Source organism: Aythya fuligula, chromosome 14 (genome assembly GCF_009819795.1).
Source record: "Aythya fuligula isolate bAytFul2 chromosome 14, bAytFul2.pri, whole genome shotgun sequence".
Taxonomy (NCBI): Eukaryota; Metazoa; Chordata; class Aves; order Anseriformes; family Anatidae; genus Aythya; species Aythya fuligula.
In genome coordinates this window covers 540,146-611,700 of record NC_045572.1, presented here as the reverse complement: position 1 = coordinate 611,700, position 71,555 = coordinate 540,146, and the positions used below count along the sequence as shown (strand labels likewise).

General features: G+C 38.1%; 3 protein-coding genes across 9 annotated transcripts; all 3 read left to right on the top strand.

Moving 5' to 3' along the window:
• Positions 1-14,142: 14,142 nt before the first annotated feature.
• Positions 14,143-21,744, top strand: IL12B (interleukin 12B). Its single transcript, XM_032197094.1, has 6 exons — positions 14,143-14,224; positions 16,207-16,488; positions 17,997-18,114; positions 19,153-19,346; positions 20,178-20,323; positions 21,619-21,744. Exons 1-6 carry the CDS (start codon positions 14,143-14,145, stop codon positions 21,742-21,744), a joined length of 948 nt encoding a protein of 315 aa, XP_032052985.1.
• Positions 21,745-31,352: 9,608 nt separating this feature from the next.
• Positions 31,353-36,489, top strand: LOC116494670 (ovomucoid-like). 2 transcript variants are annotated; one of them, XM_032196644.1, is made up of 4 exons: positions 31,353-31,416; positions 33,592-33,611; positions 35,741-35,868; positions 36,432-36,489. In XM_032196644.1, the coding sequence occupies exons 1-4, from the start codon at positions 31,353-31,355 to the stop codon at positions 36,475-36,477; spliced, it is 258 nt and encodes an 85-aa protein (XP_032052535.1). In that variant the 3' UTR covers positions 36,478-36,489. The 2 variants fall into 2 exon arrangements, 1 of the variants encoding a protein (XP_032052535.1); XR_004253895.1 differs by lacking the exons at positions 31,353-31,416; positions 36,432-36,489 and adding an exon at positions 33,430-33,475 and having other exon boundaries at positions 35,741-35,776.
• Positions 36,490-48,265: 11,776 nt separating this feature from the next.
• FBXO38 (F-box protein 38) lies at positions 48,266-71,323 on the top strand. 6 transcript variants are annotated; one of them, XM_032196754.1, is made up of 22 exons: positions 48,266-48,334; positions 50,968-51,109; positions 51,969-52,102; positions 53,193-53,356; positions 53,784-53,949; positions 54,328-54,465; positions 54,759-54,896; positions 55,336-55,429; positions 55,848-55,978; positions 56,316-56,486; positions 57,443-57,585; positions 58,420-58,642; positions 59,358-59,477; positions 60,591-60,770; positions 62,552-63,265; positions 65,955-66,055; positions 66,773-66,875; positions 67,949-68,115; positions 68,748-68,893; positions 69,633-69,736; positions 69,965-70,078; positions 70,676-71,323. In XM_032196754.1, exons 2-22 carry the CDS (start codon positions 50,982-50,984, stop codon positions 70,852-70,854), a joined length of 3,558 nt encoding a protein of 1,185 aa, XP_032052645.1. In that variant the 5' UTR covers positions 48,266-48,334; positions 50,968-50,981; the 3' UTR covers positions 70,855-71,323. The 6 variants fall into 6 exon arrangements, with proteins under 6 accessions (XP_032052645.1, XP_032052651.1, XP_032052646.1 ...); XM_032196755.1 differs by lacking the exon at positions 48,266-48,334 and adding an exon at positions 48,647-48,763; XM_032196758.1 differs by lacking the exon at positions 48,266-48,334 and having other exon boundaries at positions 51,015-51,109; positions 51,985-52,102; positions 53,269-53,356.
• The last annotated feature ends 232 nt before the right edge of the window (positions 71,324-71,555 follow it).

Genomic DNA, 71,555 nt, shown 5'->3' with positions numbered 1-71,555 from the left:
GAACGGACTAGCAGATAGATCACCTTTTTCTGCCTGCTCTATTAGCAGTTTCTCAGCAGCTACTAATTACAGCCGTTCAGGCTGTGATTGCTGTTTCATTAATTAGATACCACATGTTGTTTGCTTCACTTTGCTGCCCATCTTGACTAGCCTTTGACTGTGAGTACAATCAAGCATTTCCAAGGTAAATGGTACATGATCAGTGGCCATGCGACAAAGATAAAAATTGTCCTAGGGATTGTGCCTGTAGTATCAAACAAACAAAACTTGATTCAGCAGTGTAAAGATCCCATGTTCAAGTTTTTTACTTGGATCAAAACTCGCTGCAAATATATAAAGTGTATTAGAAAAAAAAAAAAAAAAAAAAAAAAAAAAAAAATTTAAACACAGGAATATATGTTGTACTGTGCTTTTGTATTTCGGGGTTTGTTCATCTGGCAAGTTAAACGGTACCATTGAAATCAACATATGCTTTTCTTCTCATTGTGTTTTACTGCCGTAGAGGTGGTGGTATCAGTGAAAACGATGAGTTAGTTATAGAAATGTTGCATGATACAACACAATCTATAGGCAGGTTACCAGAGTAACTTCCACAGGATCTGAAACTGAGACAGAGACCAAGACTGCAGTTGTGTCCATATGGGCTCAAAAAGCCTGTCATTGCTGCATTCCCCAATCACAAAAACTGTTCTTGAGGGTTTTCTCAGTTTTGAAAAATAAGAAAACTGTCTTTCTTCCTTCTTGGATATGGCTTTCTTTTCCCCTAAAGAAGCTGGTCATAATCAGCTGCAAACTGTTTCTGTCAGGGCCTGGTACTATAAATCTGTAAGTTAGCTTTCCTGTAGCATAATTATTCATTGTGATGCTTATAACGGCAGTTTTACGTGCTTGCCTTCATGCCAAAGTAGCTGAGACTTTAAAATACAAAGGAAGCTGAAGATTGTATAAGCTATGTGCAGATGAGGTAATGAATGTTTGGGCAGAATCTGAACTGAAAGCAGCAGGTCCTTCAGCGTGCAACAGGGAAAAAGCCCAGAGCAGCTGACTGGAACCAGCAGCTGAATCACTTGCACCCAGTACAAAATTGCCATTCATTTGGCATGAACAGAAACATTTTCCCGGTCAGGAATGGAGATGGCAAATACTCAGGGACCACACAGAAACACAACTCAAATCATCGATCTTAAACCATTCTTCTTACAGCTGGCATATAGGTGCTCACACCTCCCCTTGTTTCTTGAACAAGAATCCTTCTGCAAAGATCTCAGTCAGAAATGTTTCATGGCAAGAAATTGAGTTGCTGTGGTCAAGTATGAAACAATCTAAATCCTATTACGCTTGGACAGTTGATATGTCAGCACAGCTGGGAATGGCAGAGACAAAATAGATTTTAAAAAGAAAAGATCCCTTCTTACGTTTCTTTGCCTCTGTGTTTAATTACTTTGGCTGCAGACACCATTGCTGGAAGCAAAGGCAACTTTTAAAAGATTTCTCCCCCCTTTCAAATAAAAACAAGATTAATGTGTTAGCTGATTCATATCATAAACATTCAGACAATGACTGTTCAGTTTCAAAATTAACAAAGAAAGCTGATACTGTTGAGAACAGAAAAAATAAATACAGATTTCCTGGTTTATGGTTACAAATAATAGCACTGTAATAAAGGACAAATTTTCATGGATAATTAAAAAGGAGAAAAAATATTACAAAATTACAGTACAGAACAGCACTACAGAAAGTGTGTTTCTGTACTGAAAGAAATGGCACTGACAAAATTATTTTTTGAGGTTCTGTATTTTTTATTTACAAAGAAATACATTGACAATTGTTGAAATATTCGTAGTCTCCCTGTTAGAGTTCAGATCTACTCTAAACACCTTTTTAATGGACAAAGATGAACAGGAATTCTGTTGTGTACTTCCATATTGAATTCATGCATTGCTGGACTCCCTACTGGTTTGCTGCATGACTAATTACATAATACTAATTATGCAAAGAAAAGAGAATAGATTAGCTTTCTGTCCTTGAAATTCCATGATGTATGACTCAAGAGGGTATTGAAAACCTGGGTTTCATATTTCTTCAAATTTTCCAGTGGAATTTCAAATCTCTGTTGAGAATTTTAGATTACTGCGGTGGACTTACTCTTTTAAGAGATCATTTAAAAGCATCTTAGACTGTGGGCCAGTTTGAAGAACCTCCATTCCATAGGATATATTAAAAAGGTCTAACGTACATCCATTCCCTAAATGAGCCAAAGCATAGCTATAGGTCTCCTGATCCACTCTTTGAGAAGCAAGGCAGCACACTTGGGTCTGATTGAGAACTATTTTAAAACAGTGGATTTTTTTTTCCTGTCCTCAAGTCCAGTGGTTCCTTCATCTTCCAGCCAAAGCCTGCACACATGCAGGAACCTTGGTCAGATTCAGAAATGTCTGAAGTAAATTTCTCTGTCTAAACATTGTAGATTTAGTATCCAAGAGGCTTTTTTTGTGAACAATGGACCAAAAGCTGTTTTCACTAAAGTCTAAGCTGAAGCACACGTTGTATTAGAGGGAGAAGGATTAAACCTGTTCTATTTTTCTCTTTAAACCTGGAACATTCATTTTTCCACTGTACAAACTGTGTAAGTTTGCATTAATTTAAATTTGTCTTCTATCTGGAAGGGAACATAAATTCAAAACATAAGGGCTTTTCTTCCAGCTTTCCTTTAAAAGTGTGCTGTGAAGGTCCAGGAACTACTCACAGATTGCCTTATCTTTTGCTGTTTATTAGCATAAAACTCTGTAACATAGTTTTAATTGCTCTTAGACTAGTACAAAACAACCTTATTATTTCTGTAATTATAGTATTAATACCTCTCACACTTCTACAGAAACATTTCTTAACATGACTAATCTTAATCTTAAAGCTAATCTTAAAGTTTAGATTTATATGATAACACATGAGACTGAATTCTGAGCTTTCTGAATTCTGCATTTTTTACTAAAATCACAGCTTCTGGCTGTTGTGGTTCCAAAGAATATCTGAAGAGCATAACCTGGCTCCACCCTGAACACTAAAAACAATACCAGAAGAAGACAAAAAACCTTGTTTAAAAAATAACTTCTTGGAGTAGTTACATCTGGGAACTGAGGAAGGCCAGTGGGGTGATATCCCCTCCTAGCACCTTTTTTCCATTATCTGGTACGTAACAGAAGGGAGGATTTGCCAGTCCAGCAGTCCCACTCTTTTCTCTATTCTACTGTAATTGCGAGAAACCATCACATGTCAAGGCTCCTGAATTTTTAGCACTTTGGGTTGGTAATACTGTAGTCCCATTTATTGCAACATGACTTCAGTAAAACTAACATTCACAGAAGTTATGGGAGCTAATGTCATATCACAAAACAACTCCTGAAGTCATTTCAGAAATTTCCTTTGACTTTCAGAATTTGAGGGATGCTTTAGTGGTTCATTTGTGAAACATCTTTGCTTTCCAAATATTGTATGACCTCATTTGTTAACAGTCATAGGTGGTGTTGAAGCTCTTATTACATAATTTGAAATATATTTTCACAACCTTCAGGAACCTGGAATTTTCTGACAGATTATTAATGATGCAACAGGATGCCTATTTCATAACAGGGCACTGAATCTTACTATGAACTCCTGGAATCCCTTAAAAGATAGGGCCATGTTCTCAGTTTGAGTATCTAGGCCTTAGCACAAAATAAATATATACATAATAATTACTAAGCAAAATAGCCACTTGTCATGACTTCACTTTTCTTCAAGGTATATGCCTGACTACCTTAACCCATGTCCACCTTCCTCTCCAAAATAGCACTAAATGCTGATGAGAGAAGTATATTTCATAATGATTGTACTTTGTACTGACTTACATCCACTAAGAGTGCAACTGAAATACTGTCGGTACAGTATTTCATACATAGAGGTCTGTATGCTCTGCTTATCAGAAGTCATAGGGCAGAAGTTAGCACAGTGTCAAGTCTGAGCTATATGCCCTCTTAAGAGGGGTTCAAGCCAGTTTGTGAAATCCCAAGTAAACATAGACATAGTCAATGCAGCTAGGCACAAGAATAACTCCTCTGCTCTACTTTACTGTCCTCTCATTAGTGCAATGATAACAGCATGGTATCTGAGCAATGTGCTTGTATATAGCACACATTGTGTTCCCCAGAGAAGGGAGTGTGTGCATATTAGCAGGGAAAGAAGGAGGGGTTTGTTTGCTCTTTATAGACAAGTGCATTTGGAGCAGAAGGCAATGATGTTTTCTGACTTCCTGGAATGTTTCATTCAAGTCTTGGGCCGTCTCTGTAGAAAGACCTGTTTTCTTCTTTTCTTCTGCCAAAAAGAAGCATCACCTTTATGTCCAGGTTTCTTACTATTAGGAAGGGCAAAGAATTTTTATCTGCTATCATCCTCCTGACACTTCAGGCATTGTTTGAGATGTTCTAGTGCCAGTCCCACATAATGCTGACAACTTCCTCAAGGTTTTGCAATATACTGCCAAAAGGATGGAGAGGTTCAAAGTGCCTTTCAATTACCTTCGGCAATTTTCCCTTTCCTCGAAAAATAGGAGGAAACAAACAGCACTGTTTTTTGTTTTTTGTTTTTTTTTTTTTTTTTTTTCCCCAGCTCTTCCCCTTACCACGGCTGCAGATCACTTAGCTTGGCCTACACTAGCCAGTGCGAAAGGAGCAGTCCTTCCTCTTGTGCTTCATGTGCAGCCTATAAGGCCTTTTGATATCACAAGGGCCATAAGGACATAACAAGCTTATACTGAATTAAAGGAGAACATCACTTGCTGCTTACAGCTTATTTGTTTCATATTGTTACCTCTAAGACGTCAAAGGCTGCTTTGCAAATCTCTGTGCGAAAATGAATTCTTAGGGCTGCTCAAATATAATAAAAAATAGTAAGCTGTACTTCAAATACTGTGCTATTAAACAGGTTAGTAGTTAAGAATAGAATATTCCCTGTAATTCCACAAAAATTAAAGCATAATGAACCCTGAAATATAAAATACCTGCAAGGTGTTGTTATAACCAATTTCTTTCTCTTTCAGCAGCATGCTTACCCTTGCATTTTTTTTCTACTGTGTTTCCATTTTGTTTAAAGTCAGTCACTGAACACTTTGTCTTAAGTATGTGTTAAAAGCATGACATCACTTGCTGTACAGGTGTTCCTATCTATTAATAAATACCTATTGTAATGATGTATAATTAAATAGATGTACTTCATTTGAGAAAAACAATTAATGTCTAAGAAAAGTAGTTGAATTTTAAATGATTAATACAATTCCAAAACTGAGTGTAATTTCTCAGTAGATTCTTTGCTGACTGCATGTTAGTGTAGATGGTTTTTCATCTGTTTCAGCTATATTCTCCACTTTATTTTTCTCCTGCATTGATCTTTCTTCAACTGTGGCAAAGGAATAACTGAAGAGCAGTATGCAAGCATCCAAGTATTTTACAGAGCACACAATAGATGCTGTCTAGTTATTGTCCGTGCTGACATGATTTTCCTGCATTACCAGATCCTAACACCAACAGAGAAGTCTTATGTATTGACTGCCTTTTGGTAAGGGAAATGCAGACTTTTCCAGGGATATTCTTATGGCTTAAAATAGTGTAATGAACTGCACTGGATGTTGCCTCCTTTTTCACCTTCAAGCAGATGTAGAAAGGCTGTGATTGTTTCCTGGAGACTTGTTGATCCCAGTCCAGTAATGCAGTTCTGGGTTTTAAAACACTATCTGATCCCATCACATACCCATTGCTGACAATCACTGGCTCTAAAAAATGAGACTGATTGATCAATCAATTGATCTAATTCTCTATTCATTTACTCACCTTTCCCTGTCTCTGTCATTTCTTAATTGAAGTGAAATTCCTATTAGTGTAATAAAAAAGATAAATATGTCATCAGGTTATCTGGGCTTGTACTCAGCTAATAAGTTTGTTGCCCAAGGATTTTATCCTTGCCTATTACTAACTTGCTATGAATGCCTGAAGAAAAAATGCTATATGCAATTTTAGAATGGCAAAAAAATAAAATAAAATAAAATAAATAAAATAAAATAAAACAAAACAAAACAAAACAAAGCAAAGCAAAACAAAACAAACAAACAAAACCCACAAGTGTCCTGCTTCCTTTGCACAGAAGTTGCCTGACAAACAAAAAATGCTGTTTGAATTTAAGTCAATTAGTTACTACTGGGTTTTTCCCCTTACTTTCTGTTTGATATGTTATTTCCCCCACCTCCACCACTATATCCTGGCCAAAGGAATGGTGACAGTGGATTTCAAACAGTTACAACATCACACAAGAAAGGAGTGAACCTCACTTACAGTGACCAACTTGCATCTAAATTCTAGTGTTAGTACAGATTGTAGCATATCAGATTTATCAAATGTAAACAACAGATTTATGATATAAACAGCATACTGGTGTAATAGGAAGCATTGTATTACTCCACTGAAAAGCAGTGAACTGTTTTTATATGCATGCTCTGAGGGAGGAATTTTTGTGCTTTCCCGTATTAAAGAGGACTGGTATCTATAGTTCTGCAGCAAATCTTACAGAGATGAGATTCTTTTTTATTTCTGCCCCATATTGTATGAGTGACTATAAAGATTTGCAAAAGCATATCATGGACATAGGTACCAAAATCCCACTGACTCCATGCAATCATTTACTGTAGTAAATGGGATTCATTCTTAAATCACGTCTGAAATGTCAAAATGTCATAAATGTCATATCTCTTCTTGCTTTTTTTTTTTTTTTTTTTTTTAATCCTTACTCATGGTAGTTCTATCTCCTTCCCCCCATTCTTTTTTACTTTTAATATATTTCATTTGAGGAGAGAATTGTCTCTAAGTACAGGTTGTATGTATAAACAGAGTCTACTTAGAGACACATGGCACATTGTGAGCTGTGTGTTGACTGGACAGGTGTGAATTTAGTGGGGGAGAAGGGAATAGCACTAAGAGGTGAAAACCGCTCTTTTACACTTCCCTTCTTTAGCACCAGCTAGTGCTGTTTATGCACTTGTATTTTATATCTAAATCCAGCACTATATTAAACAAGAATTAGCTCTAATTGGAAACTTTAGTAGCTACATTAGCGTGATGGTGGCCAATTAATTAGATGAGGCCACAGTAACACTATTGTGCAATTTCTACTTTGAAGGTAGTGGATTGCCTACCAGCTTGAGCACAAATGAGGTAAACACCTTATTAACCTCTCCATCTATGGAGAGATACCTGGCACATGGATTAACTTTAAGGTAGTCCTGTGTGGAGTCATGAGTTGGACTCAATGATCCTTATGCCTCCTAACCCATCTAACCTTGTCCCTTCTAACCCAGAATATTCTGTGATTCTATGCTCTTGGATGGTTTTTCTAGATGCAACATAATGCAAATGAACCACTGTTGTATAAAGCTGAGATTTTATTATTATTATTATTATTTTTAATAGAAGTGGAATGTATTGTTTCCTTCTATTATTTTCCATTTCTGTGAAAGCTTGATCTTGGTCCAGTGATTACATGTAGTAGCTTGGTACTGGAGGCTTTTTAAGGGAAGGTCATTGATAATATGCAGTTAATAATATGCAGTTAATAATATGCAGTTTTTCCTGATGAAGTCACAGAAACCACTGTTTAATGAATTATGTAAAAAGAACAGAGTTCCCTTCTCACAGCTACTATATTAATAATTACTGTAATAAAACAAATTTGAGCTGATAAAACAAATCGACCTCCATGCAAAACTAGCCAGGTGCTGAAGGAGATTCCATAAAGAGGAATCATATTGATTATACAGTTTATACAAATCTTCCTTTTACTAATACTACACTTTTTTTTTTTTTCTGGATTGCAATGAAATAAGTGTGCCATTTGACAAAGCAAAAATAATTTGTCCTTCAAAGAAAGGAAAATCATTTTCAGAAAGGCCATTTCTGCCAAAAGGGAGTATTTCCATTGCAGTAGAGGAAATCAAAACATGGACATAGGGTTTCCACCATTCTCTCGTTCAGTGTCATAGGGGAAGTAGGATAAAATGATGGGAGAGAAACTGCTGTCCTCCAAATTTCCCCATAAGAATGTATGAGCTCATAATGGAAAACCAGACTGTCATCAAAAGATATTTTCACAATCTCTGTGTTTTAATATTTAAAAATTCCATTCTGATGGATCATAGCAAACTATCTTATCATGGAAGTTCCACACAGATGTGTCTGTACTCCGTAATCAGCATCTAGGATTCTTAACATAAAGCTTGGGTACTGCATTATTCCGTTTGTCCCGTAACAGTAGCTAAGCAAAGGCAGTCATGTGGGCTGAAGGTGTACTTGTTTATGTGTACTTGTTTATGATTGATCATTAACTATTCATGCTTCAGTACTGAGCAGACATTTAAAGACTGCCACCAGATTGGGCAGAGGTTCAAGCTAAGCAGTAGTGACATTTCAGTCAAAGAAGAAAAGACATAATACATGGCTGATATAACCAAACAGGCAAGTTAATAATGGGTTGAGAAGGAACTAGGCAACAGGTATGTAAAGTTATTTGTGCACATATTTATCTGCTCGGTGACTGAACCCCGCTCTCCCATATTCCTGATCATTGCTGGCCTACTGTTGTGTGTTACCTCAAGTGAGTTTTGGAAATGGTCTTAAATAGGAACAGCATTGCCTAACCTTGATTGAGCTTGGGGTCGTTCTCATTTGTGGAAGGAAAGCTGCCTGAAGCGCTTCATGGAGGCTGCAAGTAGGCTGAGTCTATCAGGGGAAATGGGCATCACTGTTCACCCCTCAGTCCTGATTCCTGGATGCTGATGCACAAAGTATGCTCTGTGGGGCATCCTGTAGTCTTGGTCTGCTGAATGTCCACACTGGAGGTGTAAAAGCACGCTGTGGCTTCCTCCCTGCCCTTGTAACAGGTTTTCCTCTGGAAGGAGAAGCAGATGAATGGGAATATGGTGCATAGCCCAGTCTCCTTCTGACAAGTATTTCAAGGGTAGTCAGGAGACAATTTTGTTACCTGGAACAGTTTAAATGCCCTTCATTTGCCTGTGCCACAGCTGTTTCTGCCACATCTTTGTCAACTTGCTTTCTCAGACTTCCATTTTGTCTTTCTGAACAGTTGAACCAACAACAGCAGAAGTGGTGGTGTCTGTATGGCTCACCTTTGGCTGTTAAGATAGGAGCAGGAAGATAAACAGTATATGGGAATGGAGGGCCCAAAACTGGCTGAGAAGACATTTGTCACCAATGCTCATTTAAGAAGGAAGACAAGGATCAGACAGATTAATAACCTGGGAATTACAAAGAGATGAAGTATAAAAGGATTGAAAATCTGAGACACTGGCAACAGAGATCATGGGGTAGAAGCAGACCATCAGCCTATACCTGGTTCAGCATTGCCCTAAGTAAGTCCACTGGGATCATGATCTCTGCCTAGGCCTGACTGAGCATCCTCCCCTTCAGGCACTGTGAGCAGCCAGCATGCCAGCTACTGGAGTGATGGTATAAGGTTTAACACATAGGGACAAACATTTTGAATAAGCTTGTGTGAAATTATGAGGTGCTTTCTCACCAGCATGTGCCTTAGCAGACTGTAGGAAGCAGCACAGAGCTGGAGCACCCAGGAGGTAAGGAGGTGGACTCCCAAAGATGGTATGTGTTTGTAACCCACACTTCCTTCCAATGTGTGTGTGTGTGACCTTGTGTATGTGTGTGTGGGGGGGAATTAGAGCTTTTTGAGATAAGTTACAGAAGGGTGGAGATGTATAGGTATTAATTAACATTTTGGAAACGTCTAGTACTATGACTTACCTGTTGTATTATTGATATGATCTTGAATGCATAGTTCATTGGTTGCTGGTCAATTCTGTGCCATGCATAAACCAATAAACTACTTTGATCCACATTCAGCATAACTTATGGGAATGGAACAGTTTTTCTCCATGACAGAGCCATCATTTCAGGCCTGACTGAGAAAGCGGTAGTCGCAGCCTGCAGCCTTCTCACTCTGCTCTTTGCTCTGGCTGTGATCTCTAGCAAAGGAGAGTGTGGGGCTGACTTGAGTAACAGGTTAGATACACTGTGCTCAGCAGGGAAGTTGTTAGGCCCTTCTGAGTGCCATTGCAAGGCTTTTGTTACATGCTTTGTCAGATGGGAGGGAGTTAAAGCTCAGCTGCCAAGGGTGTATGTGATCTCTCTCAAGCAGGGCTTCTTTGAAGAGGATGGCTAAAGAGAGGAAGGGGTTCCACCTGCAATACTGCACATTTGTGTAAGGCCTTCAGCACAGGTAAAGAGTCCTGAAAGTACCCTCCTCCAAATAAGAGCCTGCCACCCCCTCTGCTATTGTGCTTCCCAAATGCATGACAATGAATAGGAACTTCATGCCCTGGGAACTGCTGGGTTTGTAAATTTGTCTCACTGCTAATTTGCGTTGGGCTGTGGGAATGCTGCTGTCCCTAGAAAGTACACAGGCTAGAGCTCTGTCTCCTTATGAATTCTTAAAGTATGTCAAGTTGAATTTGAAAGCATTTTTGTGCTTTCATAAGGAATGTATTTCTTCTTACTTATAACTTGTTAGTCTTATTATTCAGGTTTGGAATAGGGCTAGAAGAACAAGTCAGTTTTGTTCTGCCTGACAAAGAAAGTGAATCATTTTCTATAAAAACAAAACAAAACAAAACAAAACAAAACAAAAAAAAAAAAACACCTTTTTTCCTCATTTTCAAAGCATATGCTATGTATGGGGCTTTTCTTATGGTTTAGTACAGGTCAAAAAAGAACATCAATTTGTAAACCAAAAAAATAGGTTTTAGTTAAAAGCTGCCAACATAAAATAATGTGGCAATTTCAGGTTTTTATCTCCCAGACAGAACTATTTGTTTATATTTTGGTTGACCTAAGTCTCAATTTTTAGAATAAATGCAATTCTAAAACAGCAATTAAAAAAGCTTTTTTCCTTAGCTCTACTTCTGACTGACGTGGTAGTTGGGATTTTAATTCAAGCAATTATCTCTTTAGTGCTTACCAGGTAGAAATGGATTTAGTTTATTTAACTTTCTCTTTCTGTCTTCATAATATATTTCCCATCAGATAGTTTTGGAAGTTTACTTAGTCTGTATTTACTCTTCCCCAGATGATGAGATGAGAGAGACAGAAAATCGAACAGGAAAGGAAATGCCTGTGGCATCCCATAAAGGTCACTGTAACAATCTCATAATCTCATTTCCTCTTTAAAGTTTACCTGGGAGTCCCATTTTTTTTTTTTTTTTTTTTTTTTTGCCTTAGCTCTGCCACTATGTAAAAAAGGAACTCAAGTCCCGTGTTGCAATTCTGTGGTATTGCGGTGAAATGGAGCATCCCTTTCCTTTCAGAGTTTACAAGTATTTATAAGGGAGCCAGCACTTTGCTTCCTTCAGATCACAAAACCAACCTGCCTGACAACTTCAACTAACAGGCGCGGGAAAAGGTAAGAATTCCTTTCTTCTCTAACACTGGGGCAGCACAAGCCTGGCTCCAACAGACTTCAGATGAAACTAAAGAAAACTTAAAAAACAAAATTGTAAGTGTATTTAAATACTTGTCACGATGTTTTTCTCAGAACAGTACTTAAATGTGCCTGAAGTTAAATGCATATTGTATATATGTACACAGCTAATAGAATTATTATCTAAGAGAATAGCTAATGTTATAAATTAATGATCGTTTCTATGTTACCAATATTCATTAATGGAGTGTGTTTATAGATAGATATATACTTATGATTAGGCTGTTCTCTGTTTTAAAAAAATGCAACACAATTGGCTTGGCCCTGCCTTGAGCTGGGACTGATTCAGGGGACATGAATTACTTTCTGACATAAATTACTCTGCAATTCTCAGTGAAGGAATCTCTGCTGATTTATAGCACCTCGTGCTCTGGATCACAGGGGGCACATGATATTGGTACACTGTCTTCAGCTACGAAGTCCTCAGGCAACTGCACTAATTACTGATGTTCAGAAACCGAGTTTATTTCTGATTACTTTTTCAACAAAATTGTGAGTTGTGGGGGAAGATAATTTTAGGCAGAAGTTAACTTTTTTCATCAGAAACGTGAATTGTGAAGCTTCTTCTTAAAGTCAGACAGAATTTTTTTATCTATTAGTTGGTATTGAAAAGAAAGCCTTTTTTATCCCCTTCTCCTCCCTCTAAGTTTTTAATTGATATTTCAGTTATCAGTTTTATGAAGCATAGTGATGAATGCCATGTGGCAGTGAAAGAAATCATCATCTTTCAGAAAGATGCAAAAGGTATTTTTATTTCAAAAATTACAGATAAACCTGCTTACAGTAGAAAAGCAGGTGCCAAGAATGTTTACCTTCTAATGAAGCAATATACTGCTGACAGACTGCCTGACAGTAGCTGGCTTTTGACTAAGGCTTCTGCCTCTCTCTGAGTTCAGATGCAATGCAAGCTGGTTCCTCTCTTGGATACTCTCTTGGGACTCTATACTTCTTCTGGTATCTTCTGGTCCCATTAATGCTGTGTGCTGTGTGGTATACAAAATCAAATGGCATTGCTCTCTTTGATATTGGCCCAGAAACAGCTGACTTCTGATCAAGATAATCTTGATAAGACTACTAATAATAGCAGGAGCTGTCAGTGAGTAACAGATTTGGTGCACATACAAATACATACAAACTTCATAAACACAGATGAAAATGTTTCATAGAACATAAGAAGAAATCATGAGGATTACTCCCCTTCCATTGTAAAAGACTTGTTTGCAAAATGAAACTGCTTGGAAAAAAAAATACCTAATTTTTTCTTTTTTACACACATTTAGACTTCCACTGATAGTGAGAATAGACTTTGAAAGATATATTCACCTATCTCTTTTTCTAAGTCATTAGACTAAGTCATTCCTGTTCATTTTGTTTACTTTCCAGTTAAAGGAAAAATGCCTAAAAGTGTACCTAAATAACTGTTTAAGTTTTTCTTTTACGCTTCTGGTGGTTATTACAGTATTTGGCAAATATGGTTTTTGTTTCATGAAGGGCTCTAGCTTATTCTGAATTAAGGACAAAGAATTTTATGTGGGATCTAGAACATGACTATATATATATTGAACAGGTAATACAGATTCACTATATTTATGTAACATATTAACATTATATAATTCTGTAGCATTATTGTAACATATAATGTATATATGTGTGTGTATATATGTATATATAATGTATATATTGTATATATATAATTATGTAACATTAATGTTACATATAATGTCACATCATATAACGTATTTTTATATACATCTATATACCTATATAGTCTCACATGAGATATGTGTACATGTCTCAAATGAACACAATGACAATCATATGCATATCTTGCCATTTTTGAAAATACAGCTGTGGCACTTATTTCAGAAGGAATTTTGCCTGAAATTGCTTGAAAGATAAATCAGGCTGCGCAGCCTCAGATGGATACTAGGTGTAGGACCAGTTAGTATTGCAGCCAGCTGTACACTGCATTATTGACACTGCTGTCATTTGTTCTCACAGTGATGATGAAGACTACAGTATAGAAAAATACTTCAGCTGCTGCTTCATCTTATTCACAATTCTTTTTTTTTTTTTTTTTTTTTTCTTTTTTCTTTTCATAGGACTACTGACATGCTTAAACCAAAGGATTTAAAAGCTTTGTAGGATTGGAGTTGGATATCCATTGATCCTTTGGTCCAAGTCCTTATTCATGCAATCGCCTCATTGGCATCAGTAGAGCTTTTCTTGCCTGAGGAATATTTAAGTTAGAGACTTGGGAATGCTTCTGAGCTCTAGACCAGATAAAGGCCAAGACTTATGCATACAATTCCCTCTAAGTTCCGTGATTTCTTCTCTCACAAACTGGTTCATGGTATGAATAACTAGCAGATCAAAATCTTGCCTTGAAGTCCAGTGCACACCTGCTATGCAATTTTGATGTGGTCTCAGAATTCTTAGAATGGGACAATGTTTCTTAGTTCACTGGAGCTGAATCTGTCTTCTTATTCAGCTCTGAGCTGAATTTCAGCTACACACTCAAAAATCCTAAATGAAGTTAAGTAATTTATGTTTTCCTTGCAGATGTCTCACCTACTATTTGCCATACTTTCATTACTTTCCTTTGCTGCCCTTTTGGAAGCCCAGTGGAAGCTGAGAGAGAATGGTAAGAAGTCTTCACTTCCAGAGACCTACAGCTGAGTGTAGGACACAAGTGTGTTTCATAGTTACACTTGTGTGCACAATCATTGAGTTGTTAACTGTAGTTTCCTAGGCCAAGGTTCTTTCTATTTGATTGTGAATAGGTAGTCAACTAATTGGTATTAATGGAAGACATATTTAGAAGTCCTAAAATATTATCTTATATAATAGCTATTCATCTGAATATTTGCATTAGAAACTGTCTTATTCCCTATTCCCTGTTCTCTCGTTTCAAAAGTTTCAGTCATGCAGTCCAGAAGCAGAAACAGTATCTTGTGACTTACGTACATCCCATAAGCAAACAGCGAAAAATTAATTGTCAAAAAAAAAGATTTCACAGAAAAAAAAAAAAAAAAAGTCTTAGAACTTAGAAATAAGTTCTGGTGAATAAATTAAATGCAAATCCATTTGTAAATGAATACAGGGTCAGTAATAAACAAGTCTTTTAAATAATTTTCTCGCCAGAAAATTTCACTAAATTCAGATAATCAGATTTGCTGCTTTTAATCAGCCAGCATAGTGTTATAGTTCAGGCTGTCTTCATTGTGATTATCCAAAAAAGACCCTTATCACCATGAAAAAAAAAAAATTCTCAATCTGACTGAAAAAAAAAAACAACAACAACCATAATTGCTTTTTGCAGTATCTTACATTAAAAAAATATTTATCTTATGGGTTCCCTGAGCAATATCCCCTGTGCTGAAAATTGCAGAAATGTATATCACAGTATTGAGAACATACTTTTTTATCTTTGTGTTTGAACTCTGAGATTTATCTTACCTATGCTTCAAATATTCATAAGCAGTTCGCTAAGTTCCTAGAGTTGCATGCTTTCTGCCACTTAAGATTCAGCATTTGCCATGTATTTCTTACTGTTTCTTCTCAGTGGCAAAGTCTTAAAGCTCTTATTTTGGTAGTGAAATGTCCTGGTGAAAAGGTTTTATTGCTCACTGGAACTCTAGTTCCCCGAGCTGAGAGCTTGGTGTGGTTGTTGACACACTGAGAAACAAATTTTTGCCTCTTCTTGCCTGTAGAAGAGTCTGAGAGCATGGATTATCGTTGGGGAGCCTGTGACAGTGGTAGTAGTATGTCTGAGCAGTAGCGATTAAATTTGAGAACTGCTGCCACACAGAAGTGCAGTTGAAAATCTTCAGCCAACCTGACTACTACTTCACTTCCCATGTGAAACCATAGCAGAGACAAGATAATATTCCTTTAGTGGAATTATTCCAGATTCTTCTATGTGGTGTGTTTACTAATTTAGAAAGACCAGCAGGGCACTGCAGAGTTACAAGATGGCATTTAGAAGACTGCATGTCCTTGTTGCAGTCCACTTTCCTCTGCTGTAGCTCAGAGATCCCGTCTCTTAATAATTGCTCCGTTTGGACTAGAGTGTTTCAAGTAAAGATTGTTCCCTGCAGAAAATGGAACACAACATTAGATACACACATATACAAACCACTTACCTAGACCTCCTCTCCTTCCCATTATTCACTCACAGACCTTTGACACTGAGGAGGTCCTTTGGTGGAGCCAAGCACCATAGTACTGAGGGCTATTATATGCCCTTCTGTGAGCAAAACCCAAGGGCCACATGCAGGAAGAATATCTGGACTCAGTGTAATTTGGCATCCTCACCTTTAAAAGAAAGGTACCTGCCTCCTTCCCGTGGTTATAAACTGCTGTAAGATTCTCTGGGAACACAGAAATAATCATTTCTTCAATAAAAATGTCATCCTTAGTGGCCAGCAGGTTCTAGATAGATTTTAAATTTCTGAGTAAAACCTCTCCTTTTAGTGAAGATCTCCAGATGACAGTGGGGATCTACAGAAAGTCAGGGATTTGTTAGTTTCCTGGATAGCAGAGCTGAAAAAGGGTCTGAGCTCAGTTACCACACTGTTAAGTATGAATAGCTGCTAACATGTCTTTTTCTGCGATCTCCACAAGTGTATGTCATAGAATCTGAGTGGAATGATGAGACACCAGCTAAAAAATTGGAGCTCACCTGTAACACATCTGATGAAGCACTGCCAGTTTACTGGAAAAAGGGCACAGAACTGATAGGAACTGGAAGGACTCTGATTGCTGAAGTGAAGGAGTTCCCGGATGCTGGCAACTACACCTGTCTGGCAGCTAATAGCCATGAAGTTGTCAGCTACGATTTCTTCCTCATAAGTAAAATAGACTCCAATGGGCAAATGATAAGGTCAATTCTGAAAAGTTATAAAGGTATGTTCATGGGATGATGTGGTGTATCTTGGTCAGCTTTGTGCATTACACTTTTGTGAAGAGCAGAGGGAGCTCTCTTGAGAAATGTGTGATAAATGTGCACTTTAAAATGTGTCCTCTCCAAACACTGTGACAGTTAAAGGGAGATGATGACTTTCTGCATGTTTGTGCATGGCACTACTGATGAACAGCATAGGAATCTGTTATTATGGGCTTAATTTAGGACTCTGTAGACTTACAGGATGGAGTGATAACACTGGTATAAAATATATGAGAAACATCAATAATATGCCACTGCTTTTTCAGGTGGGGAAACAACTGATTTGCTTTTCCTCCATCTCACAGACCCAGCACTCAGGAGAGGGTCTGCCTCTAACAAATGAATCACTGGAAAGCCAGGGCTATGTGATTTGTCAGAATCAGGGGCTGATCTAGATTTTAAGTGCTGTCATTTGGGCTTCTCTATTCATGACTAATTCACTGGAACAGGCCTGTGATATTTTGCATTTTTGCAATGAAGCTCACTCATTTAAAGGGGGCTTATAAAAAAGATGGAGAACAACTTTTTGCTCTGTCAGATAATGATAGGATGAGAGAATGGTTTTAAACTAAAAGAGGGGAGGTTTAGACTAGAGGTTAGGAGGAAATTCCTCACACAGAGGGTGATAAGGCACAGGAACAGGTTGCCCAGAAAAGCTGTGGATGTCCATTCCCTGGAGGTGTTCAAGATCAAGTTGGATGAGGCCCTGGGCAACCTGATCTAGTGGGCGGCGTCCCTGCCCATGGCAGGGGGAGTTGAAACTGAGTGATCTTTAAGTCCCCTTCCAACCCAAGCCATTCTATGATTCTGTGATTCTACAATTTCTCTCTCAGCATGCAGTCCCTCACTGTAGAGCCAGAAATTTATCAATTTCCAAGTTTTTTTTTCCCCTGGCTCCATCACCCACATATCAGATTCTGTAGACTGACCTGCCAGTCCCAGTCAACTATATCCAGGGTATAACACAGAGCTGCTGAGAGTCTGCAGTACTGGGCAGCAGAGAGAATACACACCTGTACTGAGGCCTCATCCACACTGGAGGCATTTCCACCGAGTGCCCCAGTGTGCAAAGTCATGAGGTTATCCTGTGTGTGAAGTCACGAGATTATCCACTGCCTGCACTCTCATGCACTGAGTAACAAATACAGAGGTTTTCCAACTGAATAGCTGCACTGTTTCTCTATGAAAGGAACAATGTATTTGTCTATATAAATCAATTACTGACAGCTGTCTGCAACAGCTTGTGTGTTCTAGCTCCCATCAACAGCTATGTAGATATGGTTAATGTGGTGCTATGTAAACCAGCCTTCAGCCTCTAACTGCGGTTATATGGCTTTTTAGCTGGAGGTGCCCTAATGGGCAGCATGAAATTGTGTTTGCCTACATACCCACCACCTGCCAAAGGCTACAGGAATCTGTTGAACTATTTTCTCTCTTCTTTGACTGTTTTCTTTCTTTGTCAACCTAGAGCCAAACAGGACGTTTTTAAAATGTGAAGCAAAGAACTACTCTGGAATTTTCATGTGTTCATGGATGACAGAAAATGAGAGTCCAAATGTGAAGTTCACAATCAGAAGTCTAAAAGGGTAAAAGCTTGTACTTTCCTTAGCCACCTCACAGCAAGGCCAGAAGAGCCCTTGATATTACTCTTTGTAGGAGATCCTGGACTGTAGGCTACTGAAGGCACATAGAAGGGGAGGAGTCCCACTTTCAGAGTCTCAACATCTGTAAAATGTTTTGAGATGTGACTGAGACTAACTTAACTGATAAGGGCATGGAAGTTGCTCAGAAATTAATAAGAATTGAAAATGGAGTAACCCCCACTGGACTGTTAGAGCTGCTGCAGTACAGCCACAGAATAACTTAAGCAATACCAAAAGCAGTTCATGAAGGGGAGAGAGAGGAAGTTGAGCCAAAAGGAGAAACAATCATAGCACTGAGTCCCTTTGCAGCAGATCCAGTGGAATTAAGGGAGTAGGAGGCTGCACCCACTGCAAAAGCCACATGTCCACTGCCAAGTCTCTGTTGAGGAACACTGCAGAAACCTGAGGGAAATATGTGAGGGGAACCTTGTGGGGATTTCCTACCTCCCACTACTCTTGAGGGTTTCTCCAAAACATGGAGTGCTTGGGCAAAGGTCATTTTAGTTTGTTAAAGAGGAAACAACTGTAAACTGTTTATTTTGCTGAATGCAAAAATAGACCAAGACTCAGGAAGTACTTTAGAGATGGCATCTTTTATTTGTTTCACAATGGAATAATTTAACCTTGACCTACTTTTTCCAGCAAGGTTTTGGAAAGGGCTGAGGAACACAGTTACGAGAGCTTGTCACAGTGCAGTGGTAATTAGAAAAGGAGATATTCTGGTTTAGGTTTAAACACAAATTTCTCCTTATAAGGTGGTGGTGCTGGGGGCTTTTGTGATTTTTTTTTTTTTATGTGTAATATAGCACTAAAAATGTAGAAATGTTCCCACTGAACTGTTTCTACTGAAGTGCAGACATAGAGTGATAGATGCAACAGCAAATCATCATCTTAACAATTGCATAGTATCATTATGGCAACAAAATTCTCAGAAGAAACCAGCATTTCCGTTTTTTTTTTTCTTTTCTGTTTCATATTCAGCTCTCATGGAGATGTCACCTGCAGCAGCCCTGTAGCTAACACTGATAAATCAGTGACTGAATACACAGCCCAGTGCCAGAAAGAAAACTACTGTCAATTTGCTGAAGAGCACCAGCCAATTGAGATGTTCCTGGAGGTCATTGATGAGGTGGAATATGAGAACTACACTAGCAGCTTCTTCATTAGAGATATCAGTGAGTAAACCAGAAATCACCATCAATTCTTAGCTTTATTATTGCTGTTGGTAGTGGAACTCACAATGGTAGCTGACTGAACCAAGTGTGGGAATCCCTGCCCTCTTCTACTGTAAATCTGTATCAAGCCTCCAGTTACAGGAACAGGGGAAAACAAATCATAACTGCAGTCTGGAAGAAGATGAGGAAGTGAAGAAGCAACATGCCCGTAGCTTGTGACCTTCAACCCTCTCTCCCCCACATCTGCCAGAAGTTTCTCTAGCCTACTCTATTAGATATGTTTAGGATAAGGCATGTGGGAGAAGTCAGAGAATAACCAATAACCCAGCAGGCTCTGCACTGAGAAATGCAGATTTACTCTGATAATGGTTAATGTCAGGTATGGTTCACTCCTAATCCATTCTCACAGATGGACATCCAGGGCAGGCTAACAGAAACTGACAGGAAATAAGGGGAGCAGCTGTGACCATGATGACACAGGGCACAGGAAAATGAAGCAGCATCCTAAAGAAACAGATGTTTTACTAAGTGCCTTAGCAATCAGCAAGGGTTAAAGATAACCATCTGTTTCTAACAGAACCCTCTACAATCCTCCAGGCAAAAAAAAAAAAAAAAAAAAAAAAAATAAAAATTTCACCCAGAAAGTCTCAGGGAGTGTTGTTAATTCTCCATAAGAAGCATAAGGCAGTTCTTACACATCATGCCAACCCCTGTCTTAATTTAATGGAGGCTATGAAAGCTGGTTCATATAAAACTTATCAACAGTAGTACACTAACATGTGATATTATGCTGCTAATGTGAATTAATACATTCTATGTTTTCTCTTGCAGTAAAACCTGATCCACCCCAATGTCAGTATGCAGGCACAAATGGAACAGTGACCTGGACATATCCCAGAACATGGAGCACACCAAAGACCTACTTCCCTTTGACTTTCAAGATCAAAGTTGAACGTACAAAGAAACATGAAAACCAGGTAGAGGTAAACATTTGATACATTATTTTCCTGCTTTGACATGCATTTTAAATAAATAAATAAATAAAAGGTGCTGAGCCCCATATGTGGCAAGGTTCTATTTTGGAAGAAAATGACCTCCTTCCCAGTTCAATGAGCAGTAAGATCCAGGTAACACTCAGGGGTGGATGCAACCTGATGTAACTGGGGAGATAAAATCCTGTCCAGCATTGCATAGCCATATTAGCATGAGAAAAGTATCTACTAACTCATAAGTAGGCTGTGTGGGTCCTAATGTGGGGAAATCCCAATTTCAATAAGCCTAGGATCTGTTGCACTGGGTTCCTTGTATGTTGTTAGTACCTGAGCAGCTCAGACTGACTTTTTAGTTGCATTGGCAAGTAAGGCAAGTAATCAATGACTCATTTGGAAGCATTTCTGTGGAGATGGGTGAAAACTACAGTCTTTGGCTCTCCTGTTCCAGTTGTTAGTTAATTGTTAACTAAATATTACTAATCCATATTAGCTTGAAATAACAAAATGGGTTTGCTTCTGTTGTTAATGCTTATGGGTACTCTAAAGGACACGGAACAGCAGTATGGTGATTTGTCTAGGTTGGCAAAGACATCAACAGCAAAACTGGAAAGAAGTGCTTAGACCAGCTGACCATAGTGCAGGTCCTTAACTGCAGTGCTGCTCCGCCTTGGTTGAGCAATCTGAAAAGTGAACAAATGTAATCATTACAGTCTGACTACTGATTAAACCAAGGACACTAAAGGATGTCGTTTTATATATGAAAAAAAAAAAAAAAAAAAAAAAAAAAAGCTTTTACCAGCAGATGGAGCCATTTACCTAGTGCTGATTCCTTGATTTTAGCAGGGCTGCATTGTGCAATCCCTTAGGTAGAGAAACTGCCCAGTCCACAGAGCACTACTTGTATCTACCACAAGTCTTCAGTGGAAGTCTCAACAATACTGAAAATCAGCAAATGCTGACTATTATGGTCCCCTCTGTGGGCAAGAAGAAAAAAAAAAAAAAAAGAAAAACTGTGATAGACAAAAAACCCCTTTGTTTTAGTGACAGTTTCACTTTGGGGTTTGGATCACTTTACATCATTAGCTTAAACAGAAAGTGGCTGGTTTATTTTGTTTCTGCTGAGACTGAAGTTCTTACAACTCTCATGACTTTGACATCTATGAGATGGTGCCTTTGAAACAACAGAGCACCAGTAGTTTTTTGAGTTACACATGCTTATTGCAGTCTGTCTGGCACCTTACTGTGTGACCCTTACTGATGGAGCTGTGCTCTGTTGATAGGAACATGACACTGAGGAGCAGTCTATTCAGATTCCAGCGACTGGGCCAAAAGACAAGATCTCTGTGAAGGCCAGGGATCGCTATTACAACTCATCCTGGAGTGAGTGGTCTTCACTTTGCAGGTAAGCCCAACAGAGCCTCTACTGGAGGAGCAGGGAGCCATAGCTGGACAGGTGCTCTCAATAGTGAAGGTGAATTCCTAATCCCTAGCAAACAGGGGAACTTCTGAGACCTGCATTATCTTGTTCTGAGTCTTTTAGAGAAATTGAGGGGTGGAGTTTCACTAGATGGCTCAGACCTGCAAAGCTTTATTGAGAAATGGGCTAAAAATCTAGGTCTAGGGAAAATGAAGATAATTCTTTGTAAATTTCCTTTATCTTATTTTACAGATAACCAGTAAGAGATCCTAGGAGCACAATGCTCCTAAGGAAAGCAAAGGATGAATTAGGACAAGAAAACAGGCATAACTAGAAGAAAAATATGCATTTGAGATTATTAAGAAGCCACGACATATCTTTTTTCATAATAGTTTAATATCACCTCTAGCATACATCATGTTATATTAACATGTGTAGTATTTTGATGCATTGCTGTCAGCTATTGTTGTAGGTTCTGCATATTATTGTATTGCATTTATTTATTTATTTATTATTTACTTGATATGAATAACAATGTCAGATGATGGCAGCTGCTAGTAAAAGTGCTTCATCTGTTAATTGATATGGAAAGTAACTTACAGAAAGAGCTGTTTATTGTTTTTTAATCGTTTATTTATTTAATTATTTATGTATTTATTTGTGTATTTAATTATTTATTAATATTTATTTTGTTGAAAAACATCAGCATGAGTCTTGGCTGCATGAGGCAGCTATGTATCATGTATCTGGGCCATCTTCATCTTCCAGTCTGACAGGTAATATTTTAGAAGAAGGAACTGCAAGTTCAGAATTCTGGAAATGTTACCTGCTGTATTTTGTCAGCTGTTTGTGTTTACATCATGTTGATGGTCAAGCTGGTCAACACTGAAAATGGTTGTTGCATGAGAGATCAACCATTCCTGAAGCCTTACACTTGCAGCTGAGCCCAAGCTGCAGTGGGAGTGATGGGAGTGCCAGTAGTTGGCAGGGAGGCAGCTTCAAGGTGCCTGCATTCATTCATTCCAAAGCTGTTGTTAGGAGTCCTGCTGCCACTTTCCATGAGCATGTAAATGGCAGCCAGTAGCTGAATATAACACCTCCTAAATAAAACTATTTTTCTTTCATGCTTGTGATCATTAGAGGGCTTTTATTCAGTGGCCCATGTCTAGCCAGTGCATCTCTTACAGTGGAGTTTTCTGATAACAAAATTCACTCAGACCTGCTATGCTACAGGCACAAGAAGGCACAAGTAGTCAGGAATTTGCAATGGCAACCAAAGGCAGCTTAAATTATTTAAAAGTCTAACTGCAGCGTATCTGATATTTCAGAGAGCAAATGGTAACTGGTTTTATAGATGAATGTTAAGCATTTAAGTAAAGTTAGAATATGAGAATACATATTTCTATAGTTAATTTTAAAATTACTTCCCTAGTACTGCAAGATGTGCTAGGTGTCTTCACAGAACCTTAGGAAAAAAAAAATCAAGTCCTAGTTCTGAACTGCTTACAGTGTAAGTCCCCAGGTCTGGAAAAAAAGCAGAAGCATGTGTTGAAGCCTGTATGTTTTTGTCAAACACCTAAATTGTGACTTTCAGGAGGGGAAAATACTTTTAAATATCTTGGAGGATTTAGGCCTTAATCCCTGATACAGAATCACTGAAATTAAGAAAGATTTCCATTGTGACCATGCTTCCTTTTTGTTCCAGTCTTAGAAATGGGTGGTGATTTAGTCTTTAAACATTGAAATATGGGAAGTATCTGATATTTCAGAAAACTGTTGATAATCTGGCTACAAGTTCTGCTGGTATTTATTAATATTTTGTATACTTCTTATTTCTGCTATAAATGCAAGAATTAAATTAACTTCATGACTTGTTTTTCAAAGAAATGCATCTAATAAATGCATCTCAAAAAGAAAATTTGGTTTACTTGTGATCTTTTAAGATGAATGGTTAATATGACGTGTGACTTTACCAGAATATTTGCACTGCTTCTGAGGCAACGTCTGCAGGGAGACGTAACATCTTTTCTTATATGAATTGACCAATGCTACCAAATTCATGGCCTGTAAAACTGTACAGGACAACACTGGAAAGTGACATGTGGTGCAGAACCCTCTTCTGCAAGCTGAGAAATGATTGCTTCTTTTGCAGTCTAAGGGTACATTGAAATTCATTGGCCTTTGTGGTCAGGAGGTTTGCAACTGAAACCAGTCTGACATATCTTGAGGTCTTTGAGGTTTCTCTCTGATACTGTTGGTACAATGTTCAGAATTAGTGGGACCTTTCAGTTCTTCAGATGTCTTGGGTGAAACCCTGGCACCATTGAAACCAATCATTGAAACCCTGTGTTAACTTTGAGTCACACTAGTTTTCACACAGAAATACTCAGGTTAATGTACAAGTATCCTGACAAAGCCAATACTATTGTCTTAGGGGAATATGCCTTTCTGTGCCAACAACAAAGCACGGCTTGAAACTCCCATTTCTTCTGCAGAAAGCAAGTTAATTGTAATATGGCTGCACTCTAAGACATAAAGTTGGCTACAATCATTATCTATTTCCTGGGACCTGATACAGCACCTCTGAATGTCTGCTCTAGAAATTGTCACAGTCTCCCATCTCTGAGCAGCTCACTAATTTGTAGAAAAAGGTGTTACTATCACACCACATATTCACTAGGGTGGCTCCATATACATATATTTCCTAATGTACTCTATCCACTTAAGAAAATAATAGTTGATGTGTCAGTTAATCCTCATGCTTCTCTTTCTTAATTCCTCTCCTTGTTGAGCTGCAAAAAATCTGGAAACCTTATAAATTTAACAACACTCAGTTGGCCTGCACAACGCACAAAATTGCCGTCAAAGCCTTCAGACTGCAAAACCAAAGTTGCAGAACTAAAGTCATCATGGAATTAAGTATATTCCTGCGGATCCTATTGTACAACAGTCATTAATTATAGGATCACAAAATATGTCTTTTACTAGACCCCTGTCTTACTCACCATTCTCTGGAAATGGGCAGCACCTCCAGCTTTCTATTTGTACTCACCATTCAGCATGCGACTTTAGATTTTACCTACCACACCCCCATAAATCTGCACTGAACACACACTGACTAATTCCCTTCGGGGCTTTTTGTGGGTGCTTCTCATCTTAAAGAATGCTTTACAAATAGTTGATGTACTTAATGAGGCACTAATAGGTTGCAGTAGGAGCTTGCTATCCTCTATGTGCTTCCACCTTTAGAGGTGGGTAAGCAGGCACTTGCTAACATCAAAAAGGAAAAAAGGGTTACCTTTAATTATGGGGTTTGTGAGAGAATGCATATTAAGATTTCAGTTCCAAATGCTTCACATCCACCCATCCTTCCATATTGGCTTTCAGTTTTTCCCTCTTCATAAGTTGTCGCTTCTCTCTTATAAAAATCATAGTATTTGTACTGAAGGCAAAATCAATGTATGTCCTCTACCTTTGCCCTGAGACATTCAGCAATGTTAGAAGAAACTTCCTCGAATATTTCAGTTTGACTGACTTCTGTGTGACAGAATTTCAAAGTGCAAACCACCTGGAAATTACATCTTGAAATATAAAACAGAAGGCAATTTAAAATAAGACCTATTCTATACTCACTTTCCAGTTCATTCAATACTTCATGTTAAGCTGTTAATGCCTATCTTGCATATGTCTGTGAAGGAAGAATCGAGTCATTGAGCAATGGTGTGACACCAAGACAAAAAGATTGACAAGGTAGCTGCACAACAGTGGGTATCACAACATCGCAATTTATCTTAAAGTTATCAGAAGATACAAAGAAAAACAAAAAAAAATCAGCTCTACCCTTTGCAGATTGTTGTTGTTGTTGCTTGTTTCTTTCTTTGTTTTTTTTTTGACTTTCTAAAATAACACGTGAAATGTTCAGCTGGGATCTGTCCCAGCTTGATACCTTCAATTTTACAGAAAAAGTCCTTTGATTATTTTTAAGGTGTGGAAAGTAGGAAACTCACTTGCCTTCAGGCAAATACGCAAATGTTTTGGCACAGTTTGATGACTTAAGAAATACATCACTTGATTCTCATGCCTTCCATTGAACAAGACTTTAAATTCTTAATTAATTGCACATGGGTGGACAACCCTAACCACCTACGCACAAAAAAAAATATAAAATAAATAAATAAAAATGAAGCAGTTTGTGAAATGGATTATGTATAAACATGCACTGGAATCACTAATACGTCAGAATTCCCACTCTTGATGATATCAGTATAAACCTTGCCTTGTACATTCTTCCCAGGGATACGTGGCTGCAATGAGTAAGTTTTTAGCTATTCCATGTGCCTTTTTTTCAGCGCCGTTGATGTCCTCAATGTAAGGCACTCTGCCTTATGAATGGGAACAAGCTACTATACATCAATACTTTCTGGAACGCAGCCAGATAACATCCTCCCATGCAGAATAAAACAGGCACTTGACTAATGACTTGCTGCAGCAGCATATTTGGCATCACATTGTGGCTCTGCTCTGAGCTACAAAAATAAAAGCAATATATCAGTAATTGTGACACATATTCTCACACTCAGAAAAACATGCACTGCATATTATATCTTTACCAGATGTAACAGGCCCATTAAAGCTAATAAACATTTGCTCACTATGTAAAGACTTTTTCTTCTTCAAAACAACAACTTGGAGAGGTAAGAAGTTGGGAAAAGACAAGATACAGTGATAAAAGTAGAAAATTATCAGAGTTCCCCAGTAATATACATGTATTCAAAACAGCACCCCCCTGTCTGATGGAAACTAACACGAGTTTGCTGATGAGGCCAACATTTTACTTGGAAGTTTTCAATCCGAGCAGAGTATTTACCATCAATTTCAGAACTAGTTTTAGCTGTGGTAAAAAGGCCTACTCATTGAACTCTGGAAAGCAGATATTACTAAATAGGTCTGAACATTTGTTTTGCAACCAGTCATACTTCTAAGTAGCTAAAATCAGTACAATTTACTATTACTCTGATGTCCATATCTGCATTGTGAAATCTAGAAATGTTGCCTCATAAGGACAAATACAATATGCCACAAAATCCCTAAGCAGGTGACTACCACCAACAGTTCACTTTCGCCTTCACAAATCACAGATTCAGTGTAGGTTGGCATGGACCACTGGAGGTCAGCTGGTTCCACACATCCATGCCCCACCACCAAACCATGATCAATTTAGAAGAGTTTTTGAATATCTCCAAGGATGGAGTTCACACAATCTCTTTGGCCAACCTATTCCAACATTTGGCTACTCTCATTGTGAAAATTGTTTTCCTCACTTCTAATTGGAATTTCTCTTTTTGCAATCTGCTGTATTCCTTCTCCTCCTTTCACTGTGTACCTCTAAGAAGAGTCTGGCTCTGTCTTCTCTGTACCCCCCTATAAAATAGCTGAAGATAACAATAAGACTTTGCGTCCTGTCTTCAAAGTGAGCAAACTAATTCTCTCAATCTCTCTAGTATGTGCTTCATCCCTCTAAACATCTTCTTGGTGGTCCTTCACTAGACTTGTTCCAGTATTTCAGAGTCTTTCATGTGCAGGGGACCCAGAACCATACACAGCAGTCCACACACAGCCTTGTAAGTGCTGAGCAGAGTGAAATAATTATTTCTTTTGACTTGATAACTGTATTCTTAACAATACAGCCTAGTATGTGGGGTCATACTTCTTCACAATGAGGTAAACCACTGGCTCAGGTCCAGCTTGTCCACCAAGAGAAGAACTGCTCTGTATTCTCTACTCAATCTGCTTCTGAATGTTCTTGACGGCAGCATTTTGACTTGGAGGAACCTTTGGCCTACCTGAGGATGACAGGTGTCAGGCTGTCAGACCAGCTCCATTTGAAGACTACCAGAGCAAACAAGTCTCTGCAAGTTTGGACAGAAAAGTGCCTCAGATGAAGCACATTTTCAGTCAACTGGTGAATATTTTTGCACTTTGCCAATATGAATTTTTCCCATTCTTGAAGTTAGGCAGATGGATATTGAGGCATTTTGGTATCCTTCTAAATAGGAGTTGTGATAAAGGCTTTGTGGCATTAATTTTACAGAATTTTATTTTTAGATTTTGCATCTAAGTATTACCTCATTGTAGAAAGTGAAACCAAATATTACTTTCTGTGTATGGCATTTTTCTTCCTAAAGCTTCAGGATAGATTTGATGTTTCAAAATGGAAAAGTCTCCAGTTTTGTTGGATCTCTGCTGTATCCTACTTCTAGTGTTCTGCCTCTTATGCACCCTACAATATATCACAGCTTCTCATCAGATATCCATCCTATCTAAATGGTCTGGGCAGACCCTATGCAGCTTAAAGTCTGTTGCTCAGAAAATGAATGATAATTTGATTTGGAAGCCCTAATCAAAACACTTAAACACTACTTGAAAGGAAACATTCACACCATGGATTTGCTGCTATGGGGCACAGAATAAGCATCAGGAATCCTTTTGATATTACTATAACTTTTAAGTGCCAAGAAAAATCTCAGCCAAAATCTGTCTCACTCATTAGCCCACCTCCAAATATCTCACTCATTACTCCCACCTCCAAATGTGCTGTCTTCCTTTCTTCACTAGGCCTCAGAAAACCTCCCTACAGAAGGCTGTAAACAGATGCTTATATTCTTTTGCTAGAACGATGAGATGGATACTGAGGTTGCATCAGACGGTACACTCTGTAGCAGCAAATTAGGCAAGACAGTGCAACCAAAGTGGGAGGTTTCCTCATACCAGTGTCAAGGAAGCTGCATGTTCCATCAAGCTGCAGTTTTATAGTTTCAAGTAGTCCTCTGAAGTCTTGTTTGCTAAATCTATTCAGATTAGGAATATCTTCTTGATTGGGGTTTTGTTCTTGCTGCCTAGAGTAGCAATCATCAACATCAGCCAACAACATTTCATGAATATTCTCCATAAATTCATTCATTTACATTCTAAGACAGGCTCTTGGGCTTTCCAGAACCAAAATTCCACTGACAGCCCACAGCAGCCGAATCCAGACCAACAAATTTAAACCATAGCTTGTCTTTTGTTAACTGCACCTTATAGGAACACACACATATTGCCAAAGCAAAATAAAATAAAATAAATAAAATATGCAGGCCTCCATCCCAGACCAGATCTTCAACTATCCTGTTCTTCCCCTATCTTAATGTGGAACTTCAATTCAGTGGCATTTTTTTTTTTCCACTCCAGAAGTGATGAGAAATTAACCATTTATTCATTATCTGCATTCTTCATTTACTGACAAGATGGTCAGTATCCCTCTTGCTCTCCACACAGAAGCATGAGTTAGCAGGGCCCAAGGTCTATTTGACATACTACAACCTTTTTTGAAAGGATATTCAGTCCCTCTGTTTTACTGAATTTAGCATATATGACCCCAACTCCTTCGTGGCGTAAAAGCCCCAAGCTGTCTTGCAATGTAGGAAAGGTGATCACTGAAATATTGTGAATTGTAGCAGCGCACAGGGATCTTTCATACTGTGACAATTTCACAGAATCACAGAATCACAGAATTTCTAGGTTGGAAGAGACCTCAAGATCATCGAGGACGCTAACAGTCTCCACTAAACCATATCCCTAAGCTCTACGTCTAAACGTCTTTTAAGGACTTCCAGGGATGGTGACTCCACCACTTCCCTGGGCAGCCTGTTCCAACGTCTAACAACCCTTTCGGTAAAGAAGTTCTTCCTAACATCTAACCTAAAACTCCCCTGGCGCAACTTTAGCCCATTCCCCCTCGTCCTGTCACCAGGCACGTGGGAGAACAGACCAACCCCCACCTCGCTACAGCCTCCTTTGAGGTACCTGTAGAGAGCGATAAGGTCGCCCCTGAGCCTCCTTTTCTCCAGGCTGAACAAGCCCAGCTCCCTCAGCCGCTCCTCGTAGGACTTGTTCTCCAGGCCCCTCACCAGCTTCGTCACCCTTCTCTGGACTCGTTCGAGCACCTCAATGTCCTTCTTGTAGCGGGGGGCCCAAAACTGAACACAGTACTCGAGGTGCGGCCTCACCAGAGCCGAGTACAGGGGGACGATCACCTCCCTAGCCCTGCTGGTCACACTGTTTCTGATACAAGCCAGGATGCCGTTGGCCTTCTTGGCCACCTGAGCACACTGCTGGCTCATATTCAGCTGACTATCCACCATCACTCCCAGGTCCTTCTCTGCCTGGCAGCTCTCCAACCACTCATCTCCCAGCCTGTAGCTCTGCTTGGGGTTATTGCGCCCCAGGTGCAGGACCCGGCACTTGGCCTTGTTAAACTTCATGCAGTTGACCTCAGCCCATCAGTGCAGCCTATCCAGATCCTCCTGCAGAACCTTCCTGCCCTCGAGCAGATCGACACACGCACCTAACTTGGTGTCATCTGCAAACTTACTGAGGGTGCACTCGATGCCCTCGTCCAGATCATCGATGAAGATATTAAAGAGGACAGCTACACTCCAAATCACTAAGCAGAAGGCAGTTCTGGACAGATGGGTTCAAACAGAAATATGGTCTCAAAACATGATTTTTCTTTGAACTTTAAGAAAAGACTCAGATCTGAGTTTTCCATTGTGCCACTACCCTTTGCCCGTATTATAAAAGCAACAGAGTTATGCCTGTTGTCAGTATCACACTGGTATGTTGAATTTGTTTAAAGAATCCTGTGTATGACACTTATTGCACTGGAACTATCAACAAAGAAAAAGATGGGCAGGCAGAGGGACCTTGTCCCTTTCACCATGACAGCAAATTTGGCAGTAACTCAGCTGGATGCACAATGCCTGTGAACACATCACTTCTCTTCGCAACACCGTTGAATACAGTATTTTTGCTCCTTTCTTCACATCACATTGTTTCTGAGCACCAGACTGCTGGAACTTTAAAGGCAGAAGAACACTGAAAGGCTAGGAAATCCTCTGGGCTGTGTGTGAAGGTGAGTGTGGGTATTCACACAAAAGACACACTTTTCCAGTCACAACTGCACCCACAAGGCAGTTTGAAAGGATTCAGTGCATGGCCATGTTAACCAGCATCTCCTCTACCCACACAGGTCTCAAAATTTTCAGGAGAATAGGAGTTCAGCATTTCAGCTACACTGGTGTGAATGTTTTGGAATACTCCCAGTAGAATTATTATTGTTATTATTATTATATTTTTGCATGGGAATTATGTTCAGCTCTAAAAGTCAATATGGCAATAACATATCAGCATTAAGTAACCACCTTAATGAGTCACACCTTGAACTCGCTAATGGAGATGGAACAGTTAATTAGGCAAGGGGATTAGCCAAAGAACAATTCATCTCCTTTATCAACACAATCCATGCTGTGACTCTCATCTTTGCCCTGTACGTCTGACCTTCATACTGTGCAAAAGACATTCTTGGTGACACTACCCATGGGCAACACCTTCTTCTAATTACCTTCTACAAGGGGGATTTCATCATCAGGGTTCCTGCTCTGTGTGTGTATATATATATATTTATCTGCACCCACAGATGCGTGAATGTGCATTTAAGCTAAGCGTTCTGGAACCAACCTTGGAGCACAGGTTGGCTGTGAAACAGGTCAAGAAACTATGTCTGCCATGAAGATAACAGGCACTTTTGTGCTCCTCACCCTGGCAGTTCTTTGCTTAGCAAGTGAGTAGCCCTTTTTTATTTCCTAATACATTATAGTTCTAATGTTTTAGTACTTCAGACTTCTCAGTGAACTAGGATAGGTAGCAGTGGTTGCTGGGCTGGGGTGGCAGAAAGTAAGTGAAATTTTATGCTTGTGCATTCATTAGTAAGCACTATTTCACTAGCTTTACAGTTGCCAACTTGGGCAGATGAAATTTATTCCCTGATGGTGGTGTGGATCAGAGCTGCCTTCTGCACTGTAACTAAAGAGTGAACTGCAAAGTCTAGACTGCAAAGCAGTTTTTTTACCAACTCATTTCTTTCTTTGATCTGAGTGCATTGCTCAGAGCTGATGAGATCCTTATCCTGCCAAACTGAGCAAGCAGGAGATAGTTGATTATGCACTAGCCATAAAAGATGCTGTGAATAACCTCCTTTACGATGCTAATTTGTCAGGATGGAGATCGCTTTGAGGTGCAAGTTGCTCTATGGTAAAATATGGAGCTTGGAGGAATTTCTTGAGTAATTTACTTGTAATTCACTTGGTAATTTATTTAATTTTTAGAGCAAAAAAAAAACTTTCAGAAAAAAAAAAAAGTACATTTAGACTAACTGAACGTGGGGAGTGCAAGTCTTCTCTGCTATTAGTATAGTGTGGTCCGATAGCTACATGAATGTTAAGTAAAATACAATGAAATTACTAAAACAAAACTGAAGTTATGAAACATAACCCTTTTCCATTTTGAATGGCTCAGAAAATTTTGCTTTGAAAATAATCTCAAAATCAAAATTTTTATGAAAAATTATAATTTCCATGATATAATATGCTTTTGATGAAAAATAGTCTTTCAAACAGTTTTATTCATTGCAATGGCAAAACAAATAAACAAACAAATATTGCTTTCATGAGAATTCCAGCAAATCCGTTCCTTGGATGTTCTAGCTTATCTTCTCTGCTTTAAAACTTTATGGATCAATCCTTTTTGAGCCAGATCTTTTTCACTTTAACTCCCAAGTGCATAGTGGGTACAAAAGATTACCAGGGAGGAAAAAAAAATCTTAATGTTTTTGTGGACATAGGTTAAATCTGATCTGATTCCAGAATCATGAAAATTCAGTAAAGCTTCTGATGACATTGACCAAAACTTGACACAGTGAATAATTTATGCTAGTTTTCTTTACTTTGGGTGACTGTATTTGATCAGAAGATGTAAAGAGCTCTACAGAAATTAATTTTAGTGCAAAGCTGAATGTCAGCTGAATCCTGATTCAAACCAGCTGCACTTAATCAGAAAAATAAGAGCTAGAGCTGTATTGCCTTTTATATTACACTGCATTTTCTTCCTCCTCCTTCTGTACAAAAAAACGCTGTCTGATAACTTCTATCCCTTTGAAGACACAGAATGACAATTACAGGACAGGAGAAGAACGAAATACATTCCTAAGGAAAGTAATGAATGTGTCACCATAGTGGAAACATGCCAATGTTACTTGTTTACTTTCTGGGAGGTGTAATTATCATTGAATAGCTGTTTAGAAGGAACTTTTTGAAGCCCCACCTGAGATCAGGGCTCCATTATATTAGATGCCATGTATATACAAAACAGGAGCCAATCCTTCTCCGAATAGTTTGGATTCCATATTGATTGGCAAGAGAAAACAATTTTTAAAGTGGTACTATGATCCAAATTTCGTTATCATCAAAATCTATATATTTAGCATTAAATTTTAATGAAGATATTATCCTCGTTATAGACAGATCAAAGTATAAAAGGACAGCATGACTTGCTTACAGCCACATATGAATTTTTTGGTAGACCTGGAAATTAAAACCAATGCCCAACCAATTAATACTGAAGAAGATGGGCCATTTAACATAATATTGACTCCTGGGTCTTTAATCTTTCACTGATGAAAAAGGGAACAATAGGCTCCATTCCCTCTGACGACAAAGGCTGTTCTAGCTGCTGACACAGATTTCTAAGGTAAACGATGCAGTAAGACCCGCTTGTTTAATAAGTCCTGACACATGTATCTTATTCAACACTGAAAAACTATGTCACTATTTACTTTCAAGAAGGTAAGAGACTTGGTGTTGCTGGAAGGGCTGGTGCTGATGAAACCAGCCTATTTGCAAACTGAATATTTACAACAGTGCATTTTATTTTATCTTTTGTGATTCTGTTTATATTGTAGATGCTGCCAAAGAGGATGCGGTAAGTCATTTTCTCCTTTATTTCTTGACAAAAATACATAGTTTGTAACAACAGTACACAGAGATTGATGAGGTCAGAGAAAACATACTAAACATTAATTAATTGCAGCCAAAGTAAAAAAAAAATCCCTGAGGTTGAGATATGTGGTTTCCATATAGTTGCCCTGACACCTTCCAGATGTTTGTTTGTATAATGCAGTCTGGGCAAGAGAATGGGTAAGGCAAAATTATAAGCCAGAAAATTGAGATTTAAAAAAATATATATTTATCTGGTGACATTATAAGGCTTGCTTGGTGACTTTCAGATCCTAAATCATACACCTAAAGATTTTAATTTATCCCTGACTGATGGAGCATCCATTCTGGTGTCATCCTCTGAAATAAATGAGCCACTAAGTAATACAAGTCCATGCTCAGGTGACCAGAGACAATTCCTTGAGGGGTCCAGCGGAGAGCAGCAGCGTATGGAGATCCGTGCGTGAACAGACACAGAGCATGGCCCCAAACTAGCAAAACATACACAGCATTCAGTGCTTGAACCTACACAGCCATACACTCTTCCAGGAAGAGACTGTTCCACTCTCCCATTTTACGAACCATTACATGTATATATGAGGCAAATTCACCCAGTTTCTAGCTTTTTTATTAGTTAGTGTTTGACCAATTTTAAACTGAGAGGTACAGCTACAGAGATTCTCACCCATGCCATTGCCTCAGCTGGGTTGCGTTGTGGAATCGGCTGTGTCAGGTCTCTGACCTGCCTTTGTGATTGGGGTTAGGTGTGCTGTCTCCTGCTTTCCAGCCCAGTGTTTGAAATGCTTTGGAGAAAAGGTAAATGATCAAATGAAGGAAAAATCTAGGTTGACTAATATCCCAAATGCTTTTCTTATGGGACACTGGATTTGAGCCTGTAATACCTAAAAGAGTGATTGGTTAATGACCCATTTGCCAGAGGAGCTAACTCAAACTGCCAGTCTTCACTGCAACCATGGCACAGGCTGCTGGAGGAGCTGCCCACACACAGTTCCTCATTCATCACTCTCTTGCAGACCATGGACAAACACCAGTGTAAAAATAATCACATAATATGCAATAAATTCCAGGTTTTGGTTGAAGTAAACTCCTCCTTTTCACTAGGAGGTAGAACGAAGGGGATAAACAATCAGGCCATACCAAGAGAACAGCAAAGCTAGGTTCTGTTTTAAATACTTACAACTTACTTTTGATAAATCTTTAGGAAGGACAAGTTTCAATAGTAGTTTCCCTGCAAAGACTAATGTTTCAAATTCTCACTAGACTGGCAGTAAAAAGAGCTGAGCCAATTTTAGTTACAGCAGCACACAAGAGAGAGGTGATTTCCAAGGCAATGAAATACAGGCTTTCAAGGACAACAAATAGCACATTGAATAGAATACATGAACTGCACAAGGAGCTCTTTGTTTGTCAAATACCAGGAATTACATTCATTTGACAGAAGAAGATTGAGCTCCAGAAACAGGACAGAAGTCCTTTTAGTCATTTATTTTATTAGTTTGTACTCTCATTTTTACATACAAGTCAGTAATAAATATGATCTCACTAAGAGCCTTTCAACAATTTGTTTTCACGCTAATACTTACCCAGGCCTTTACCTAATTCTGCCTGGCCAGGTCTCTTCACCAGTGTAAAAAATGTCACAAGTTGCTATTTGTGGAATAAAGAGAAAGAAACCATTAACACGCTTTAAAAAAAAAAAAAACAAAAAAAAAAACACACACACACAGGAATTTACTAACATTTGCAACCACATAGAAAAATATATTAAGACTCAACTTTTTGTAGATGAAAAACAGCTTGTATTTTTTCCAGTGATTACATCTTTATTTAGACAGACAGCAAAATCCCCAAAGGTGCTCAATATCTGACTTTGGTGGCATCACACACATCTGTCAGAAGAAACATTCTTTTTTTTGAGGATTAAGCTCAGCAAGCATAGACGGTAGAGGACAACTGACCGTGCTTCTCTACAGCAGCTGACAACCTTATCATAGATCAAAAAAAAAAATCATACATACCCATTATTTGTGTAGGTGAATAGAGAATGTGAGAAAAATGTATTCCATCTTTTTAAAAATGATACCTTATTTGCAGGTAGACTGCAGTGAATACAAGAGGTTAGAGAGAGGAAGACCTATTTATTGTGAAAAACTCTACCAACCTTTTTGTGGCTCTGATGGGAAAACATATAACAACAAATGTTCCTTCTGCAAGGCTGTCCTGTAAGTAACATACTAAGTAATGACTCCCGAATAAGCTAAATTCTGAGATTAGCTGAGTTCTCTGGTATTTCCACTCCATCTAAATGCTGTCATTCTGTTCAGGATTTCAATTACTCTGCATCTTTGCTTAAGAGGCTCCATTCCTTTGCCTCTTTCCTCATCTTTATAGATTAATTGCTTCTCCCACCAACAAGAGTCAACTGATCTAAACAGATGACCTTGGTATTTGTGCGAGCAACACAAATATTCCTATTCTAGCAGAAACTGGAGGTTGGACCATAAAAGAGTTGATTGAGCCACACGGGGCTAACAAGGCATCTGGGCCAAATCAAGTCATACAAGAATTCAAAAGTTGTATTGGACATATCAGAAACTTTTCTCGCTTTTTATCTATATAACATAATTTTTAAAATAAAGTGTTTTACAAATCAATGCCTTCTTGTCTGCTGCAAACTTTTATAGCATCTTCTTTGTTAGCATTTTGTTGGCTGAGGACTTTGCAGAGGTCTGTGTTCATAACATTAAGTTTACTATCTGCAATGTCTATGTCCTTTCTTTTGCAGGAGAAGTAGAGGAGCCTTACATATGAAGCAAGAAGGTGCATGCTGAATGAATTCTGTGGGACAGAGAAGAATGCTGAGAACAGCTTTTCACTGCCTTATCATGATCTCTTAATTTAATTTCATTCACTCTGCCTGTCCTAATGATGGCAAACAAAGCTCAAAGTAGACTTTTCAGCTGTGCGCTGTCATTTGTGTTTCCCTCTGATCCAGAGTGCTGGGATTGACAGTTCTGTCTTCCAGTTCAGGATTCTCATGAGCATTCCTGTTTCTCTAACAAATTGGTTTTCACATGAGCACTTCATTATATGTTTGTCTCCATGGTGAAAGTTAAACCTTCTTACATTGCCACTTGATTTTAGTGCAGGCATTGCCTCAGCTCTCCTAGTTGGTGAAGTGTTTTCACTCATTTACCCAGAAACTTCTGCACACACTTCTTTTCAAAGGCCTCAGCTTTCCTGGGAAGTGTTTGTACTCTTCCAGTTTTGTAGTTAAATTTTAAATTCTCATTTTTCTTTTAACTTTGTACAATTCTGATTCATTTATGTTTAGCTTCTTAGTTTGCATGTTTATTACAATAAAAGTAGACTCTTTTTATTTTTTGTCCATGGCAACCTTTATAAATATAAATATAAATATAAATAAATATATTTTATCCGTTATTTATAAAGGAGATGTTTCCCAAGTCAGAGAAAATAATTATAGAGCTGAAGCCAGGGACAGTGCTGGCAGAGCTAAAAAAGCCCAAGTACAGAAGACAAAAGTTGTAATACTAGAAATATGCACTACATGGCCCCATGACATTGGAATTTACCCTGCAATCTGGCTTTTTTTTTTTTTTTTTTCCTCCAATGAAACAAATCCCCAAATCTGTAAAACAAGATAAGCCTCATAGCAGTGTCTCTGTTAAATCCTGTCATATAAATGTAACCATTAATGATTCTTTTAATTTCTGATAAATTGGCTGCTTTCAGACCTGGAGAAATTTCTGTTCTGCTATTACATCCTTATCATTGTTGTTAAACTGGTTTATGTCTTTTACACTTGAATAGGCAGTTAAGGGAACACATTTTCCAGAATTAAAGTTTATAAGTGACTGACCTTGCTGGGATTACACCTGAAGAAAATTTTGGCACTGGAATGTGGGTATCAGTTAGGTTGAAGTAAGACTCATACTTCAGAAGAATGGAAAATGAGAAAGGAAACTTATGCTCTTGCCTTTGAAGGCAAGATACCCAAAAGCATAGCCATTCCACTGCTGGCTGAATATCACTGTAGTATCAGGCTGGTTGAGTTCTGTAATAGAAGGATCAAGAGGATTTGTTGGTCCATTGGGTCTGTTATTTCTCTTGGCAGACCTGAGGACATTGTTCTCGTTCTTTATACAGGAGAAGAGGATTTCGGACTTCTGCGATCCTGATAATGACCAAATAAACAGTATTTCACAGGCTACTTCTCTACCAAAGAGTTAACAGTGCCAGAACACAACTGTGAGCATTGAAACTCCATCATCTTTCTTTACTTTGAAGTTGTTAGCGTAGCCCTGGCATGGTTCTGTCTTGGATCAAAATTCTTCCCAACAGTTCTCAGGCATGTCTTGGGAGGCTGAGGGCCATTCCCAGACAGGAAACTGGATGAAATTTTGGAAACTAAAAGTGATTTCATACCATAGATGTGCCTGGACTCAACTAGCTGGCCTCTGCATGAGAGAGGCTCTGTTTAATTTGCTATTACACACAGATGTAAGCCTAGTCTTTAGTTTGATTTATAACATGAATTGGTTGAACCATTTTTAAAGTAAATGCCTGTTAAACTCGGTAAATAGATGCAAACCCTCTGGTATGTGATGTCGATTGTGCTGATTCTAGCTACTAAACAAACTACAAAAGTCAAAGTGGATTTGAAATTCAACATTTCTTTTTCATCCTAACTTTGGTTCTCTAACAACTGAAAAAAAAAATAATACCTCACACAAAACAACCTGTGGGATAAAGAGGGTCTTAATCTCAAAGAATACCAAATGTCTTCTCTTTCATGTACATGTATACCTGCTGCCTTTTGCATACTTGGTGGACAATTTGGAGGAGACCTTTCAAACTCAGAGAACTCAGAACACAAAATATTAACAGTATCTTTTTGGGAAGGGAGGTTTAGAGTTCAAGGATAGTAAAAGTTGTGCTCTCTTGATCACCTTGGCTGGGAAAATCTAGAAGAAAGATAAAACTGAAAACAACGGAAAATGAAAGGAAAAAATAAGAAGTAAGAAATGCTAAAGTAAATATTTCTAGAAAGATGGAGTGCTACATTCCAACCAAACATAAAAAATAACAACTCTGCATTTTTATGTCAAATACAACTAAAAAATGAGTGAATTTAACAAGAGGATTCTTTTTTTTCTGACTGCATTTCCTTTAAGCATTGCATTTCTTGATAGCAATAACTGCTGAATGCTATGTAAACCCTGGCCAGCTAGATTTCTTAACATTATTAAATGCTATTCCTGTTCACTACTGCGTCCCATTAAACCATAGAACAAGACTGAGGTTTATTCCCCACTGCGGGAGCCTTTAGAGTCCTTTCTAACGGACAGTGGTGCTCATAGTACATTAAAAACCTCCTTATCACTGGAGAATTCAGTGGCCACTGAAACTGATGGGGGGTTAACTATGACCTTGGCTTTTACTCATCTTTCAGAAAGGAGAAATTTGGCATGTTATTTTCTAAGTGATGCACAAGCAGAAGATACTCATTTTGATGTCCCATTAAGGTTATCAGTTTAGAACAGCATTCTTAGCCAAGGACCAGTATAAAATTGGAAACAAACATTCAGATTAATGAAGATGGATGAAAGGTTTCTGTCCAGACTATGTCCCTCTTCTGTTTGAAACTGAAGTCAAGATTAATTAGCAATTTCATGTGTCAAAGGATGGACTACTGTGATGAATGCTGGATCACACAAATTGCTTATGTGAGGAACAGAAAGCTCCTAGAATGAGGACTGTGGTGACTCTCTTCATGGTACCTCCCACACTGTGCTTCTGCTTGGTGTATTTTTCTCAATAAACTTAGACTTTATGTGTAGTATGTGTAGGGAGAAAAGTGGTGGAGGGGCTCATCTCCAGAGGTAAGCATTAGGTGCAGGTGGCATCTTTTTATCTTCTCTCTGGAATAAAGAGGCTAGAAATCCTTGTAATTCTAATAGAAAAAGAAAATCATGGATTTTTTTAGTTGTTTATAGTGTGGCTTCCCCCCCCCCCCGGAAAAAAGACAGACACATTACCTACCATTGAAATATTTTCTGAACATCTTTGAGAATCTAGTGAAGTTGCCATGTCTTGAAGTTGCAGATAAGATATCTGACAAGAAAAATACTGTAATAAAAATTCTTCACTGAGCCACTGGACTATTCAGATACTCTTAAAGCATTTTTTCAATCCTCTTTAGCCAGATTACTCACATTAGTACCTCCAGCATTAATTAGATATGTTACTGGTAAAGAGATAAATTTTAAATTTGTTCTAAGGTAAAGAGAAACTGTTGGTTAGAGCCACAGGTGTCCATGACTTCTGGAGGAACAGCAAGATTAAGGGCTGTGTGTATGGACCAGTGGAAGAAGCTAGTCAGATAGCCCTGCTGGTATTTTTTGAGTAGGACATGCACAAGGCATAAATATGTAGGCAGATAGTGAAACTAAAGATGAACCAGTTGCAGGAAAAAAAATCTGCCAGCAAGAAATATCAGTTTTCATCAGATGGAGTTGTTTCCTGTTAAAAGAGGTAAGATGAGAAAGGTAAGGAACCTAATTATTTTCACACTGAATGACAGGAATTAATGGAGGATGGTGGCAGGAAATTCTTCTGCCTATCCTTGTACACAGATTAAAGTCAGCACTATTATGCATTCTGTTTAACTCTAGGCCCCAGCAATTAGGCTGTAGGACACAATCAATGAGGTAAAAATTTTCAAAGTTCAAAGGCTTCTGGATCTGCACAGTTAACCTAAAAGTTTCTAAGACAGGGCATGACAATGTCTTGAGTGAGAAAGATTAAGTTGGGAAAACAAAGTCAAACTCTGATATTTCATCACAACATCAAAAAATTCAGCAGACAATTTTGGGATATTTCCCAATATCCCCAAGTATATATCCCAATAATATATAAGTTATTATAGTAATATTTTATAAAAATATTAAATAATAAATATCCCAAGTCTTCTGGCTTGGCCTGTTACATCCAAAGTGGATATTCACACCATCTGCTTTCGTATATTTAGATATTTAAGCACTAGTGTGTGTGAAACAAACCTAAGATAATTAAGTTTCCTATGGAGCCATTGGACATCCACAGGGGTGATTGAGAGCCCTGTAAGTCTAAGTCTAAGCCTAAAATAGACAGTATATACATCCATCACAGATACCAGACTCCTGGGACTCTAATTCTTTTCTCATCATTTCTGACATAAAAGAGTAGTAGAAAGTAGCTGGAGAGCAATACTCTCCAACATGGTATGCTTGTGCTATTTTTCTGCCCATGCTAGCATCATGTGACGGTCTACAGCTACAGAGAATGCTGAGAACCACACCAGCTTTTGCCACATACCAGAGCAAAGAATATGATTTGCATGTTGCTGTAAATGACATCTGAAAAAAAATGCTGAAGTAGCCAGACAATCTGGACAATCAAGTTTGTGCAATGTAGCAATGACATAGAAATATGGGGAAGGAGAAATATATGTAGCTTGAGTGAGCTGATGAAACACACTCAGATCCTGCTTACTAGAAAATAAAATAGAGAGAGCCAGATACTGGCATAGAATGGAAAAATAGAGTAGATCTCCTTGCACTGATAGAGGACTAGAGTTTTCAAAACTCTACTCCGAAAAAAACCTGATGTGTCATTGAGGTATCTATCTATCCATCTATCTATCTATCTATCTATCTATCTATCTATCTATCTATCTATCTATAAATGTATGTGTGTATGGAGAAAGAAGAGTCTTCATGGTAAGGTCTTCTGATGCACCTTTTTAACTTTTAAGACAAGACATAATGAAATACAGGCCTGAAAATCAGATGGCTTGGATTCCTGAAAAAGAGAATAACAGTGCTATAATAAAACTACTTCACCTGTCCATAAAGGGCAAAATTTATTTTTTAATATTGCTGTTACTGTCATTGTTCTTGCACACAAGTACAGAGGAGGAAGAGCACTGGTGCTCTGTGTGCTCAGTGTAAGAGATGAGCCCCGTCCCAGGTATCTTAGAGATTGACCTGGAAGGCAAACTGCTGAGGTGGAATACTGTCGCTTCAATCAAAGCATCATAGATACCAGAACCATATGGCTGTGCCAGAACCAAACTCCTACACTACCAATTACCTTCTTAAAGACATCGAGGGCAACATGAAAAATTGCCAGCTGTACTGGCAATTGCAACTGTAGTTGCTATTGCATAAAGCATTCTTTAGATCATACCAGAATTCCATGTCTCTGAACAGAAGATAATACCAGATGACTGAACGGTGAAGTATAATGGAATATAGTTCACATTCAACTGGCCTCATTACGGTTGTATCAGTGTCTGGTCAGCCTGGAGAGCTGGATTCTAACCCTGCCCTAAAAACAGTGTGATACTGCTCAGGCTGTTTACAATAAACAGCTCAAAGGTTATCTCATGCCTGTTTAGTGTATCCAGTTATTACAATTATTCAGTATTTCTCAATCTTTTAATAATATTAAGTATTTGGGAAAAACAAAAACAACAGCAACAGCAACAAAAACAAAAACAGGCCCTCATTGTCTCAAATACAGACTATATAATCATAAGACATTTTCAACTATTTCATCTTAATATCATAAGATCTTACTACATAAAGCTCTGTAACGTGTAGTTGCAGAGAGAACTGGTAAATAAAATGTCGCCACCAAAACACCTATGAAGTTCTTACCACTTAGCAAAATTCTAGCATTCTTTATTTCAGCCATGTGTCAGGAGATATCTTAAAAGCTTGTTTTTTCAATTTCCATGCTTTAAATTCCAGATTCTGGATCAAAAGTAGTGGAGGAAGAAAAGTTCTGTATGCTAGAGAATTAGACATTGCAGATAATTTTATTTCAAGATTATCACAGACCATGCTATTGTTATATGTTAATGTCATGTAAAACTCCCCATTGTAGTGCAGGAAGTCATACACTTATTTGAAATCTTCTATTAATGTAGTTGATTTTCACCACAGAAATTTGTGTTAATATATGCTATGTATCTGAATTATTGTCCTATACTCTTGTTGGAGGAGTAAAAGAACCTGACAAGTGAGGAAATAACTTTTTTTTTTTTTTCTCCTTGGAAAAAATGGTTGTAGGATTCTACATATTCACTTAAAAGAGACAGAATCCTTTTTTGAGTTTAACAAGCCACATAGAGAAAAACATGTATCTGTCAGGAAAAATAAAACAAGTCATGATAATGGTCAAGAAATGTGAGACACATTTTTCCAATTCTGTGGGACATGAGCTGTGTTAAACTATTGAGATGTGAGCAAACATATGTAGATACACATTTAAAATCTGAAAAACTGAGAAGAAATAAGACCTTTAATTTCCCTTGTTTATTAGACTTCAAAATTCCAGTACAAGTTGGTCAGAGGAACCAGTAATTATGAAGCTGTCCTCCTGTTAGGCCTACATCAGCTACAAGCATGAGAAGTCTCGTGTCTCATGCCCAAAGGTTAATGTCTCTTCAAAGAACAGCAGACTCTCTTGAAAGAGAAGTATGTCACATACATCTTCTGCTAACTTGGCCATGTTGTGACCATGCTCCTTCAGACCTCCCAGAAGCAGCACCTGAGGGTAGAGAAGTGCCATGTGGGCACGGGGAAGGCTGTTTTCCCATCCATGCCACTGAGCTGCCATCTTCTGGGAGAAGCACGGCACACCCATTGATGCTGTCCTCCCACCTGTAAACCTACACCCTTTCTGAGCACAGCTGAAAAGAAGATGATTGCATGCAACACAGAGCATAACAAAAGAAGGACAGATTTGTTTCTGCTGCTGTATTCTCTCAGATTCTCCACCCTGAGGCTGGTTTCTGCTCCTGCATTGGACAAGCCCACCACTGCAAGGGCTGGAGCTGCACTTACATTCATAGACTTATGTGCAACTTCACAGGAGGGCTTGAGGATGTTGTTAGGGAGGGACTCACACCCTTCCTAACAGGGGAATGACAAAACATGGGAGTTCCCTCCCTATTCCCAAGAAGTAATGAATGGGGCTCATCCTGGCCCCAGCCCTTACCTATCTCTCACAACAGCCAGTAATGTATATGAATTTCTAAGCAATGCCTCCATGTTTTCAAGCAACCAAAGCACATTAATAGCTATTTAGAACATGTTCACTGGGTAGTTGAATGGTCTCTTTCTCACGAGAGGAAATCATAACAGCTTTAATCAACCAGAGCAACAGAAGACAGCTCTGGGTGACTTATAGTCAGGGAAGATGAGACAATTCCACTCAGTGCAATCAAAATACCTTGGTAGCATGTGATCTGGCAGGACTTCCAATTTATGAAATTGTAAATACAATTCATTATTCAAGTACCAGTAGAGAGGTATTTTCTCCTGTTAATGAACTTAACTTTCTTCAATTGGATATCTACAGCACGATTTTTGTCTTACAAATGTACAGACTATATTTTTTTCCATAAATCCTTACATATTTAAAGAACATGAGAAATGATTTCATTAATTTGTAAACCTCATTACTGACAAGACCACTATGGCTTGAAAAACTTTAAACCATTGCAAACAGGTATGTAATTATCCATGTTGAGACCACCTTCCCTGAAAGGAGAAGACATGTAATCCCAGAATCTTCTATATGTAAATTACGTCTCATGGACAAATACATGACCAGTGCAGATATGAACTGTAACGACATGGGTACAGGTAGTAGGGTGGTATTTCAATTAAACAGGCCAACAAAGGCAAGTATTAGTAATAAGTAGTAAATATATATATTTTACAGTATCAGTGCAACATGAATCCCAAAGATTTTGTAAAATGTTCTTTATCTTTTTCAGGATGAAAAGGGGCATGTACATGCCTTCACAAAATAGAAGTTATTCTTTCAAACATTGATTGAATATTCTTAAGTGAAGAAGACAGGAAAATGTGTGGGGAAGGGATTTAAACCTTGGTGAAAACATTACTGACACATAAGAGAGACCCGGTATGTCAGAATCCCTTTTCCCCAGCAAGTAACAGCTGTGGGGAGAGGAGCAAAATGCTTACTGCTGACTCAGCAATGCAGGTGAGACTCATTAGGTACCAGCTTTCTTATAAGTATGGAGAAACATTTTTCTAGAAAGAAAATAGGGATAGGTTGGAGTTTATGATACATGAAGAAAATTTCTAGGAACTATATTGACAGAAGTACGTGCAGATACAGGAAAAGCAATATGTAAGTTGTTAACTAGAAGAAACAGTATGTACATTAGTTTTGGAATTTTCTTGAAACTACAGGAAGTTTCTATTTGGAACTACATGGGTATTCAATAAGATGTTCCCTTAGAGTCATTTAGTTTTGAAAAGTTTACAAGTTTTTGATATGTTGTTAGTTTTCATATATAGTTAGCTTCCAATTTTGACATAAATTGGGATGGAAAGTGTCTCAGAAAATTAAAGCTTACAAATATCTTTTGTGAGACTTGTAAGTACTGAGAGTCTGTGGGTTGTAGACGGGTTTTTTTTAAGCATAAAGGGATACATTAAGTCCCTTGGGTCTCATATTTTTTTATGATTTAATAATATTTGTGCTACAGAAATAAGATCATGAAACTTCCCTAAAATACAAACTTGCAGTATGTATGTCTGAATAGCCACAGATATGTCTCAGTGTCCTAGACAAAAGTAAGCAGAGCAAGTGCTCTAGCACTAATTTAAGCAACACAGATATCCTCTTAGTTATGTAAGCTTATTGGTAGTGTACTATATGTAACACAACACAAGATTTCATAATAAAGTTGATTAAGACCAGAAAAAAATAGCTTTTATTGATAGCTGTCCAGTATCTCTAGTTCCTAACTGTTTTGCATGTGGTCCTAGTCTAAGTATTCTGGAGTGTTTCAAATTTCGAAACTCCTGTAGCAGTAGAGTGAAGGAAATAGAACCAAAAAGCTACCTCAAAGATCCACATATAATTGATATGTGTGATATTTTCTTGGGCTTCTTCCAAGAAAATAAAGGTGTTTTGGTTTTAGTCTATCTTGCAACCACCTACTTGAAAGTACCATTCACATACTCCAGTTGTGTATATGGAAACAAATTCCTTATTTCAATTGAGTTCCTCTATGTCCTTTTGCAATCTTCTCTTGGTTCCACCCAAACACACAGATTTACATCTGGCTCTTGAATGAACTACTATTTTCCTTTTCCACTTAGCTTTTACATAGGAGGACTTGCTTTCCCCAGATTTTAGGGCCTAAATTTTTGGATGCTGCTGACATCTAAAATCCATGCTGATTGGCAAGAAGAGGGTGTGTCCCCATGATTTGCATAGCTGCTAACTGTTCAATGCTCAACAATAGCCTCAATGGCACAAGTTCCTCTCCAGCAACTTGGCTTAAATTCTGTCCACATGCATTCCTGTTGCTGATCATTCTTTTCCTGACGTATGCTTTTTTTTTTCTTTTTCTTTTTTTTCCCCTCAGAAACAAACTTACAGGAATAGAATGTACCATGCTGTATGGCCATCAGGCTGTGGATAAGATTGCATGAGGGGTAAGACAGTGTAGATGCTCCTGCTGTCTTCTCTGTAGGTAGAAGAACGAAGAGATGCAACAGAGCAGTTACCTGATTCTGTAATCATAACTTCTGGAATACAACAGGCAAAGCCAAACGGGAGCATTCGCTGAAGCCACTTCACAGTTGAGATAGACGAGTAACATCACGGTAAATGTGAATGCCACTTCATGTGTTTACTCAATGGTGACATCACAAGCCTCATTTAGGCTGTTTTTTCCTCTATCCCCAAATTACCATGCTTTGGACCACAGTATGTTTTCTCATCAGTGTAAATGTTTACTCTAAATTATGTGATATTTATAGTCTGTTTCTGTTTATTACTTGAAAAATAAGACTGCAACTTTGAAATGAGAATTCTCTACCTTATTTAGCTGTTTTTGACTATAGACAAATGGGTTGGCTAAATTCTTTGGTTTCCCAGAGAAATTTCAGAGTAATGTACTGTTAAACAGAAAGCAAAGGCAAATACTTAGTATACTATGTAAATGAGGAAGTATAAAGTGTCTGTACGGTGTATTTTACTATCTGTGACCTGAGCAACTATCTTTCTGCATCTGCTACAAAACTACCAGTGAAACAATGGTTTTAAGGTATGAATAGGATTTGCTGTGTGACCCTTCAAATGAGATGGTCTCAATACTTACTGTACCTGTGGACTCTTCTAATAGCTTCCCTGTGACTCCCTTAGCTTATTCTGTGATGTCAAACTGAAACTTTATTTTAAATTTCACCACAGAGCAATGCGGATTACGCTGGAAAGATCAGTGACTGAGTCTTTTCACTTTGGCTCTCATAACAAACAAAAATAAATACTCTGCTCAGCAAGAAGCAGGCTTCATTGCTCAGTTCATGGGTGTATGAAATGTACATCCAAGAAGTTCAGCAAATTGTCATTTCCACTGCATCAGTTTGAACAGACTGATTAAACGGTGGCCTAAATACTGACCCAGAAATGGCCTCTAACACACTATGGCAAAGACAGCTGGCAATAATCTTAAACTGTGTTAAAACTGCTGTGGACAACATCAGTGTCACTTCTTTGTTCATAAAGAACTGTGTGTTGAGGCATAATTTTGACAATTTACGTTAGTTTCCTTTCAAAAGCCACATACGTGCTGAAGAATGTCAGTGCCTTGCTGCAGTGTGAGCAGCCTCACTCCCCGCCACCTTGGGGATGTGCTGACGTGTGTAAAGCAAACTCCACCATTAGTAAGATTGTAAAGTAGGTATGTTTATTCAGCGCTGGGCAGCATGGGGTTAGTCCCACCAAAGTTGTGCGCACCCCAACGCGGCACTTGCCTTGGTTTTATGCAGTGAAGAGTTAAATATGCATGAAGTTTCTCGATGTGCCTACACATACGCATGACCTATCCCCACTTTAAAATTAGTTCCAGGGAGTCATTTTCATAGATTCCTCCTATCCACACTTGCACTGTGTTTTCTGGTAGTGGTCGCTGGGGGTCATGGGGATGAAATTAATGAGTCTTCCTCGTCACTGCTGGTTGACCTCTCATCTCAGCGCAGACTCATAAGCTTTTCAGCTTCTGCTTAAAGCGCAGATTCGGTTTCAGTTGATTCTTAAAATGTTTCCTCTTTTCTATCAGGAACTGTTTTTCGTGAGGAATCCCAGAATTTCCTGCCTCAGTTTCTTTGCAAAATAGGTAGTGGAAGATATCGCACCTGTCCCTTACTTGTCTTATTTACTAAAGTTCTTTTGGCTGCCTTTCACATGCCCGTTAGCCTATCTTATCTACTAAAATTCTTTCAGCCTCCTCTCACTACTACACATCTTTGATCGTTATTGTCGCATCAACTCCCTTTAACAAGTCTTTCAGGGCTCCCTTCGTTGCATTTCTTTTCAAAATACGCAGCGTACATGCCTAGAACCCAGCGGGCTGCCACCCAGCGGCGAGCCGCGCCACACCCAAAATGGCGGCGGCAGCGCTCCGCCTCCCCTTTGCCGTCACACCAAGATGGCGGCGGGGCGGGCCGGAGCCGGGAGCGGCCCCGGAAGCTTGGTGGCGCTGGCGGAAGGGGACGTGCAGCGAGCGCCGGCTGGGCTCGGCCCTCCCGCCGCGGCCACCATAACAGGGCGGCGCTGAGGGGGCAGGTGAGGGGCGGCGGGGCGCGGCGGGGCCGCCCGGGGGCGCGGTGGGGCCCTCCCGGCTGCGGGCGGCCGGGCCCGGCCTGGCGCCGCTGTTCTGAGGCCTGCGGCCTGACAGGGCCTGAGGGGAGCGCGGCCTGGGGAGGTGCAAAATCAGCCCCAAATCAGCCCCTCGCCCCGGGGCAGCGCCCCTCTGAGCGCGGCTCTCTGGGCTGGAGCTGCTCGTCCCTCAGCTCGGGGCTGGGGGAGCTGGGCAGGCCCCGTCGGTGCGGAGAGGGGGGCGCGGGGCGAGCGGTGGGCGGCAAGGCGAGGTGTCGCTGCGCTGCTCCTCGCGAAGTGAGCTGAGGAAGATAAAAATCGTCCGACTGCTTCTTTACGCGTTGCTTTATTTTTGAAAATGAGGTCAGCTTGCCAGGGGAGAACAAAACGGTAAAGGTGCGCCTTTGCGGAGTAGAGCCCAGAGGAACGTGTGTGTTTAGCAAATCCTGTCTCGTAGGTGTTCTTCTTCACATGTACTTCTAGGGAAGAGCCAAACTACCGTCCAAACTCAGGGCTAGTCGTGTTAGCTGCCTTTAAATCTTACAGGATGCTTCTAGGATTTTCCCCATTCATTCTGTTCTACTTGTTAATATCTTTCTCTTCTCTTACCTTTGATTATAGTTCTTAAGTCTTTCTCTCTGCTGTACTTTAAACACCTCTCTAATCCCTTATGTGTCTGTATTCATCTAGGCTTATGTTGTATCTAGTTCTGTTCAAATGAAGTGATTAAATGACATTTGTTTGGAATCCATGTAATACTTGTTTTCATTAGAATCCAACATCAAAAGTAGTTCGACTTTGTGGATTTTAACTACATTACAGTACCATATTATTAACATCTCAAACTCTTCCCACGTGCACCAAAAAGAAATGTAGCATATGTATTGACAACAAATTTAGAGTCTTTAGTTTTGGCTGGAGAAGCCCTAGCTAATTAATAGGAGTAGATATGTTTCATGCTACTCACTAGCAGAAGGTGCCAATTAAGTTCTTTTAATATTGCCATTTAAAATGAAATGAATTACGACAACATACAGTTGTTAAAGTGCATACAAAAATGTGTGAAAGCACATGCTTTTCAATAATTAGATTGTAGGGAAGCTGTTAATATTTCTTTTTTTGTTTTTTTGTTAGTGTATAAATTATGTTGGAGAATGCAGTCATTTTTCATGTTCATGAAATGTTTTTCTGCTCAGGTGCCACTTACGTGTAACGTGAAGCAAATACTATGGTGTATTTGCATCACAGTGAATTCTGTAACAGAAACATCTCTTAAGTTTTCCAAATTCTGTCTTTTTTAAAACTTGTTTTCTCTCACCCATTGGATTTTGCTATTCAACCTGTTAGACAGGTTTACTGAGTTAATGGTGCTTTACCCTACTTAGAAAGCATTCCTCAGCTAAATAGCAGTAATAAAGACATTTCTCTTGCCACTCATCTACATAAGATGTTAACTTAGTTATTCTGATATTAACATTGAGTTAATGTTATTTCTGCTATGTGTTTGCTACTTCCTACAATAAATTTGTATGCTTTTAAATAAAACCTTTTATTCATATTTCAGTCTGTGTATGCCAGTATGTGTGCTGTGGGACAGTATAGACACAAGCACGTTAATTCAGTAAAGCGAAGGGGGACAGAAATCCTGCGCATTGCTGCTGAGGCAAAGTGTTTCAGTTTTTCTGGGACTTTAATCTTTAACTAAGCAACCTGAATATTTTAGGTAGTGTTCTAACCTCCAAGAGGAGCTGATTTGAGGACTTCTGATAGTCCTTTGTTTTTCCAAGAAAGAACAGTGGGTGCCTGGCTTTTCTAAAAGGAAAATGGTTTGTTTTCTGCTAGACAGAGGCCTTGTGCTGTTTCACTGGAAGATATCTAGTAGATATTCGGTAATCTCTCCTTGTGATTTGCCTTGAAATAGTGTGTGGATGGTATCTCTGAAGACACCATCACACAGAGGAATTGATCTCTGATTAAACCCGTGATGATTTTTCTCCTGATCTATTTGCCTTAGCTCAAACGGTTGGGTCTTTGTTGTTTCTTAGAATCATAGAATGTCCCACATTGGAAGGGACCGAAGAGGATCATCAAGCCCTACTCCTGGCTCCATGCAGGACCACCCAAAAATCAAACCATATGTCTGAGAGTGTTCAAACATTTCTTGAACACTGGTGGGCTTGGTGCTGTGATCTGAGGAGCCTATTACAGTGCTTGAGCACCCTCTCAGTGAAGAACCTTTTCCTGACATTTAACCTTAACCTCCCCGATGAAGCTTCATGCCATTCCTTCAGGTCAGCAGAGAGAAAAGAGATCAGCACCTTCCCTTCCACTCCCCATCATGAGGAGGCTCTAAATCCAGGAAGTTACGACTGAGACCTCGTAACACCAGGCAAACTACAACTTGCTCAAAGAATTTTTCAATTTTAGTTAATTCCGTTCAGCTGTACTGGAGTTTTTCTTTATTTGCAGATTTTACTTTTTTTTTTTTTTTTTTTTTTTTTTGAGAAACTAAGCTTAATCTGGTCTGTCCTCTACTCTGTCCTTTTTGTCTTTCAGTTGCACTGAATTTGCATAACGTTGTGAACGTTTCCTTTCTTTAGAAATCATTGCAAATATGGGTCCCAGGCGGAAAAACGTGAAACCGTGCTCAGTGAACAGAGAAGGCTCTGAGTCTACCAAAGCTGATGAGCCAAAAGACTACATGAACCAGCTTTCTCATGAAGTGCTTTGCCACATATTTAGGTGAGCAGCTTATTGGAAGTCAATCTATTTATTATTATAGTGTTTTCTATTTTGTTTTCTGATCTCACCTGCATTGATGCTTGTGTAACCTATTAGAAAGTGTAGAGGTACTGTGTGTACTACTGGATAAAAACTAGGTGAGAAGGGGGGAGAATTGGTCTTTCAGTTCCAGAGTTTATTTGGACACTAACTTGTGAATGTCATGAATAGTAGAATGACGAAGAACTAAAAAAAAAATATTTAATTTTGTTCACAAATGCGGGATGACAAGTGTTTAAATATTGATTTTAGTCCAGAAATGTATCTCAGGTATTACAAAGCTGATATGCATATTATTTTGAAATTGTTGTGCCTGTTTTGTAGTAGATGCAGAAGGGAACTTGGATGAATGTTCTCTCTCCTACACCACAACTTCAGGATGTTTACCCATACCGATGATATTCAAAACATAGTGACTTACTGACAAGTTCTTTAAAAACAGTAGCTCCCCCAAAATATTTTCCAACTAAGTGTGCTAGTATGTACTAGAAAATGAAAATATCTTTAATTGAACTGTGGAAAAAAATGTGGCAAATAGTTTGGTTAGCAGCATTTATTAGAGAACTAAAGCATCTCTCCACTTTAATATTGTGTTTATACCTTAAATATCCTATATTCAGCATCAAAAACTGGTGGTTCCTTCTCTGTAGCCAGATCTCACGCTATTAGAGTACTGTCTGAAAATTCCATTTAAATTAATATTATTAGGCATTCAAAACGTACGAATTCATGTAATTATGCTTGGGATGTTTTTTAGTTTGGAAAAGCCGAAGGAATCCACATCTGATAAACCAGAGGGGTGTTTTTTCCTCTCCCAAAGGTACCTTCCCTTGCAGGATATCATGTGCATGGAATGCCTGTCCCGGAAGCTGAAGGAAGCAGTCACTCTTTATCTGCGAGTAGTGAAGGTTGTGGATTTATGTGCAGGCCGTTGGTGGGAATACATGCCCACTGGTGAGTAATGCACTCACTCAAGAACTGCATTAAAGTGGTATTGAGCGAAACTGGCTGTTATTTCTGCTGACATACACAGGATGAATTTTCAGAAGCAGGAAGAAGAGTTAGAAATTTAATTTTTTTTGACTTCTTGTGATGTTTGGATGTCTTCCTTGAGTATGTGGTTTGGATAATTTATCAGTCTGTATATATACATGTGTGCGTGTTGGATATTTTTGTAGCAGAAATGGGGAATCTTGTAGCAATCTGTAAATACAATCTATGTTTGTCTGATTATTGTAAGGGGGTTAATCCAAGAAGAGGCTGTTTACATGCAGGCAGGAAAAAGTACAATGGAATGAGAGAGCAACTCATCTGCCACCAGTTAACAATGTAAGAATAAATAAGTTTTGATATCACACCTCAAGCCATCTTCAGAACAAAAGACAAATTTAGCAACCTAGGTCAAGTCTGCGCATATTAGGGTTTCTCTTAAGGTTTGTTGAGGGAGAGAGCTAAAATAAATGTATTCTGAAAGTCAGAAGATCTGTGAAGTTAGATTTATTAGGACTGGTATTATATAGATGGTTAGGCCTAACCTAAGACAGATGTAAATACAGTCTTTAAATACTGTCTTAAATTTACTCATTTTAAATCCTTATCTGTTGTGTTACGTTAGAATAATCTTTCCTTAAGAAACTGTCTCATTTCATTGGGAATTGTGAGTTCCGGTGAACAGTGACACAGATAACTAATCTAGCTAGGTGTTTTTGAACCATGTAGTTGATAAATGGAATTCCCAAAAAGATAGAGACACAAAGCCTGTCTGCAGATTTGCTCTTTCTGAAATGAAAGTATAGTTAACTCTGTAGTCATGCAGCTACTTTAAAAGAAACATACAGTGGGACTGCAAAATTCAAGGCAGAAGAGTATGTAGGTCATAACTTATAGAATCTGGAAGTGGAAGACAAGTTATTGCTTCACTGAACGCGTCTTTTGACATTGTAGAATTTGTACTACCATATTAAGAGGACAGCGTATTTGGCTTTCCCGTTACAGCTAGGTGTCTGCTGTTACACAAATACCAAATCTGTTGTTGTTATCTTAGGTTTCACTGATTCCAGTTTCCTAACGCTGCTGAGGAAGATGCCAGACATTGAACAACTTTATGGTCTTCATCCCAGGTATCTTGAAAGACGCAGAGTCCGTGGCCATGAAGCGTTCAGCATTCCTGGAGTTCTAGAGGCTTTGCAGGCCTGTCCAAATCTGTTGGTGAGTGGCTAGATTCTAGATTCAGAGAGAACCTCCTTCAACAGCTGAGATGATCTGTGTTAACAGAAGAAATGTGGCAGAGCATCATTGCCAGTATGTTTTCAGGGCTTTCTGTTCAGACCTGTTTTTTATACTCAGATCTGACTGTATTATGCAGCGGTTAATTGTGACTCTATTCGCAAATGTACAACTAGCTTGGAATCAAGTACTATTTTTAATTGCACCAGTAAGAATCACAGGTGATGTTAAGTCCAGCCATGAATTTAAAGTCTTATTCTTCTGCGTTTTAAAAGATAAGTCTTGCTACAAATGTACAGTAAAATGACACACTGCATTATATCTCTTGTTACTGAGAAGTTTACTTGGCTAATAGAATATTGTTGCTTAAATTGGTATAAGAGCGTTTGCTTTGCTTCTTTTTATCCAGGGTGTTGAAACCTCTCATTTAGAGCTGGTGGAAGCTATTTGGACATATATGCCACAAGTTCATATTTTAGGGAAGTTTCGTAATCGTAATGGTGCTTTTCCAATCCCTCCAGAGAACAAGCTGAAAATTCCTATAGGAGCTAAAATTCAGACTTTGCACTTAGTAGGTAAGTGTTTAGTGCTGAAGTGGTTGGCTTCCACGCAGGTGAATTTTAAAGCTTTGAAAATTTGTGAGATTGTCATTGTTTTTGAGAGAGGAATTTTTTTTGGAATGTGTCATTTTTGAAACATTAGTTAAAATATATGTGATGGCAGATCCAAAGTATAAATTCTTTAAAAAAAAAAAAAAATGTTGACAAACTGAGATGAACAGCTTATGTTTAAAATCTTTATAGCTTTTATTACATGCCACATAGCAAAGAAAACATTCTGCTCTTAAAGCCAGAGTATTAATCTAAAGAAAATTACCCTAGAGTTTATAATTCTCAATGCGTTGTGTAAAATGGTACCCTGTATGAACTTTTATTTTGTTTATACGTTATTAGGGGTGAATGTCCCTGAGATTCCTTGTATCCCAATGCTGAGGCACCTATATCTGAAGTGGGTGAGACTCACCAAACCACAGCCTTTTAAAGATTTCCTTTGTATCAGCTTACGCACTTTTGTAATGAGGAATTGCGCAGGTAAGAGCGGCTCATCTGTAGAGGGGATGTCTTAGCATGTAGCAAATCTAGTAATTCTGTTAAAACTGCATAGGTACCAATTAACTGCAAATGGAAATCTTACTGACTAGATTCTGAAGAGTTGTTTTATTTGCAGTGTTGGATAGAAATGTCCTCTACATTATTAAATTATGTAGTTCTGTTGACTTCTTGATCTAGAAGGATTTATGTGGACACGTTTGAATTCTTTAATGTGGTATGTTCAATTTTGTTAACTGAGCAACCTTTGGTCTATATTGGTCTGTTCTACGCAGGACCCACAAATTCTTTGAAGTACGTTCCCCTAGTGACGGGCTTGGCTTCTGCCCGAAATTTGGAGCATTTAGAACTGGTTCGTGTTCCGTTTCTAGGAGGACTTATCCAGCATGTAGTAGAAGATAGCTGGAGATCAGGTATGGAACTTCTTTTATTTCGTACTTTAATTAGATAGATAAAAATAAAAAATGCTAGCAAATACAGGAGATATGAAGCTTAACTTTTTTATCTGTAGCATAGCCTTCCTTAATAATTATTTTAAAGGTGTCAGGTTTGGAACTATGGTTCTGGTGCTAAATATTGCTCTGTATATAGTGCTCTGTATTGAATACTGTTTAATCTTTTAACTGTAATTACTTCCAGACTGATATGTTAACCTTTCAATTGCATTTGTTGGTGAGTAGAATGGGCAGGATTGGAGGAGCGTTGTTGCAAATATATCTTTAAATGGATTTGATAAAAAAAAAAAAAATAAAAAATGTTCTGTTAATTCTCTTGTCAAGACAACGCTGGTGGAAATATGTAAGGCTTAAGGATGTTATCTATAACTGAAATGAAAGAATGTTTTTTTGCCAGGTGGTTTTAGGAATTTGCACACTATAGTTCTGGGAGCTTGCAAAAATGCACTTGAAGTGGATCTTGGCTACCTCATCATAACTGCTGCACGAAGGTATAGTCCTTCAGATCTTTCTTTTCCCCTTTTTTTTTTGAAAATAAGATCTAAGTAATAAGGTTCAAGAATATGAGGAAGTAGAGCAACCTTCAAAAGTTTAAGGAATGAGTGTTTGTAAATGTCACGTATTCTGTTGCTAAAATAACATGGAGTTCTTTCTGCTTCTGAGTCACTTTGTGTCTTAAGCCTTGTTCTTGAACTTGTATATGAAAAGCATCATGCTGTTAGTCTCTCAACTCTGATATTGCTATGTAACTGCAAAACTCTGCTGTAAAGATACAAATACCCTCTTATTCCTGCTATTTTTGAAATAATATTTTCGTTCTGATACCAGAGGGCATCTTCTTGAGTGTTTTTTTATGGTAATTGTGGTTTGGCATGCCTTTTAATGTGAACAATTCTTGGTTGTGTTCAGGTTGCATGAAGTGCGGATCCAGCCTTCCTTGACCAAAGATGGTGTTTTTTCTGCTTTGAAGATGGCTGAACTGGAATTTCCACAGTTTGAAACTCTTCATCTAGGATACGTTGATGAGTTTTTACTACAGTGTATGACATTTTTTATATACGTAATTATTTGACAAATGCAAGAATTAAATGATGTCTTGTTGTTGTCTTTTCAGTCATTTTCTAGGAGTGATTAAAAAAAAAAATTAATGTACCCTTGGTGAGGCTGCTGATCTCATACAGCAAAATGTGTTTTGTTTTTTTTTTTTTCCACTTCCTGAAGTACTTACTGAAATTAGGAAAGCCTCAGTTTTATTGAAGTGAAGTAATAAGCTTGATCCATTTGCAAATTGGACTAAAATAGGAAATTAGGAAATCATGCTATTAAGGGCAATTTTCTGAAGTTTGTTACTGTATTTTCTGCTGTTTTTTTCCATAGGTAAAATGACAAATGGGGACTTGGTGAAATATGGCTTGGCTGATGTGGTTGAAAATCCAGGAATTATTACAGATATTGGTATGAAAGCTGTAAATGAGGTTTTTTCTTGCATCAAGTATCTGGTCATTTACAACTGCCCACATCTACATAACCCAAATAATTGGATCACAGGTATTGCACGCTTTTTGAAATTTCAGCAATACTATGTGTGAGCGATTGCTCACATCTTGAGCTATTCATCCTGAAACTTAACTTTTAAAACACAAAATCCTCTTAGTGGATAAGCATAATTAGATATTACAAGGAAAGGTTGAGGTATTGAAATGTACTTGCAAAAGGTGTTTAATGTCCTTTGACCACATGCATACTTTGTATATAGAAATTTCATATACAAATGTAAACATGTTTATTTGCACTGATAGGCGAGGAAGAAATCAGTATTATTTCTTTTTAATTAGTATTTTAAATATAAAATTCATCATAAAATTGGCAGCATGTCCAGTTTTTGAAATACATATTTTAAGTATGTGTATTTTTATTTAATGCCTCTTGAATGCACATTCTTTCAGGTTTGGTGGTGAGAAGATAGTCAAAACTTTGGCCCCTTGGATTTTATTTTCCTTTCCTGAAAGCTGGTAAAAGTACTAGAGAGACAGTGACAAATAGAATGGGGTTCTTGTCATGCGGATGCTGACACCTTATGAAATAGAGATGAAAATACAAATTTATTTTTGTGCAGTCATTGGATAACCATAAGATGATAAAATGACTTGTGACATTACTCACAGGAACTCTACAGAGGACAACCCAATGTTACAAACTAAGACATCCACAGAATTAACTTGTTTTGCTCTTTACAATTTGAAGGTTGGTAGAATATGAAAAACCCATGGAGTGATATTAAAACAGATTTTTTTTTTCCTCACACTACTGCTTATTCTATTTTTTTCGTAAGTACAATTGACGAAGAATGGTTTGGAACCATAATGATGCTGGTAGTAGTCAAAGCTGGAGATACCAAAGCTGCCTATTCTCAGATCTGGAATGAGTATAAAGATGAAAAACTGAAATAGCAGTTCTTAAAAAAAAAAAAAAAAAAAAAAAAAAAATGCATCTCTTTTCTGCAGATCATTCAAGATGGACCCGACTGGTTGACCTCACACTAGTGCGATGCCATGCGATAAAGCTAGATTCTTTTAGTCAGTTCATTGAGTTATTGCCAAGCTTAGAATTCATTTCTTTGGACCAGATGTTCCGTGAACCTCCTAAGGTGTGTATTTCGATGACTGCTTTTTATTTCGGCCTGGTCAGTTGAAATACGGTGAACTCTAGCTGTTATGTATGCTTTTAAGTAGTAATACATTAAATAGCTTGGTCAATAAATTACTTAGGTTGCAGTTGCTATTATCATGTTTTGTTAGGGAGAATGATGCTTCTTTTGAAGATAGAGTAGTGATATTTATGATGTTTGTGACCAGAAAACATGACTCGTGTTGATTCCGTGTTCTGTTTAGATCTCTGCTGCTTTTTCAATTTTTTGATTTTATTTATTTTTTTCAAGCATAAGGATTTGTGTAAAATGGTGAGGGCTTTTTTATGATATTGTAGTGGGTGAAATGGGGGGTATTGTTCCCCTACTGGAGTGCTTTCAAAGCTTGAGAATTTCATTTTTAATGTTCTTTCTCTCATACTGTAACACAAATCTTTGTAACAGCTGTTGTAACATAATGAAAACTGCTTTCTTTGATCATAAAATTTATCTTGAGGCTACTGCATTCCAGGAAGACTATATGATCTGCTATTTCTATTGATGTAATATGATCTCATATCATATAATTCAATAAAGTAAGATTTTATGCCTTATGGAGTTCCCTTTCATTCAGAGTTTAACAGAGAAGTGAAAGTTTTCTGGGTTGCCAAACTTAAGACACTTCTGCAATGTGTAGCATAAGCAAATATTAGGAAGTTTCCCAGTTCTTCATATGCATGTTGGTTGCCTATCTTGGGTACTACTGACAGAATGCCTTTTCTGTTGGTATTAGAATATGTTATGGGGATAACCTATTGCTGTTTTCAAATCTTTATAGTTGCTCTTTGCTTTCAGGGTTGTGCTCGTGTGGGCCTAAGTGCAGGTACAGGAATTGGTGTCTCATCTGCCCTGGTCAGCAATCAGAACTCCAACAATGACAATGACAACAACAATAACCACCAAAACAACAACAATCCCAACATCCACCACAACAATCACCAGCACCCAAATGACCAAAATGAGGAGAATGAGCTGCGGCAAGATGGGCAAGCTGAAGAGCAGCAGATTGCAGCTGACGGTAATCTGAGATCTTTGTTAACCTTTGGGGGAAGTAAAGGTATTTGCATTGCCATTTACGTAGAGTCCCATGTAAATGAGAGAAGATACTGGTATGTGTTGAAAACTCATTACCCTTACAGTTCCTGGTATGTAGCTTCTTTAATCTTTCTAACCTTTTTTGAGGGCTGTCTGCATATTTCTGACACTTCTTTGATAAAAGCTATCTTTCTATTGTATCAAATAGCTGGTTTAGGAACATGACAATTAAATGACTTGCGGCAGTACAGATGTTAACAATGTGAAATTTCAGTGTGATGCTCATCCATGGATGTGTGAAGTGTTTTCTAAGCTCTGCTGGTCAGGTCTGGGACAATGTCACAGTGTCAGTGTGTTTTTAAGATTTCCCAGCAAGGGCAGAAATCATTGGAGGGAATGAATATGTAAATGCTGTTTGTACTGCTAACTGCAGTGGAACAAGGCTCTTTGAAGAGTGGAAAATCTGGAAGAAGTAAATCCCCAAAATTAGGCTGGTGCGTTAGTTAAGGAAAAAATGTAAAATAAGTCTTTGCAGGGCTTCAGTGTGCAACCTTGAGGCTCCTTGAAGGAATCAAAGCAGCTGTTATTTAGTTCTCAGTGGCTCTTTGAATCTCCATGGGTGCCGGTTGTATTCTACTTACGCTTATGGGCTCTGTTCCTTTTATTTCCTTGTGTTGACATTATGTCAATCTTTTCAGCATTAAATGAGATGGAGGAGGTGGCACCAGAAGAAGGGGTGGCTGCAGGGCAGGGCCACAACGATGTCCCTGCTCACAGTCAGGCTATTGTTCCTATGGATGTCGATGAAGAGCAAGCAGGTAATATTTTGGTTTTGGAAAGAAACTACCTTTTGGTATCCCCTTCCTGAGGGGTTAAATTCTTCAGTATAAGCCTGTTTTTGAATGGTTTTCTTCAGCTGGGATGTCTGATACATTGGAAATAAAGATGCTAGCACAGCTTACTGCTGTGAATAAATTTATTCTATTTTAAAGTCTGTTTTGCATTCCCCAGTTTTCTTCTGCCTATGTAGTAAAAGATCTGGATATTAAAGTTTTATTTATGTGCTGAATATAATCAAAGGCTCTGAAGGCCTGAGTAAGCTTGTGCTGTTCCGATACTGACCTCACTGGTGTACTGACCTCACTTCTTTCACTGCAGTGCATGGAGTCTCTTTTTTGCATTTTTTAAGTCAGAACAACTTGCTTCAGTATTCATTTAATTTTTGTTAGTGACATCTGTAAGGCAGCCTTGAAATCTTTTATAGCCACCATTTGCTGGACAACATAATTGTATACTAAATATGCCAACACCATGAAGTAGCATACGGGTATGCTGGATCTGTTTGCTTTCTCAAGATAGCTCCTGAAAAAGGTTATTTAACTTCATATTCTTGTTCATTTACTGTATTAGTCACAGGTAGATGTGTCATTGTGATTGAGTAACTATTTTAGTTAGTAGGCAAGAGCGGTAACTAACAGTACACATTTATCTTCTAGGTTTCTAGTAATTCATGCTTTTCCTTTGCACCTCTACTGGTGGGATTAGAAGGGTAACTTCAGATGTTCTGGCCTTCATTTCTGTCCTTGTGGTGGAAGTTTCAGGAACTGATTGTAATACATAGTGCAGTTACTCTTAATGATTGTGGAAGAACCTTCAAACTATTCCGAAGCAGAGAATCTTGACTGTGAAAACCCGTATTTTGTCATGCATTGTGAATCTTCCAAACTTTCCTTACCAAACTAGAATGTCTGGTGCTGAAATGCAGTGATTTGCTCTTCCCATATCTGGGTTTTAATAAAGGAGACACAGAAAGGGTGGATAAGTTGAACGAAATTCATCTTGTTACTTTTTCAAGTGATTCTAAAAGTTCTTTGGCCCTTTAATCTATGATTCACTTATTTTTATGTGAACTGTTGCCCTTCTTTTTTCAGGACCAAGTGGTATTCAACCTGTTGTAAAACCAGCGCCTGTTACTGTCCATGATTCAGACAGTGAGGATGAGGAAGAAAACATGGGAAATTCAAGAGCCTGCATCACTAACAACATTGCACAGAATTACTCTGATGGAGAGGAGAAAAACAGAGATCCAGTGGAAATTAGAGAACCTTCAGGTGTGGAACAGTTGGGTGAGGGCTGGGCACTGCTGAGCAAAATTTACTCTTTAAGATTCAGTCCTTTGGGCCTGTTTGGTTCTACTCCATTGTGTTCTATTCCATTTTATTCCTTATGGTTCAGTTCAATTTACAGTTTTGTAAAAGGCATGTTTATTTGCCACCTTCTCTTTCTGTTGTTAATATCCAATCCAGAATGAAGATGCAGGGACACCTCTCTCTGAGTTCTGATCACACAGTTGCTGTACAGAGACAGATAAAAAATAATGGTGCTGCGCTACTCTGCAGGCAGAAGAAACCTTCTACTCTTCTGTATTTGCAAGTGCACATAATTTATCATGTATCTGAAGACAAATTTGTAGCTATGTTGTCTTTATGATTCATCTGCCAAAGCATTGCTGCTGATAGAAAAAGTGACAGTTGTAGCCATCTTCTAGTTCTTACAGGCGCTGTGGGAGGGGACACTTTAAAGGCTACTTTACTTTGATGGGAACTTTGCAAGTTAGAAAGAATTCTCAGGGTGATGTTTAGTACTCTCTGAACCTCTGTACCTCTGAAAAGCGCTCATGTTTACTGTTTGTGTATATATATATTTATTAGTGGTATAAATATTATTATGACTCCTTTGGAGTCAGAGGCTTAGAGCTTTGTAGTAGGATGATAACTATAGAGTTACTGAGTTGTCATCTCTTGTAGAGTTTACAGCTATTAGCTGCACATCTGTGGTGCTGTCAGAGTTCTCTGTCTGATGCCATGTGACGTACTGCTTTCCAGCAAAACAGATGATGTACTGTTCTAAGTGGTTTCATATGCATGTAAAACAGGAGGAAGTCAAAGTCAAATTATAAGTAATTGACAGATGAAGTGCATATGGTCTTAAGCCTTGGTCAGTATTTAGCTAAGCAATTAGCATAAAAGTCCTGCATTGTGAATGACCGAGACATGTACTGGTCTAGTACTGATTTCATTTCTGCAAAGCCTGAGGCAAATCAAGGCAGCAAAGTATCTTCTTATAACCAGCATACTCTCTGCCCATCATCCCCACTGTCATTTTAGTACATTTCAATGAGGCTGTAGGGCGCTGTGCTTACAGCATAGATGTCAGTTCTGTTTTGGGGCTTGAAATAACCCGCAATAGTGACAAGCTGCATTTGGAGACAATTGAAATGAACTTTTATAGAGCCAATAATGATTTTGGTGGCTTGGTTTAATGTAATTAGCTGAGAGGATTAAGATAGTAGACATCTGAGTTCCAACTGTGATTTGTATGTTGTTCGCTATGGATTTTTGTTCATCTGCAAACTGAGACTAGTACCTAGCAACATCGTGTTTTGTACCCAGAAGGGGAGCTAAGGATTGCTGTTGAAAACAAAGTTTAGTCACATCTATGTTGCTATCTAATTCTTCAGATTTATTCTTCATACTTAAGAAAGCATAAACCTAGTATTATCTCTATGTTTTGTTAATATTTTTGGGCTTTGGCCTTTTTAACCAATTGATTTGTCAAAATGTTAGCATTTCTGGCAAATATTTACTGGGAAACATACCAGCATACTACTATAAAAATAGCTGCAAGGCTTTATAGAGATTCAGCAACTGCTGGAACTGCTATTAATTCCCATATCATCAGAAGGAGTTGCGAATAGCAGAATAGTCCTGTCAAGATTCGTTATTATCCTCTAGGCTACCTTCTGTTTTAAGTAGTCTAACAGAGTAGCAGTCTCTATATATTTGAAATGTGTATTGGGTTGTCTCATTGTTCTTTCATGCTTTACTTACAGTGAGCGGTAAAGGCAAGACACCACTGCGGAAGAGATGCAGTGTCAGCCAAGTGGGCCAGGCAAAGCAGTTCCATGCTGAGGAAAGCAGCTGTGAGAAAGGTTGTCAAGTAACAAGTGAGCAGATTAAAGCTGACATGAAAGCAGCAAGTGACATGCCTGAAAAGAACAAAAGCAAGGATTCTTACCCGGGTTGCAGTAATGCAACAGGATCAACAGGAACATCCAACTCCTGCAGTGGTGTTTCTCCTAGCCCTGACTGTGCACAGACAGCTGGTAGCCACACTGCTGGCACCAGCCCAGCAGCTGCAGATGAATCCAGGCAATGTGTCTGCTCACCTAGTAAAAGTGAAGGTTCCAGTGAGAGAGAGACTGAGGAGAGCTCTGTTTGTTCCAGGTGTTCCTGCTACAAGCCACAGGACACACAGTGGAGGACTAGTGGGTGTTGTGATGGGGAATACCCATCCACGAGTGGAGCCTGTGGGAACGGACCAAATAGGTCAGATTTTGCACTTAGGACTCTGCCAAACTGTGGTTCTCCAGGAGAGGCAAGTGATGAGAGGACTAGTGGGAGTGCCTGTGGGCCTGCCAGTGGGGAGGAGAGCATGGGCTCACAGCAAAGGAGCTGTGAGCTGAAGTATAAAGAAGAGTATCCTCGCCGACCACTAACAAGAGCTAGAAGCAAGCTGTCACATGTCCCTCTGGTGTCAGAGTCAGGTATGGCCTATATGCATACGTTCATTTCCGAGTAAACTACTGTGCTGGCATGAAACAGTATTGAACAAGAGCAACAGCCACAGGTAATACTGAAGTTAAACATGAAGTTTACTGATTAATAATATAAAACTGTGTTGTTGTCAGAGTATTGATCTGGAATGTCTGACTTCACTGCCATAGCTAGGTAAAATAACAAATCTCTGTAAAGAATGCTAGTGACTTTTTTTTTCTCCATGCAAGTATTTCTGTATGTTATCCATACATACTAAACATTGTTTGATTTACTCATTTGAAAACCAAATGCAACTTCTTTTGACAGCATCTCTCTTCCTGTGAAGGCTGTCATTCATTGAAACATAAGACTGCCTCCCCCATTAAAATTCTCCCTTTAAAAGGAAGAAGACAGCAGGTATGCTCAGATCTTAGAAAGAAGGCAAAAGTTAATAACTAATACTTTATCAAGCAATAAAGAAAGCCGTGATTATGATTGAGCTATAATACTGCACAAGCTTGTGCACATCCATATTGGACTTTACTTCCAGGTTTATTAAGGCATGATGATCAAATGTGTTGAAAATTGTCTTTTTATTAAGTAAGTTCACTTTTCACATCATCTAAAACGTATGGAAAAAAAAAAAAACAATAAGATAAAATCCTGATGGGCTGAAATGAAGCCAGAAATGTTGGGAGAGTAGAATTAATGTAAGGGATGAACTTGCTGTTTCTTCCGAATATGCTTGCTTGCCAAAGTAATCATCTTAGTTCGGCATAGCACAGTTTTGTAATTACCTCATATATCCAGGATTCTTTCCTGAGAATATCTGGCAAGTAAAATGAAATTTAAAAATTAAACGTGTAATTACAGAACTGTATGCATTGGAGGTAGAAAGGATCGATAGTAGATTGATATGTCTGTTAACGTGGAATGATTCAACCACAGCATGTCCCAATATCTTTCCAATTCCCCAAGCATTAGGAAAACCTAAATCACCTAGGAAGTTGTTACAAAGCTGAATGCGTTTCAGCTTGAAGAAATGATCTTGTTTTTAAATTTAAAATGTCTGTTTTCTACCTTGTTCCATTATAACCAGATATTAGTCTACAGAAATCAAAAGAAAATATTTCCTCCCTATCCTTGTCCATTACCAAAAATAACATTAAGTCAGTCAGATCTAATTATTACTTCATTGAAGAGTTGGAAATGGTTTTTCCTTGAATAGCCTAAAAATGTGCCTTAAATATCATTGCTTTCTATTATTCTGGCATAAATTAAACTGATTTTCAGCTTCTGTAACAAACCTAAGTTTGATAGTATAAATTGGTTTCTTTGTAATTATTTAAACAGTGGAACAATAATAATAAGTGAATAATAAAGACAGTGAATTATTTTTTTTAATTACCACTTACTAGCTGGCTAAAGGATGATGTGTAATTTTAATTTTTACCTTAGTGAAAATGCAAGCTACAATTTTTCTTGTAGTATTTTTTTTTCATTTAGACTTGTTTTAGTTTTTACTTGTAGTGAAGCAAGCTTTTCACATGTTAAAAGCATTTTGTATTGAACCTTCTGTAAGGCCTTGGCCTGTACCTTGAACAATTCAACACAAAATTGGAAAATCCTACCAATGTTACACGTAGAAAGTATTTCTCTAACTGTAGATACTCTAGGAATTGTTAAAAACAAACAAAACAAAAAACAATAGCAACAAAACCAACCAAAACCAAACAAAATAACCCCAAATCAAAACATGGGAATCATCATTCATGGATATCAAGCTACTTAACATTGCATCTTTCAGTCTGTGGATTCCTTAAAGAATTGGCCTGAATTTTGCAGCTCGTTGGTGGAATTTGATGTTAAATAGGAAAAAAGAATTTTGAATGTTAATAGTAATATAGATTGGAGTAAATATTTTGTCTCTAAAATTTTGCACTTTTATCTTGATTATGAATTGTTGTAAATATGCCATCTGTTTAAACAAAAACAAAAGTTAAAGGAAGCTTCATTTTAGTAAAATTTACATTCTTGATCTGTCAATCACAGAAAATTAGTTCTAGGGCATATTTTTTGTCTTGATGTAGGAAGTAAGGGTTGTCATCTATTACAGTTCTTTCAATTTTATGTTTTAAAATCAAACAGGAAGTTGATATCATAGATATAGGTAATGGAGCAAGAAGCAGCTTGGGAACCTCTTAAGTATTTTATACATGGGCATTGTTTGCAATATCAGGAAAAAGTTGGTGACAGTTATATGGAACAGATTTTCAAGTAGTTTGGGGATATTTCTACTATTTAAAACTTTGAAGTTATTTTGGTTCTTGCATTCATTAAGAACATTGTTTGCTGCAGAGAACGAAGAGTAACCTAACAACTCATTATTTGTTCTTTTCTTGGCTCCTCATCTCTGATTTTGGACCAGTAAGTTCAGCAGTCCTGTGTTTTCGTCTATGAACAGTGCTTCCCCCTCTCAGGTTATTATTCTTCACAAATGATTCAGAGCAACAAACCTGAACGTGTTTTTTTGGTGCAAGGAAAAGATATATAGTTGTTTGCAGGACAGACAGGTATTTTGATCTAGTTATGTAAGAAATAGGTGTACTAAATGACACTTTCAGCTAGGAATTGCCTCTATGGTTGTTCTCCTGAAATGCAAACAGAGAAAAACTTCTTCTGGTGTTCTGTTTTCAGAGGTGGCCAAGCCAAAGCCACGGCAAACCACAAAGCGGAAAAGGACAGCTGACAAGTCCACAAGCACAAGTGACCCAGTTATTGAGGATGATCATGTTCAAGTAAGGTCTCTTCCTCACCTGGTACAGGTTTATCAGCTGGCTGTGCTCATGAACAATGATATGGGAACACAAGCTTGTCTTCTTTGTAGGGCCAGATGATGTTGCTGTTCTCTTTTGTCCTATCTGTACAGAGGAAAATTCTGTTAGGCACAATGATTCTCTGACAGGCTTGTGAAGAGCAAAGTACAAGCTAAAGCTAAAACTGAAGTTTGTCAGATGCTCGTAGTTATAGTGCTGCATGAAGTCATGCCTTCCCGTACTGTTCTTGATGTGCAGGGGGAAATTTTATTCTTTAGCATTTATTTTTGAAATGACAGCATAGGCTACTGCTGTTAAAGGAAATATGGGATATGTAATTACCTCTGGATATATCAGCTCAGCTGTTATGTTGCAGGCTAGAAGTTTTCTTAGTGTGTGAATAACAGATAGGTGTTACTTAGATTTTTCTAATAGAAATTGTGCTTTCTGATATGACTTCTATTTAATCTTGTGAAGTTTTCTTTTGCATTTTGTGATGCTCTGATCAGCAGGAAGACTCCTTATTGCCAGTAGGAGACTAGTCATCTCAAATGCCTGTTGTGTACAGAAGCTGTGTTATGTTTATTAGTATCCAGTCAGTATCTTTCTGTACTTGGCAGTATCCTTTACAATTCAATTTTATTTTCTTTATTTTTTCCCTGAAATAGTTTTTTTTTAATTATTTCTTATTTTCACCAGGTCCTGACTTTGAAATCCAAAAACCTTGTTGGAATCACCTTGACCAACTGTGGAATAACAGATTTGGTACTGAAAGACTGCCCCAAAATGATGTTTATACATGGTATGTAGCTAATGCTATGCTTGTCTCAACCATCTGGGTTTATTAGAAGCTCCTGAAGGAATTAAAGTTACTCCATTGTTTGTTTTATATTTATCATCTGCTTTGCTACAAGTCAAACTGATGCTGAGAATTACTGCTTCTCAGTTTGATTGTCCCTTTCCTTCTAAGCTGTCTGATATTTAATGAAGATTAGTATCAAAAAATCAACAGTTGAAATTATATGACATCTATGAAGATAGAGATGTTTATTGAAGAGAGATAAAACAACAATTGGGAACAGATGAAATGAGTTCTAGAACACTTTGTTTTTTCTCTTATTTCTTCCTGCTTCCCTGGACTATTTAGCTGACATACTACCTTCCTTACTGACAAGATAAGAGTCTATTTTCAATTATGGTATTTAAGATACATTAGATTCACATTCTGGGTTGTATGACTAGTCCTGTATTGAAGCATTGGGTCATTTATTGTTTCCTTCAACACCTACACTAAACAACGTGTTCTCTTCTGAAATGAGGTATCTACTTATCAGAGAATGAAGGAATCTTTTTTTAATTTATTTTGGAATATTTCTCTAAACGTGCATTATTCTTTAACAAAATTTTGATGACACGAGCATGATTACTGGAAAGAAAATAGCTTTCCTTTACATTGCATGACTTTGTGGTACTCTATATTTGATTTGGTTTTAAAGTCAGTGATTTTCATTTGTGGGGATACACAGTTTCAAGTTTTTTGTGTTTTTTGTGTTTTTTTTTTTTTTAAAGAAACAAAGGGAGAAAATGATTATTGTTAGATTAAATTTGTCATGGCCTTTTAAAAGGACTCTTCTAATAGGTTCACAAATGAAAAATTTGATCATGATGGGGATGAAATAAATAGCTGCTATATTTCTTTAAATGTACTTAAATTGCCAGCTATCCAAACCACTTCATTAATTTTTATTTACATTACTTGTTTGTCTTCTTTCAAATCAGTCTGCTCAGAAAAGCCTGTGAACTTCTAAGGTCTTTTCAGTAGTATATTTATTTTGTTTTCTTTTGATTCTTTTAATTTTGTTTGCTTATTTATAGCTACAAGGTGCCGTGTGTTGAAACATTTAAAAGTAGAAAATGCACCAGTTGTCAATCGGTTTGACTATGCTCAATGCAAGAAGTTAAACATGGATCAGGTTCTGGATCAGATTCTCAGGATGCCTCCGGAAAGAAACCGGATAATTTATCTTCGTCCAATGCAGCAGGTATACAGCCAGCTTTGTTTAATCATGAACAGTGATGAAGTTCTACCTGTATTCTCCCACCTCTCCTGGCTTCATATGTTCTTCAATTAATGCAAGAAATGGTAGATGGTACAATAACTTGTTTATTAAGGCTATCCCATCAAAGCTTTTATTGTAGATTCCAGAACTTGAGTGATACTGTATTTTAAGACTATTTCCAATTGTCATTGCATTAGAAGATGATATAAAAAAACATAATGCATAGGTATCTGTAATCTTTTACTGATACAACAGCAGTTAATCTTTTTACTGCCACTGAAAGCTGCATCTTCTTTGGGTGCTAAACAGTGTTGCAAAACGGTTGTGGTGCTGGGAGCTACCCTTTCTTCCCACAGATTACTTGTAGGAGAAGTAAACACTGACATTTACTTGTTGAGGTCATTTGACAAGTAAATAAGAGAACTTAATTTAGGTTCCAAAAATATTTTTTTTTGACTTTAACACTCTCCCTGGGACATTCTGTGTTATACTGCAGTGCTGCTTCTCTCATGCAAAGTAATGGAAGTTTTTGGGTTGATTTGTCTGACCAAGGGAAGGCTGATTTTGTATAAAAAAAACAGCTTTTACATGTCTTTGTTTGCCGTCTTTCACAGGTTGATACATTGACTCTTGAGCAAAAGATATTTAGTGGCCCTTATCCATACCACATTTGCATAATTCATGAATTCAGTAACCCACCTAATGTCCGCAATAAGGTGCGCATTCGGAGCTGGATGGACACAATAGCAAATATTAACCAGTAAGTACTTGCCCCTCAGTAGCTTTACAGAAAAGATACTCAATCCTGATTCAAAGATACATTTAGCTGCAGATTACAGTATTCTGTTATCCGAGTAAGAAAAAAAGTTTGGCTAGTGAAGTTTGTGTTTTAGATGGTGTGATAATATAATTTCAGTATATACAGATGTATCTAATGGAAAATGTAGATTAGATAAATGTGGTCATACAAAAACTATTGGAGAATTCTTCAGCTCTATTCCATACAGCAGTAAAGCAATTGAATGTTGAAGGAATCAGGATGGTTGAGGAATATCTTCAAATCAGAAGACAAGTTTCTTTTATTAAAAAAGAGAAAAGACCGGTTTGCTCCGAGAAGTAATCGTAGTTTCTGGGGAAGATGATGTGCAGTCAATTTCAGTTCCTTGCTAAGGAGCAAGAATTCCCAGCAACAGGGACTTGTACACAGTGGCTGTTATCCAGGTACTTTAAGTCAGTGTTTCCATTATTCAGATTTTCCACTGAAATGATTAAAAGGACAAATGCACTTTTGAAGTTTTATTTTAACTGCTTTCCTCATTTATACAATACATATTCTCTGTGGTTACTCTCAAAGGTGAAGAGTCTTACAGGAGAGTTTCTATGGATTCAGGCTTATTAAAGTAATGGTTATGTGATAGGGTCTCCCATTTGGTTCTTCCTCCTCCCCAGTTCACATTTCCTAGCACTACTGGCTGTAATCTTTTCATCCTTCTCTCTAGAGAGCTTATTAAATATGAGTTCTTCCCTGAAGCAACACGAACTGATGAAGACTTGAAAAAATACACCAAGTATCCTTGGGGACGAGATATTTACACTTTAGAAGGTGTGTGTTTATAAAGACCTGAAAGCTGATGCTCTATGTCTTGCTAAGATAAGTAACTCTGAGTGCATCATATTATAAGAGACAGGAATAATAACTCTTATGAGGGAAGTGGAGAACATTTGACAGAGTGGAGGAATTGAAGGGAGGAAGTCCATTTTGACTTGATGAAGGGTGCTGAAGCTGCGGGTGTGCCACTGTCCTCCTATTCTCATCCTGTCTCTCTTCTAGGCATTGTGGATGGCGCCCCTTACTCCATGATTACTGACTTCCCATGGTTGAGATCACTGAGGACAGCAGAGCCAAACAGCTATGCCAGATATGACTTTGAGGATGATGAGAGAAGTGAGTAGTCTTTTTTGATGTGTTCAAAGAACTTTAATTTGTTGCTTGGTCTAAAGCTGACAATGCACGTTACTTCATTTTCTATTATTTCACTACTTTACTAGAATAATCTTGGAACGTCCTTTGTTAGAGATATTTTTAACTGATGTGGTTTTATATATACTTACCTAGATTCAGTTCTAAGGGATGAAGCTCAAGAGGATGAGAAATGTATAGCTCTTCTGGCTATACATTTCTCTGATTTTTTTGAAACTGATTCATAGATTCAATGACTATAATGTATATTTGATTAAAAGGAGTAGTTAGTTTAAACACAACGTTAAAGACAAAAAATAAAAGGCTGCTGCTTCATCCTTAATTGCTCTTGTTTGTAAAACATTTAAGTGATCACTGAAACAGGTAACCTAAAACCATGTCAGGTAAGTCTCAGGAGTGAGGTTCTGGGATTCCTTTTGTCCACACACATAGGGACTTAGAGTATATTAAATAAGTATTGGAGCTATTGTAAAATTTAAATATGGGGAGGGAAAGGCAGAACAAATCTGTGAATTCCTTTGTAGGAAATTAATAGTTTTTATTCTTCTGTGCCTTTCACAGCTACTATTTATGCACCCCGGAGGAAAGGACAGTTGTCTGCAGACATCTGTATGGAAACAATAGGTGAAGAGATCTCTGAACTGCGTCAGATGAAAAAAGGAGTATTCCAGCGTGTGGTGGCTATCTTCATCCATTACTGCGATGTCAACGGTGAACCAGTAGAGGATGATTACATCTGAGTGGATCCCCCACCTAACTTTCATCTCCTCCTAAGTTCTGATTGGCACTGCCAGACGAGAAAGCAGGTGGATTCTTTCTGAATGCAGAGCATTTTCTTGAAACACATACACATACTTTGCAGTTGATCTCACTCAGTTTGGGAAAGAGTATGTAGTAAATGTATAATGAAAAGTAAAAATTGTATACTAAGGTTTGTACATAGAGTAAACAAAAGAAAAACTTCCTAATACTGAGACTTTATTTCATATGTTTATACAATTTAATTTAAATTCCATTTTAGTGAAGGCAAATAATTAGAAACAGGGAAGAATATTTGAATTCTTCAGCCCATGCAATTCATAGAAGTATTTTTTTCTTACAAACAAAATCCCATTTGCTATGTTCAAGAGAGTCATCAGAGTCTCTTTTAATCTGTGCCTTTTTCTTGAGCATTTAAGAGTCCAGTCTGAGTAAACCTATTGAGCACAATCTTTGTGTCTTGTGTGCATTTTTCAAAGGGAAAGAATTATTCAACAGTTGTTGTAAAGAAGGCCAGAAGCTAGAAAGAATAGCGATCTGTGGTAGTTTCTAGGCTTCGTAAAAACATTTTTGGGGAAGAAAAAACATTTGGCACCTTAAAAATATGTTCTAAAGTTGTTTATACCACTAGATTTCAATGTAATTGTTTGACTTTTGTAATATGAAAAATGCATTACTAATT

What these genes read in the sequence shown, in the direction of transcription:
- LOC116494670 (XM_032196644.1), top strand. Translation starts at nt 31,353, where the DNA reads ATGTCTGCCATGAAGATAACAGGCACTTTTGTGCTCCTCACCCTGGCA. An exon ending in GGCAGTTCTTTGCTTAGCAA is followed by an intron (nt 31,417 to 33,591) that starts GTGAGTAGCCCT and finishes TTTATATTGTAG; the next exon opens with ATGCTGCCAAAGAGGATGCG. An exon ending in TCCTTCTGCAAGGCTGTCCT is followed by an intron (nt 35,869 to 36,431) that starts GTAAGTAACATA and finishes TTTCTTTTGCAG; the next exon opens with GAGAAGTAGAGGAGCCTTAC.
- IL12B (XM_032197094.1), top strand. Translation starts at nt 14,143, where the DNA reads ATGTCTCACCTACTATTTGCCATACTTTCATTACTTTCCTTTGCTGCC. An exon ending in ACAATCAGAAGTCTAAAAGG is followed by an intron (nt 18,115 to 19,152) that starts GTAAAAGCTTGT and finishes TTTCATATTCAG; the next exon opens with CTCTCATGGAGATGTCACCT. An exon ending in CTTCTTCATTAGAGATATCA is followed by an intron (nt 19,347 to 20,177) that starts GTGAGTAAACCA and finishes TTTCTCTTGCAG; the next exon opens with TAAAACCTGATCCACCCCAA.
- FBXO38 (XM_032196754.1), top strand. Translation starts at nt 50,982, where the DNA reads ATGGGTCCCAGGCGGAAAAACGTGAAACCGTGCTCAGTGAACAGAGAA. An exon ending in TGTCGATGAAGAGCAAGCAG is followed by an intron (nt 59,478 to 60,590) that starts GTAATATTTTGG and finishes TTCTTTTTTCAG; the next exon opens with GACCAAGTGGTATTCAACCT. An exon ending in CTTTGAGGATGATGAGAGAA is followed by an intron (nt 70,079 to 70,675) that starts GTGAGTAGTCTT and finishes TGCCTTTCACAG; the next exon opens with CTACTATTTATGCACCCCGG.